Source organism: Cupressus sempervirens, chromosome 7 (assembly GCF_028749045.1).
Source record: "Cupressus sempervirens isolate cs-2001-9-10 chromosome 7, ASM2874904v1, whole genome shotgun sequence".
NCBI lineage: Eukaryota > Viridiplantae > Streptophyta > Pinopsida > Cupressales > Cupressaceae > Cupressus > Cupressus sempervirens.
The window spans coordinates 859,627,146-859,699,234 of record NC_143124.1 but is presented as its reverse complement, the minus strand read 5'-3'; the positions used below and the strand labels follow the sequence as shown (position 1 = coordinate 859,699,234).

Here is a 72,089-nt window from a genome sequence, read left to right as displayed (position 1 = left end):
TAGCAAAATTATTCATTCAGTGATAAAAATGGCATCCAACTTTAGTGCAAAGGTGAAGAATGGCTATAAGATGTTACTAAAGAATATGGTATGCAAAGCACCAAAATTCAAACTTATCCTACCATTGTTGAATAGAAAGACCCATTGGGAGCTACTCAGTTATTCCTCCAAAGGTAATGTTGATCAATAATAATAAGTCATTTTATCATTGCACAATTCAAGAATTAGGTTCTTTTGAGATAAATGAGGTATATAATGCATTATGTGAGAATGGAGTACTAAAACCTTAGTGCACACATTTGGAAGTCAAAAGTTTGACTCATGCCCTATACATGCCGAGGAATTTTTCAAGTGAAGTGAATTAGATATGTTTTAAGTATGGTTCATGATATGTCCTTCTAGCTTGAGCAACCAGTGAATATCATGATGAAGATGCTCCATTGATTCATGGGTTACCTAATGTTGGATAGACCTCAAACAACCAAAACCCTAGCTTGAGGCAAACTTGCAAAGAAAACCTGAGTAGAGTGGAATGGTAGAGGTAAGATGTTGAACAATGTCACTAATATTGAAAGAAAATTTGGAAATCAGGTAATCACTCACAAGATCTACAACTTGAGAAGACCTAATAGCATACCTTGTGAGGTAGTTGACCTAACTTACAAGGTTGTGAAGAGAAATCTATCTTTTGACGTTGTCGAGTTGCAGTTAAGCCAAGCAAGCAAGAACATGGAGAGCATTTGGGAATCAAAGAAGAATTTTTTTAAGTTTGACACTCTTCTAGTGTGTTTATTTTTCTATGTGCAAAATTTTTTCCCTTCTAAGGTCAATGTGATCTAGAATAAGGATAGACCAGTTATATACCAAATCAATGATTTCATCAATGACTTTATATACCAAATCAATGATTTCATCAATGACTTAGGAGAAAAATCTCATGGCATTATGGATGCATGCTTTGGGAATTTTAAGGAAAGATGCAGAATAGGTTTAGGATTCATCAATAGTTGGTTGAGCAATATGAACAAGACATTTTCTTCCTAGTTGATTGTGACAACATTCATATTCAAGAAGACATACCTAGGATACCATGAGTAAAACCATTGGGGTGTAAAGTAAACATTGATGATACTAAGGATATTGTTGAGGCTCTACTAAATGAGCCATTTGACCCTAAGGCTAGATATTTTGGCACCTATAAGGAGGCTAAAACTAGGATATATCTAGAAATAGAGATCCCTCAAATGTTGAAGAGAGGAAAGAAAAGAATGGAAAATATTCAAAATAAATTAGACAAGAAGGATGACCCTCTTATGCTCATTAAGGGAAAATGGAAAGATGAGGAAGAAGAGGAGGAAGAATAGGAAGAGGAAGAGGAAGAAGAACCTCAAAAGAAGAAGGGTAAGGTGATCAAGTACGTACCAAAGAAAGCTACACCTAAGAAGGTAGCTACCCTTGTGATCACCATTACAAGGAAGTTAAGAAGGAAATTGAAGCTTCAAGGTGATGATGAAGAGGAAGAAGAAAATACTCATATCATCCTCTCACTATCCTTTGAGTAGTAGTTAAAGAGGTTTAAGGAAGAAAGTGGCATGGATGGATTCAAATATATCAAATATAAATCCACAATCAAGGAGGAGGAGGAGCAGATAGAAGATGCTTTGGTTGAAAAGATGGAAATATGGAAATATGATCCTAATAAGATGAAAATCCAAGCTATAGAATTTTTTCTCAAGGCAATGACACAAAGATGGACAAATCTTGTGAAAATAGAGAGGGACATCAGAGAAAATGTTGAATAGTGTCATGCCACACTTCACTAAATAAGAATTCAAGGAGGCCATAACCAAGCATGAAAACAAGAAAGATCCTAGATTCAAATCTTATCAAATTTTGTCTAATAATATAAAAGAGGTTTTTCAATCCACAAAAAAGTTATGGAAAACCATTTTTAAGGAAGAAAATAAGGTAGATAAATATGAAATATTGGATATACAAACTATAGAAGAATCAAATTCAAAAATGATGGTAGTTATAATAATAGGCTCTCTACCCACTTCTCCAAGCCAAGTCATTGTTCCATCAAGTGTAGAGAAGACAGCGAGTAAAGAGAAGGAGAAAGAAAGCCCTCCATCCATCCAAGTAGCAACTGAGAAACAAGCTCTGACTACCTTTGGGCCTAGCATAGCCAAGAAAAAATCAAACAAGGATGAGGACACAATTAATAAAGGAAGCAAGGAAGAAACCAAGATTTAACCGAGTGAAGAAGAGAAGAAAGATGAAGACAAAGGCAAAGAAATTATGCTCTCTATGAGTGCCAAGGGAAAGGAAAAAAGAAAAGTTTTCAGAAGAGATTGACCTTGATACAGAGATTGTGATTCCAAATTGGGATCAATATAATCTCTCTGCTAAATAGATGCAGATCTTGAGCAAATAGTGGAGAAAAAGGGCTCAAGGAAACTCAAGGTAGAAAAGGATAGGAAAGGTTCTTGAAGACATCATGGACATATTTTTGGATGTGATGCAAGTTGAGGTAAATTATAAAGACCCTATCATTGAGAAATTAATTGATATTGTACATAAATTAAATAAAGATTCAAATGGTCAAGAAAATTTTCTACAAAGGGTAGAAAGAAAATTTGAGAATGAAGTTTTGAAGAATGTAGCCAAAAGGATTGTCGTTGGTCAAGTGAAATTGTCCACTTTCATTGCTACATTAGGAGTTGTAAATAATGTTGTCTCTTTATTTAAAAAACTATGTGATACTTCAAATTTCACCAAAGAAATAAAAGACAAACTAATTAAGAATGGTGAAGACTTGAAAAATAGTGTTAGTCAGTTAGAACTTGACCTGAGTTCTAGCTCTAATCATTTTGTGAAGGTCATATTTTTGATGGATTTATAGGTCGAACTAATAAGGGAGGAAGGAAAAATTAGGGAAACAATATCATATATTCAAAGTATGATACTTCCTCACATGGATGTGATACAAAACATCTTGCATATGCAAAGACACTAGTTCATAATACAAATTTCTCAGTTGTAGATCTCATGATGGAGTTATCAGCTAAACTTTAAATTTAACTACATATTTTGAAGGTATTAAAAGAAAATTGGGATAAAACTATATCTTTAATTTTGAAACTGCATCATGATTTCCTCAATCATTTTTGTATAACCTTATAAAGATATGTATGTATATATGTATATATATATATATATATATATATATATATATATATATATATATATATATATATGTATGTATGTATGTATGTATGTATGTATGTATGTATGTATGTATGTATGTATGTATGTATGTAAGACAGATATACATAAGAGGAAACATATATGTATATATGTATATAAGGGATATGTGAGGATGGACCAAATCAATTTTGAAAAAACAAAAATCATTCAGTTATGACTGAACCATAGTTTTTTAGTTCAAACTGAGTTGCAAATCCAAGCATATGGAAAGAGGGAGCTTCAAAGAAAAAATTTGTTTAAGATTTTTTGGATTGATGATAGATCTACTCATGATAAGTTTTTTTGTCACTAATACCAAAAGGGGGTATTGTTGACCCTATGGAAAGGCATTTTGTCAATTAGTGACAAAATACTTAAGTCATCCAAGAAGGTCAGTTAATACTACAACTAATATTTCATCCAATTAGCATGCTTTAGTGTAGCCCAAGCAAATTAAGAATACCTTGTGTTAACCAAGATCTACCATATGAAATAATTTCATAGTATAAACTGAGTTCTCATTGTGAACCAAGCTAGTAGTTTGAACTGACTTATTAGTATTCGTCAAGTCCTTAATATGAACTGAGCACCCAATTCAAGTTGGACATGATTCAGTGTCACCTAAGTGCATATTATTACCTGAGCATCCAATGTTACCAGAGTGCTAGAGTATCACCTGAGCTCACTATATTGTCTAAGCATCAGCATAACACGTAAGTACATAGTGTGATCCAAGCATGAGCATTCAACTAACCTAAAGGTATAATTTGATTATTATAAAGACATCTCATGTTTGAGATAACATAGAATGAAAATATTGTTTAATGGTTATATAAAGAAGGTAAATTATTTTGTCTAATGGTGATGTGATGGAATATGATTAAGAGAGATATAAGTAAGAGAAGTAAGTGAATATGGAATACAAGAAGGAGATAGAGCAGATTGAGGAAGCAGGCTACAAAGTAGTATAAAGGGTAGAGAAGATTCATATCTATCATAGTCAGGTGATTACAATATTCAAAGGATCTATATCAAAATATAGATTGAAAAAAAGGATCATCCTACTAATTACATCCTAATAGTTGCATCAAGTAAATCTTCTAAAAAGGTGGACCTAGCAGTCCTTTGTAAAAACTTTTAACAGGGTACATACTTTATTGTATTATAAAATCCTTTTACAAGGTGGATCTAATAGTCCTTCATACTCCTAACAAAGTAGATCACTAGAAGGGATCACTTGTAATCCCTAATAGGCAAAATTTATTACTACAGTATTGAAGCATTGTGGGTGTCATCCCGTCCCCAATTTTACATTTTCCTTGGAGGGTCACTTGCCAAATATTGTTTCAAAGTCTTATGGTATTGATTTATTTATTGATTAATGTTCATTCATGATAGTAGATTAGATAATCTAATGAAGTAAAGAAATAAAATTATAAGTGAAAAGTTTAAGTGATTCTTGATTCAACCCCCCCCCCCCCCCCCCCCACCACCTTTGAGTAACATGTTTGTCACTACATTTCCAACAACAATGGAATTATCATCGCTTAGTTGGGGCTTAGCATTCTACTCAAGTTGTTCTATGCATGGCACAAGTAATGCATATAATTGCTTGATTTCCTTTTTTAATCACTCAGTGTACCATTATAATGATTTAGTTGGTGCTCAGCTACAATGTTGGGTGTTTTATCTTGAACATAGACAAACATGTTGTAATTATCAGGTGTTTTATTTTTCTCTCCTTGTCATTCTTGTCTACAAACTCATCAATTCTAACATTTTCACTTTCAATCATTTCTTAGTCACCTTATTTAAATATTTTTTAGCCTTGATCCTAGTAGAGTAACCTAGGAATAAACTTCATCACCTTCTGAATCAAGCTTTCCATTTCTTACATCTTTATGAATATAACACCTACTTCTAAGTATTTTTAAATAAGTTACATTTGGTGTATGATTGTACCGATGTTCATATGGTGTCTTATTTTTTCATTTCTTCAAATAAAATTAGTTGAGAGTGTCAACAATAGTGCTTATAGCTAATAGATCTCCATAATATTTGTGCAACTCCTTTTTCAATTAGCAGTGTTCTAGCACAATCAACAATAGATCTATTCCTTCTCTCTGTAGTTCCTAGGGGTAGACAAATGTCTCCTAATTCCATGCTCAATATAATAGTTAGTAAATTCATTAGATGTGAACTCACCACCTATATTAGAAGTCAAACATTTCAACCATTTACCAGTTTCCTTTTTAGCTCTATCTTTGTACCACTTGAACATATCAAATGCATAAGATTTAGATTTCATAAAAATAACTTTCATCATTCTAGAATAATTATCAAAAAATAGTATGAAATATCTATCTCCATAGGAGCTCTCAACTTTCATAGGAGAACACAAATTAATATGAAGCAACTCCATAATGTCATTAGATGCATGTGACTTACTTGAGAAACTAGACATAGTCATCTTACCAAGTTGACATTGTTTGCAAATAGCATTATTAGATTTTATGCAAGTTTAGTAAGTCTCTCACTTTCTTCCTTCTACTCACTTAAGAAATATTACCAAAGTTCACATTAAAAAGTCTCTTATGCTACAACCATACATCTTCAACTTTAGCAAATAGGAATGCACTCATAGTAGGATCTAGGTAAAATAGACCACCTCTTGTTTTCTCTCTAGTTCCAATGAGATATCCATCACCATCATAGATCTTTACCTTTTATGTTCTACAACTCCAATCCGTTACATGTATTATTCAATTGTGCAACACTCAACAAGTTATACTTTAGACCTTGAACAAAATAAGCATCATCACATTTGATCTTGTCATTCAACATTAATAATCCTCTAGCTTTCACTTGAAATGGAACATCATTTCCAAGTTTAATAGTTTCACCATCATATTCTTCTAACTTATCAAACTTATATATATCACCAATCATGTGTGATGTGAACACCCACTATCAATAATCCATGTATCATTATTATTAACATGAGAAATAATGGATTTTTCATTCACATACATTTATTCATCTCAATCTTCTTTAACAATGACATATACTAATTCCTCACCTAAATTTTCATCATCATAATTTGACTCGGTGATCTCATAATTGACAATATAGCATGATTTCTTTCCTTTGTCTTTATAGTCTCTATAGTCCTTGTTTCTTCTATATTTGTTCTCCTTCTTTTCTTTCTTTTCACTTGTGTACTTGTTAGGGCATCTAGCAACAAAATGACTAACTTCATTACATTTAAATTATATCAAGGGGATTTTAGCTTTGTACCTTCCTTTAACTCTTAGTAGCCTTCTTGCAAGTAATGTTTCAAGCTCTTCATATTCTTTATCATTTGAACCAAAATCACTCACATCCTTGACATGCTTATCATTTTTTGAACTTCCAGTAGTCATTGATTCATTTAAAGCATTCTCAATTTTAGCTACACTATTGTTGTACTTAACTCATATATAATCTACCGACCAAACCATCAAGGGTAAGATCATTACTAGACATAACTCTAAATTCTTGAATAGAAGATACTCTAATAGCATAGATAGGCAACAAAGTTATGAGAACCTTACTTACAACTTCTTCATCATCATTGATGATTCTCCCAACAACTTTGATGTCAATTAAAAATTCTTTGATTAGGTTACTATATTGAGCAATATTTTCTCCTTATTTAATCTCCATCTCATCATACTTTCCTCTTAAACTTTCAGCTTTGGCTCTACATACATTCTAATCTCCACCATGCACAAGTGTCACTGTATTCCTCATCTCTTTAGTAGTAGCATAGTCTTTGACATCATCAAATTAGGCATCATTTAGGTAAGAAGTAATCTCAATCATTAGAATATTATGTTCTTTCTTTTGGTTCATCTCATCAATTTTCATGGGCTAAAAGCACAAACCTATGTCACCTTTTATAAAGAAAAATAATATCAAAATTGAAATCGTTCAACTTTAACAACATAAAAGTGACATTTGTGTTCAGAATTTGAAGATAATGTGAACTAATGAAATGTGTAAAACTGGATGAATTTTTTGTCTATAAAAAAAATTTAAAAATTAAGAATTTATCTTTGTATTTTTTAATTTATAAAGTCCATTTTTTAATATTTTTAAAATGCTAAAAATATAGAGTTTCATTCCCGCCAAACAAATATATGCAAATCATCATATTTTTCTCTAACTTTGTAATATGTTATAGTTGACATATATATCTAGTGAACAAAAATAAATTTTTATTTTCAATGTATTTTTTTAATTTATAAATGGTCAAAGTTGAACTTAATAGAAATTAGCAAAAAAAAATTCTTGCCAAAATTTTCCCATCAAATCTACATATTTTTTAAAACAAGTTACATATTCTTGAAGAGGACTCTCTCCTCTAGAGGTGCATATAAATTTTTAATTTTTGTAACATAATTTACTATTTTTTTCCTTTTTTGAAGTGACATCTTCTTGAATCTTAAAATACCTACTTGTAATATTTTAAAAGTAAAATATGTTTTAACTACTAACATATTTTAACTACTCAAAACACTATACAATTTATATGACCATAATCTTGACTCTAAGATCTACAAATGGCTATTTAAATTTTTTGAAGAAACTTCATTTTTTATAGAGAAATTAGCCTTAGAAGTGAGATTTTTTTAAAAACTCTATTTTTTGCTTGTGTGGCTGCCACGTAGGATGCCACATAGATAGTATCGACTTAAAGGGTTTTGGCTAAAACCCAAGGTAACTTTTTAGATGCAGTTATGTGACCTCATATAAAAGAAACACTTTTGTTCATTAATTTTCAAGCAACAATTTTTTTAACAGTTGAAATCATTATGGTCATAACCATTTTGCCACCTTCACACCATGTTGATGATACATGGAACCGAATGGGTTTGGCCCTAACATCAGTTGTAACCCTTTTGATCATAACCATTTTGGCTATAACCCTATTGGATATCCTCAAGGGTGGCACTATTTGGTGATTTTACCCCATGGGTTGATTTGGACATACATATTGGTTGTCTAGATAGTGCAATACATTGTCTCCAATACCAAATAAGTAAAATCTCATTATGCTCTATCATGATGAAAAGTTCTCCTTTTTAAGAATAGGTACCTCTCTCTTATACATCTTCAATCATTAGCTTAAGTCCCTTTAAACTTTCTCCTTCAAGCACTCAACTCTAATATCAATTATTAGATAACTTAGATTGGGGTGAATTAGTTATAACTAGTTATCCTATAGGCCTTAAAACCCTTTTCACAACCTTAAACTCCTTATACTTTTAGATCATTATATTGGGAATCATCTTAGGCATCATAATATAAACTTTATATCAAATTAGCAATTCCATATGCTTCATCTACTGAATCACAAAATAAACTTTATGTGTATATATCAAGTTGAAGTAATAAATTCTAAACATGAAATAACATGCAACAAAAGAAACATCCACACAATTTTGACACAAATGTTTAACATGGTGTTGATATCTAATTGAAAAGATCATTTGATTAGAATGTTTATTGAAGAAGACTGTGTGTTTCAATCATTATTTTGTCACTAATGTCAAACCTACTACATGTTGGTAAGACAATTTCTTATATGTTTCAAGTACTATCACTTAGTTGATTGAAGAGGAGGATTTGATCAACAAGATGTAACAAAAGTACGTAGAGGAAAGGTTGAGTTATGATTATGTATTGAAGTGCAAAGAATTAGTTAAGACAGTGATAATATAATGTATTGATGATCCACTTGAGGTTACAAAATGACTTGATACACTTAGAAAGTTGATAAGAATAAAGTTGAAAAAAGTTCATTTGCCAAGCTTGACCGAGTGAACAATAGGTGCCAAGCAAAGTTAGTGCAAGCCAAGTAAAAAGTCAGTTGGAGCCAAGTGAAAGAAAACTCTAGTGGATTTCAAGCAAGTTAGTAGATGCAGAGTAATTTTTAGTTGATGTCGAGTGATTTTACAATAGATGTTGAGTAATGCAATATGTGTCGAGCATCAAAAGATTGATAATGTCGAGTCACTACATTATAACAAAGATCAAAGATTCACCAAATAAAAGCCAACAAGTTTTTTTTCTTGGAACTTGCGAATCAGGAGGAAGATAAGATTGATGAGCTAGTGGCACAGAATCTTATGTAAACCATTTTGGAGGCAAATTCAAATGGATTCTAAGAGAAGTTTCTAGAAAAGACAAGATATGCGGTAGATACATTGTATCCTACCTAATCCATCAAAAACCCTAATTTTGATTATGGATAATGAGCAGGAAAATTTTCTCATTTCCTATATGTAGGAATATTTGGTCATGAAGCAAAGAGGTTAGAGATTTTTATGTCAAAACCTAATAAGGAGAAGAAAAGGGGTTTTTCTTCATCAAGTGAGCCAAGTGAAGAAGTCTGCAATGGTGTACTAAGCTAGAAGGATTAAATAGGATGAATGCTTGAAAGGTGAACAAGTTGTCAAAGCTACAAAGATTGGAAGCCAAGTAGAGTTGAGGACTTAACAAAGATCTGTAATCTGCAAGTAAGGTCGTAAGTTGTATCAAATCAAAGCTCTACTATTACTTTCTAATAATTGTATCAACCTATGGTAAATCTTTTTGAGTAAGGTTGAGTTAATAGTCATTGGAAAATCCTTTAATGGGGTGGCATTCCAAGTGAATGGCCTAAAGTCCTCTAATAAGGCTCACTTTTGACAAGGCAACTAAAATCCCTTAACCGGGTCACATTTAACTATGTGTATATTAACCTTTAACAGGGTTGGCCTTTAATAGGGCATCACTTTAGAAGAGTGAAAAAGGAGTAGTATGTTACTAGTGGTTTTTCCCAAAATGGGTTTCCACATTAAATCATTGTGTCAAATGTGTTGATGGATATGTTGTATTTCATGCTTTACATTTCTACAAGTTGATTTAATAGTAACATATTGATGCAGAGCCCTCTATATTTATCTTCAAGGAATCTTACTTCAACTCAAGGGATTCACAATAGGCTGGTACACCCTCAAGGAACCAAGAACATCTCAAAGATTACAACAAAGAACCTTGACATTATACATCAATAAAGACAACATCTTCACTCCCACAATCAGATTGCTATGTCTGATTGCATTGTTCATAACTCTAGTTCTAAATATCTTCTTGAAAAACCCTTTGGATTAATTGTTCTAAATTAGTAATTATAAAACATATCCAAAGTTGAGGCCAATCCAATAAGCATATTATAAATTATGTACTCTGAACCAAGACCCATATTTTCTGTCATAAACCAGAAACAAAACTGGTAACCCTACCTAGGGCATCAGATATCTTCCTCAAAATAAATCTAAATTAAACCAAACCAATTCCATATTATCCATTCTTGATTCTAGTTTCCAAATATGTAATCCATTCATTTTTTTCATTCATATATAAAGTTTTAAGAACAAATCACTGTCTATAACTCCAATGAAAATTGTTAAAAATCAGTTTTCACTCAAATGCCCATAACTTTCACAAATCTATATAAAAACAACCCAAAAAAAAAGGAAATGAAATTTAATTCATGTATCTTTCCAATGAATATTTTTAGAGGTCTTTATCTTCCAAAATATTCCTGTACCAAACGTTTCAATCTGACTATAGTTGGTCATTCTCAAATCTGCAATTTACAAGCTTTGCCAAAACCTGCATAACTTCTTCATTTCTAAATTAAACAAATCCAAACCAAATCCAAAAGAAATATTATTCACTTCTCTATCCAAATATACAAAATTTACATGGTTTCCATGCTGTACATGGTCATACAAGACCTGGAACCAACACTAAAACTGAAAACCAATCAAAATAACAACTCAGAATATTACCAAATTTGTTTCAAAATGTATCTATTCCTTCCATTCATGCTTTGGTTCGACCTTACATCCATTTTTATAAATTTTTTAGTTAGTTATAACTTCAAAACCACCCTTTAAACCAACCCATTACATTCCTTTAACCCCTTTTGCATTTTTGGCAACATTTTATGCACTTTATGCATTTTTACATTACAACTTTCATACAAACCCAACCTAGACCAACATTGTGACTCAAATGACTTTAGATGGATGTCAATAGATCCATTCACCAATTAAATAAACATTTTTACATTATTTATCATATTAATACCTCCTTTGACAACTTATTACAAATGGATTCTCTAGCTTTTATATCTTTGTCTTCTTGAAATTTAGGTGCCTCTGCACCATACTCCCAACCTTGAAAAGTTTCCAAGTCCCTTGGAAACATGGAATCAATAACCTGCAAGAAAAAATATTAGATCAAAATCCTCATCTTTTCCTTTGCCTCTTCATGCCTTTATCACCATCATCTTTTCCCTTAAGGACACAGGACTGTCCTCAAAATCATTTTCTCAAATACTCCTTTTAGTGGAGCATTAATGGCTGCAACTTCCATGGTGCTTTATCAGTAAGAAATCCATCATTACCATTGCTACTTCAAACTCACCACAAACAACTCTCCCCTATGCCTCACCTAGGAGTCCTCCTCTTTTCCTCTCTCCCTAGTCTCTTGGAAATCAACTAGTCCAATCCATGGCCCTTGACCATTCATCTTACCCAATAGTAGATCCTGGAAGATGCCTCACCTTCTTTGTGCCATGCACCTTCTACTCAGCTTTATCTCCATTGGAGAATGGTTATGATAGACCTTCTCTTGTCTACCCATACATCCCAACCTTCATGTGTAGCAAGATGGATAAGCACCTACAACCAAAACTCATCAACAAAAAAAATACAAATTCTTCAAGGTCCTAGTGTGGATTGCCTCCCTCGGTGCTCTACCCACACACTCAAGATCTTCAAGCTCTGATACCAATCTGATGCAAAGCCCTCTGTATTTATCTTCAAGGAATCTTAGTTCAACTCAAGGGATTCACAATAGGCTGGTACACCCTCAAGGAACCAAGAACATCTCAAAGATTACAACAAAGAACCCTGACATTATACATCGATAAAGACAACATCTTCACTCACACAAACAGATTGCTATGTCTGATTGCATTGTTCATAACTCCAGTTCTAAATATCTTCTTGAAAAAACCTTTGGATTAATTGTTATAAATTATTAATTATAAAACATATCCAAATCTGAGACCAATCCAATAATCATATTATAAATTATGTACTCTGAACCAAGACCCATATTTTCTGTCATAAACCAGAAACAAAACTGGTAACCCTGCCTAGGGCATCAAATATCTTCCTCAAAATAAATCTAAATTAAACCAAACCAATTCCATATTATCCATTCTTGAATCTAGTTTCCAAATATGTAAGCCATTCATTTTTCTCATTCATATATAAAGTTTCAAGAACAAATCACTGTCTGTAACTCCAATGAAAATTGTTAAAAACTAGTTTTCACTCAAATGCCCATAACTTTCACAAATCTATATAAAAACAACCAAAACCAAAAGAAAATAAAATTTAATTCATGTATCTTTCCAATGAATATTTTTATAGGTCTTTATTTTCCAAAATATTCCTGTACCAAACGTTTCAATCTGACTGTAGTTGGTCATTCTCAAATCTGCAATTTACAAGCTTTGCTAAAACCTGTATAACTTCTTCATTTATAAATGAAAAAAATCCAAACCAAATCCAAAAGAAATATTATTCACTTCTCTATCCAAATATACAAAATTTACATGGTTTCCAGGCTTTTCATGGTTATACAAGACCTGGAACCAACACTAAAACTGAAAACCAATCAAAATAACAACTCAGAATATTACCAAATTTGTTTCAAAATGTATCTATTCCTTTCATTCATGCTTTGGTTCGACCTTACATCCATTTTTATAGATTTTTTATTTGTTTATAACTTCCAAACCACCCTTTAAACCAACCCATTACATTCCTTTAACCCTTTTGCATTTTTGGCAACATTTTATGCACTTTATGCATTTTTACATTACAACTTTCATACAAACCCAACCTAGACCAACATTATGACTCAAATGACTTTAGATGGATGTCAATAGATCCATTCACCAATTAAATAAACATTTTTACATTATTTATCATATTAAGACCTCCTTTGACAACTTATTACAAATGGCTTCTCTAGCTTTTATATCTTTGTCTTCTTGAAATTTAGGTGCCTCTGCACCACATATAAGTTTTAATTAACATACAATGAATGCATGCATGGTTAAGAGTGTTTTATGGGCTCACTAAATTGTGAAAAGTTTTATTTGTGCATCTAGACCTTGAATAACTGATTCACCCCCCCTCTTAATTATTCTAAAAGAATTTCAATAATTGGTATTAGAGCCATCTCCTCAAGAGGATTAGTTTTAAGGTACTAGAAGCACAAAGATCAAGATGTCAAAAAGAGAGCTACCCAAGCTCAACAGAGATAAATTTCCTGCATGGCCAAGTTTGATGAAGCTACACCTTGGAGGACTTGGAGATTATGACAATCTTGCATTTTAGTAGAACATGTTGATCCAACAGGAGCCCTAACTATTGAAGATTTGAAGAAAGAGAAAGAACACAATCAGGCGATGTTCGAGATTGCCTCTACCCTAAGCTATGCCGAATTTGATGATATCAAAGGCCTTAATAGTGCAAAGAAGATGTGGCATGCTCGAGACACCATCTATGGAGGAGACAAAAATGTTTAAAGAGCCAAGTCAAAGAGCCTTAGAGGTAAGTTTGATGACATGAGAATGGAAGAAGGTGAGAATATTGCTCAATATGTTGCAAGAATAAAAGAACTTGTTAGTGCAATAAAAGATGCTACTAGTAAAATAGATGATGATACTATGCTAAGTAAAGTCTTGAGGGCATTTTTGCCTATGTATGCCATTAGAGTATCTACAATCCAAGAGTTAGGATGTATACCAAGAAATGATCTAACCCTTGAAGGTTTGGTAGGAAGACTTACTACTTTTGAGCTATCCAATTTTGACAACTACAGACTAGAGAGTATTGAATCAGCTTTCAAAGAAAAATTGTTATTGAAGGATTTTGAGGAGGTAAAGTAGAAGAAGAAGAAAAGAAAGATAAAGTATGCATCTAGTGACAATAACACAAATGAGGAAGACATTGAACAATTGTAAGCATTGTTGGCTAGAAGATTTCACATAGAAAAAGGAAAGTTTAAAGGTAAGTTACCTATCATTTGTTTCAATTGCAATGAAGTTGGTCATATTGTTACAAGATGTACACAGAAGAAGAACTACAGAGAAGGAAACAAGCACAAAAATAGAAAATAGGATGATGGAAGAGACTACGGAGACAAAGGCAAGAAGTCATGCTACATTGCTGATGAACATGACTTTGATGAAAATGATGATGAAGTGGTATATGTTGCAATGAAGGATGAAACTAATGAGGATGAGGCAATTGCACTTATGACTTGTGGGAACAAGAATGAAAAATGGATCATTGATAGTGGATGCTCACATCATATGACTAGAGACAAAAGTATATTCATTACCTTAACTTGTTATGATGGAAATAGTGTAAGATTTGGTAATGATGCACCATGTTTGATAAAAGGAAAAGGGCCTATCAAACTCATAGACAAGATTTCATTTGACAATGCTTAATATGTTGAAGGATTGAATTATAACTTTCTAAGTGTGTCACAATTGAATAATTTGAGATACAAAGTTGAGTTTGAAAATAAATTAGTCAAGATATATGACACAAATAGAAATTTGATTGGAAAAGGTGATCAAACTAGAAGAAATATGTTCTATCTTGTTGGTGTAAAAAGATATTTACTATTTACACTTTACTTAAGTTTACTTAGGTTAGTGCATTATTTTATTATTTCTCTTTATGAGACACTTAGGAGTTTGTGCATCTTCTAGAGTTTTCATATAGACAAAATAGAAGTACACAACTCTAATTATGCACATGGTGTCTACAACATAGGAGTTTGCATCATTCACTGAGTTGTCATGTAGACAACACAATTTTTCATACTCCTAATTTAGCACATGTTGTCAACAACACTAATGTGCGTGTTTCACCTTTGTAGGCTTATCCTCTCATCATCACACTTACTTTTGTGCATAATGGAGGATAACCCATATCTAGTGGACATGTGCCTGGTTGTTGGACTTATCATGATGCTAATTTTGAGGCATTATAGATGCATCTTAGAAGTCTTTATATTGAGGCACTCCTAGTGTACTTGTACATAGAATTGAATACTATACAGTTATTCTTATCATACTCTGGTCTAATTTGTACTTGTGTTTTGAGTTCCTTGGTCTTGGGTAAATTTTTCCCTAAGGAAGATTCTTACATGGGAGATACTTGTCACATAGCCATTGGAGACCTTGTTGCTTCATCTCTCTAAGGGACCCGATTTAGATCCAGAGCATTAGCTACAATTGGGAGCATCTAGAGCTGAAGCGGACCTCACCATTGCATCTGGAGCGATAATTCGATGAAGATTGACTATAAGTTTTCCTATTTTAGGCCACAGTCAACTAGAAGGCAAAAAAAAAATTGCAAATCAAAACCCGAAGGCCTGATTTGAAAAGCCAGGTATGATTTTTTTTTTATTCGATTAATTTATTTTTAGATCGATTTTTTTGCTATTTTATTCTCTATATTTTTTGAGAAAAAAAATTTGGATTACTCACCCAGTTGGGAATGCATGCAGAGAAAGGTAGAGAAAAAATTTTAGTGCACAGGCTAGTCCTGCGCACTGACAAGGAATATCGTACAATTGGAAAAATATTTTAGTTGAAAATTCAACTTTATAAAGCCCAAAACATATTCTATTGGTGGTAATCTTTATCTGACAAACCCTAAACTGACCACATAATCGACTGAAGCAACTTATTTTGGGTGCTTTGTTATCATATGCAATGTGTGGGCAGTGTTTTTAGAAAGATTTGAAAGCTCCCACATAGGTAATGTGGGACTAAACCCATGGGAATTTGGCATCTAAAGTTATATCCTCAGTCAAAAATTTGTGAATATACCATCCCTAGCTAAAATTCTTGATTTTTCTTTCCATTTCCACCAACGCTGCAAAATGCACATGTGAGAAGTCTGTGACACGTGTCACAAACAGATCATGCCATGCAAATAAATATCAATTTTCCACATAGCATTTCTCGACAGCCACAGGATTGACATGTCAGATTGAGTCAGCACTACCACCTGTGCCAATGTGTCTACGTCGTTAGACATAGTCAGTGTTGACATAAGCTTCCAACTATCAGCCACATCACCAACCGTATGCTACATAGTCAGTGCCAACCAAACATCCATGTCAGATTTTTTTGTACATTTTTTGTGCAAATTCATACATTGCCACGTTATTGTCCATACTGAGTGACGTCGTCACAAGCTTGATCAGACGTTGACATTAGCAAACCATGAGCCTAAAATTGATGACCATCTAACTGTCATTCCAAGACATTTTTGAACTACTGCAATGGTCGGTTGACTATCAAATTTAACACAATGTTTTCCTTTACAGATCCCTCTTCATATGTAATTTTTATTTGGCAACCTGACTTCAAACAGCCATAACTTGGTCATACAAACTCCAAATCAGGTGTGATTTATTTTTATTTTGGGTAAAATTTCTTGAATTTTTCAGTGGTGCAGCTAGTTTCTAGTTTTGGTGTATGGATTGGTCGGTATAAGCATTTTTTGGTGACTATACCTATCTAATCTTGCTTTTTTACAACTTCAAACACATCATATGAGCTCATCTGGACTACTTTTTAGGTTCTATTTTATTTTTAAGTGTATTTTTTTCATCTAGTTTTTAGATCTGTAGTCAAATTGTAGTCTTATTTGGACAAAAGTATCACTTTCAGAGATAGGTCTTGTTTTGCATTGTAATGCTTCACAATTGATGTAATTTTAATTTTAAGCTACATTGTAATGGTCTAATTTGTACTCTATACAGAGGTTGTAATCAGAAAAATTAGAAAGCCCACATTGTCCATTTTGGCAAGTGGCCCATTGTAAACGCACTATATATAAAGTGCCAAAATCATTTTTTGGGGGGGGATTTTTTGATTGAGTGAAAGGGGGGGGGTGTACTGTGACCTGTATCTCCTTTATCTTGTGTTCTTGCATTATGGGTTCTTTTTCAAAGTTAACTCCACATAACTATGCTACTTGGAAAGAAAACATTAAAGAGCCATTGGTAGAAAAAGGATTATGGTGTTATGTCACTAGTGCTGCAAAGGAACCTCTTGTCGATGTTGATGAAGCTCAAAAAGAAGATTGGGAATCCAAACAAGAGATGGCCTTAGGAACCTTATTGAAAAATATCTTTGATCCTATCAAATTTCACATTAGGAATCTTACAGATCCAATAGAGGTTTGGGCTAAACTAGAAGCTTTGTACGGGACAGTAGATGAAGAGATGGCTTACACCATAGAGGATAAACTTCTAAAGTTGGATCCTAGAAATTTTGACACAATTAAAGACTATCTTACCCAAGTAGAAATGTATAAGGTACAGCTAAAGGATTGTGATGAACCCATTAAAGATGGAAAGATGATCAAACACATTATGACTCATCTTCCACCTAAATATGCTCCTTTTGTTTCTAGCTTTAATACACACAAAGTGACAATGGGTAGTGCCTATGTTAAGCCTTCATTCGAGAAATTCTCAAAAATTTTAATTTTTGAACATGACAATCTAGTGGGAATGGGAATTCTCAAGTCTTCCAAAACTAAAGCCTTGGTAGAAAATGAAGGTAATTCAAGTGGTAAAAACTCAAACAAGAAGCAGAAGCAATGGAAGGCTAAGCTACAAGATGACACACAACAGTCCTCCTCAAAACAATAATCTTCCACAAGTCAATCTTCTTCTAATCAACATTCTTCTTCACAACAAGGAAAGTGTTCTTCCAAGAAAAATCAAAAGGGGAACAATTCCAACAAGAAGGAGAAGAAAACCTATTCCTATAGTAAGAGAAATGGACATGATGAACATGACTACAAAGATAAGTAGATTGATGAATTGGTAAACATTATGAGGAAACACAAAATTGATGTTCCAAATGCATACAAGGACAAGGGTTCTTCATCCACTTCAAAGGGAAAGGGTCAGGCTTTAGTTGCAAGTACAAATAATGTGGAGGAATGGGTTCTAGATTCAGGAGCAACTCATCATATGGGTGCTTCAAGGGAGCACTTTTCCTCTTTAAAACCTTCAAATGTACCATACATCTATGTGAGCAACGATACTCAAGTTGAAGTAGAAGGTGAAGGGAATGTTGAGTTAGAGAATGGCATCTTCAAAGATGTACTTCATGTTCCTAACCTTAGCACTAACCTTCTCTCCATCTATCAAATCACTCACTATGGATGTGGCAAAAAAGTAGAGTTCCTCCCTGACACAGTAGTGGTGAAAAATATAAAAGATGATTCAATGGTGGTGATTGGAAAGGCAAACCATGAGAGAAGACTTTATTCTTTCTCACATTTTGTGCCTAAGTTCATGTCTCTTGTCTTGTTGACTCATTCAAACACTCAAAGTAAACTATGGCATGAAAGATTTGGACACCTTAATTATCGCTACCTTCAGCAATTAAGCAGTAAGGAAATGGTCATTGGTCTACCTCAAGTCAAGTTTTTAGAGGGTGTATGTCTAGGTTGTGAAGTAGGTAAACATCTCGAAGAGAAATATGACAAAGGGAAGTCTTGGAAGGCAACTACTATTCTAGAATTGGTTCATAGTGATGTAGCTGGCCCTTTTCTAGTACCTTCTTTTGGTAAGGATCTCTATGTTCTCACATTTATTGATGACTTTTCAAGGTACACTTGGGTCTTTTTCCTTGGTCATAAGAGTGAAGTCTTTGACAACTTTATCACATTCAAAGCTCAAGTTGAGAAGAAATCTAGGAAAGCCATCAAGATCTTAAGGACATAAAATGGCAAAGAATATGTCAACTCTAGACTTATAGACTATGGCACACATGAGGGGATAGATCTTCAACATTCAGTTGCATACACACCATAGCAGAATGGTGTAGCTGAAAGAAAGAATAGAACCCTTAAGGAAATGACTACTTGCATTCTTCAACACAAGTCTCTCAATCAAGTATTTTGGGCTGAAGCCATGTGTTGTGCCAACTACATTCAAAATCAAAGTCTGCATAAGGCCTTAGATGGAATAACACCTTTTGAGGCATGGTGTGGTATGAAACCAAGTGTTAAGCACTTCAAAGTTTTTGGTTGTCCAGCATGGGCTAGGATACCTTCACAAAAGTGAAAGGCATTAGAACCACAAAGCAAACCATGTATATTTGTTGGATATCCTGATCATCTCAAGGCATATAAGTTAATGGATCGAGAGACTCACAAAATCTTCTATGGGAGGAGTGTTCATTTTGAAGAGACATGTCCAAGTTTGTATTTTCAACTCCTCCATCTTCCTCCTATGTGGATAGTGATCATAGTGATGAAAGTGACTCATAAGATGAAATTCCTCCAACCTTGACTCGCATGAAACCACCTTCACAGGGTCAACAAATAGTTGAGGACATTCCTTCATCTTCTTCCACTAAACCTCATTGGGCACAGAAAACTCTTGATGTAGCAGGTTCATTGGTGGGAAATATTTCAGATACTTAGAGGACTAGGTCATAGCATAAGTCATTTCCACATGCATACATAGCCAATGCTTCAGTTCCATAGTCCTTTAAGGAAGAATCAAGGATTCCAGAATGGGATAAAGCTATGGAGGAAGAATACAATTCATTGATGAAAAATAACACATGGGACTTAGTTCCCCTTCCTAAGGGAAGAAAAGTGGTTCGATGCAAGTGGATCTATCGAACCAAATTTTTTGTGGATGGAAATGTTGATAAACATAAGGCTCAACTAGTTGCCAAAGGTTTCTCATAGGTTCTAGGTATTGACTATACAGAGACTTTTGCACCAGTTGCCAAGATGAACTCCATTCACCTGACACTAGCAATTGTTGCAGCTCAAGGTTGGGTTGTACACCAGATGGATGTTAAGAGAACATTTTTGAATGGTGACCTTCATGAGGAAATTTATATGGAGCAGCCACAGGGGTTTGTACAGGATTCTACTATGGTTTTTAGATTAAAGAAGTCTATTTATGGTCTAAAGTAGGTTCCTCGAGCTTGGTATGCCAAAATGGATTCATTCCTCCTCTCAGTAGGTTTCACCAGATGTCATTTTGATTCAAATGTCTACATTCTTTAGAAGGATGATTCTCACTTGATATTAGTGCTTTATGTCGATGACTTGATCATTACATGGAGCACTGCATCCATCATTGCCACTATCAAGACCTCTCTACAGGATAGATTTGCCATGATAGACTTGGGATTGCTACATTATTTCCTTGGCATTGAGATTATATAGTCTTCAATAAGGATTTCACTTTCATAGCCCAAGTATGCTCTTGACTTGCTTTCTCGGTTTCACATGAGTGACTGTAAGCCTGCTCGTACTCCCTTCCTATCAAGTGTCAAACAAGAGGCTAAGTGCACAACTCCACTTGTTGATGCCACATTATATAGACAGTTAGTTGGGACCCTTATCTACTTGACACACACACACCCTAATATTGCCTTTGTAGTTGGTATGGTTTCACACTTTATGCAAGAACCTCATGAGCTTCATTGGAAGGCTACCAAGTGCATTTTGCACTATATCAAGAGAACACACACACATGGGATTCATTATGCAGTAGGTACAGGGCTTCAATTGATTGGGTACATAGACTCAGACTATGCATGAGAATTAGATTCTTAGAAGTTGACTTTAGGGTACATATTTCACCTTGGTTCTAGCCCTATTTGTTGGCAAAGTAAGAAGAAAAACAATGTTCCTCTTTCTTCCACAGAGGCTAAGTATCAAGGGGCTATGAATGTAGCTACAGAGGCTCTTTGGTTATTGCATATCTTGGAGGAGTTTTGATTTGATCTACCTAAGTCAAAAATTATTCATTGTGACAATCAGAGTGCCATTGAAATCTCTAAGCATCCAGTTCAGCATCAACAGACAAAACACATTGAGGTTCATATGCACTATATTAGAGAGCTTATACATGAGCAAATCATTGCACTACAGTATTGTCTTACAGTAGAGCAGGTAATTGATATCTTCACCAAACCCTTCGCCGAGGTCAAGTATACTCATTTGAAAGATTTCTTGGGGGTTCGGGATGTTGCAAATAGGGGAGTCCCTTGACTTCTCTCTTCTTCTTCTTCTGGGAGGGATTTTTTCCTCTTATGAGGTCTTCTTCTCTCTCTTTTTCTCTATTGTACTTATCTCTCTTTTTTTGAGGAGGGTTTTTCCCATGAGGTTTTCCCTCTTTCTCTGCTTTATGAGAGATTGCATTGCATCATTATTAGCATTGCTTTTTTACATGGGTACCTAAAATGGCCTAGTAGTTGGGACCCATTATGCATTAGTGAGCTTAAGTGCACTCCCCTAAGTTGCACTTAAGGGGGGGTGTTGGTGTAAATAGGTATTTACTATTTACACTTTACTTAATTTTACTTAGGTTAGTGCATTATTTTATTATTTCTCTTTATGAGACACTTAGGACTTTACACATCTTCTAGAGTTGTCATGTAGACAACATAGAAGTACACAACTCTAATTGTGCACATGGTATCTACAACATAGGAGTTTGTATCATTTACTGAGTTGTCATGTAGACAACATAGTTTTTTGCACTCCTAATTTAGCACATGTTGTCTACAACACTGATGTGCATGTTTCACCTTTGTAGGCTTATCCTCTCATCATCGCACTTACTTCCATGCATAATGGAGGATAACCCATATCTAGTGGACATGTGCCTAGTTGTTGGACTTATCATGATGCTAATTCTAAGGCATTCTAGATGCATCTGAAAGGCCTTTATATTGAAGCACTCCTAGTGTACTTGTACATAGAATTGAATACTATACAGTTATTCTGATCATACTTTAGTCTAATTTGTGCTTGTGTTTTGATTTCCTTGGTCTTGGGTAAATTCTACCCTAAGGCAGATTCTTACATATCTAGATATAAAATATGCTACTTATCTTATTGAAAAATTTGAAGATGTATGGCTTTGGCACAAGAGATTATGTCATGTTAATTTTGATAATCTAAGTAGTCTATGTAACATGAAAAGAGTTAGAGGTTTGCCTGAGTTGAAAAAATCATAAAATATAATGTGCAAACAATGTCAGCTAAGCAAGATGACAAAGTCAAGCTTTAAAAGTAAAGCTTATACCTCTAAGGAAATACTTGAAATTGCTCATACTAACTTGTGTGGATATATTGAAGTGCAAAGCTACAAAGGAGATAAGTACATACTATTGTTTGTTGATGATTACTCTAAGATGATGATAATCATGTTTCTAAAATAAAAATTAGATGCTTTTCAAATTTTTAAATGGTACTTGGCAAGAGTGGAAAAAGAAACAGGTAAGAGTCTAAAATGTTTGAGATCAGACAAAGGAGAAGAATTAACTTCAAATGAGTTTGAGATGTTCTACAATGATAGAGGAATCAAGAGATAGACACCTACACCTACGACCCCTCCATAAAATGGAATTGCTGAAAGAAGAAATAGGTCTATAATGGACTGTGCCAGAACACTCATGATGGAGAAGAATGTTGCTTTGAAATACTAGAGAGAAGCTATAAGTACTATTGTATACACCTTGAACCATGTGCAAGTCAAGAAAGGAACTCATTCAAAACCTTTTGAACTATGGTATGGATATCCAAACCTTTTGAACTATGGTATGGATATCCACCTAATGTGAAATACTTTAAGGTATTTGGAAGCAAATGCTATATTCTTAAAGATGTTAGGAGTGAAAATTTTGATGCAAAGAGCGAAGAAGGTATATTCCTTGGTTACTCTACAAGAAGTTAAGCTTATAAGTGTTTAAATACTACCATTAACAAAATTTTGGAAAGTGCAAATGTGAATTTTGATGAGTTTATAAAAGTACATGAGGCTAAATCTACAAAAGAACTACAAGAATACAAATCATTTGCATACTATTATGAAGGTATGCCTGCTAAAGAAGATGCTACAAGTCATGCTACAAACCAATAGCAAGTCTCTACAACTGCGAAGTCACAACCTATGAATGCCAAGTTACATTCAGATGTTGAGTTGCAGAATGAGGAAAATGCACAATCTGACTCTAAGATTAGCACACATGAAAGAGATGTTGAAACACTTGATAGAGATGTACACAGTGATACTGAAGCTGAGAGATAGAATGTAGTTATAAGAACTGAGCCTTGATCGTCCAAATATGTCAAAAGACATCACCCTACAGATCAAATCATTGGAGACAAAGATGTAAGGCCAATGAAAAGAAAAATATTGAGAAGTGAATCATGATTGTTAAGCATGAAGGAACCTAAGATAGTGAAAGATGCATTAGAAGATGATGATTGGTACAAAGCTATGGAAGAAGAAATTTAGTAGATAGAGAAGAACAAGACTTGGAGTCTACTTCCTAGACCAAAAGACAAAAATGTGATTGGCATAAAATGGGTATTCAGAAACAAGTTAGATGAGAATGGTGAAGTGACAAGAAACAAAGCAAGACTAGTTTGAAAAGGGTATGCACAAGAAGAAGGAATTGACTATGGTGAAACATTTTCCCCTATTCCAAGAATGGAAGGAGTGAGAATTCTGCTTGCTTATGCTGCATACAAAGGTTTCAAAGTTTATCAAATGGATGTCAAGTCTACATTTTTGAATGGAATATTAGGAGAAGAAGTCTATATAGAATAGCCAGAAGGTTTTGTTGATAAGAATAATAAGAACATGGTATGTGATTGTTGATGTCTGATTAAAAAGATCATTTGATTAGAAAGTTTTTTGAAGAAGATTGTGTGTTTCAATAATTATTTTGTCACTGATGTCAAACTTGCTACATGCCGGTAAGAAAATTACTTATATGTTTCAAGTACTATCACTTAGTTGATTGATGAGGAGGATTTGATCAACAAGATGTAACAAAAGTACCTAGAGGAAATATTGAGTTATGATTATGTTACAAAATGATTGGTTACCCTTAGAAAGTTTAGAAGAATAAAGCTAAACAAAGTTCATTTGTCAAGCTTGACCAAGTGGAAAGTAGGTGCTGAGCAAAGTTAGTGCAAGCTGAGTAATAATTTAGTTGGAATTGAGTGAAAGAAAACTCTATTAGATGTCGAGTAATTTTTAGTTGATGGTAAGCACTAGTAAAATCCAATTTTTGCCAAGTGATTTTACAGTAGATGTTGAGTAACATAGTATGTACCGAGCATCAGAAGATTGATAATGCCAAGCTGCTGCATTATGACAAAGATCAAAGATTTGCCAAATAAAAGCTAACAAGTTTGTTTTCTTGGAACTTGTGAATCAAGAGGAAGATAAGATTGATGACCTGGTGGCATAGAATCTTATGTAAAAAAATTTGGAGGTGAATTCAAATGGATTCTAAGAGAAGTTTCTAGAAAAGAAAAGATATGGGATAGATACATTGTATCCTACCTAATCCATTGAAAACCCTAATTTTGATGATGGATAATGAGTGGGAAAATGTTCTAATTTCCTATATGTAAGAATATATGAAGCAAAGAGGTTAGAGATTTTTATGTAAAAATCTGATAAGGAGAAGAAAAGGGGTTTTGCTTCATCAATTGACCCAAGTGAAGAAGTCTACAATGGCGTATTGAGCCAGAAGGCTTAAAGAGGATGAATGTTTGAAGGGTGAACAAGTTGTCAAAGCTACAAAGGTTAGAACCCAAGAAAATTTGAGGACTAAATAGAGATCTACAATCTACAGGTAAGATTGTAAGTTATTTTAGATCAAAGCTCTATTGTTACTTTCTAACAATTGTATCAGCCTAGGGTAAATCCTTTGGAGTAATTTTGACTTAACAGTCATTGGAAAATCTTTTAATAGGGTTGCATTCCAAGTGAATGGCCTAAAATCCTCTAACAAGGCTCACTTTTGAAAAGGTGACTGAAATCCCTTAACTAGGTGACATTTAATAGTGTGTATTGTAACCTTTAAAAGGGCATCACTTCAAAAGAGTGAAAAAGAAGTAGCATGTTACTAGTGGTTTTTTCCAAATTGGGTTTCCATGTTAAATCATTGTGTCAAATGTGTTGATGGATATGTTGTATTTCATGGTTTACATTTTTGCAAGTTGATTTAATAGTAACATATTAGTTTTAGTTAACATACAATGAATGCATGCATGGTTAAGAGTGTTTTATGGGTTCATTGAATTGTGAAAAGTTTTATTTGTACATTTGGACCTTGAATAACTGATTCACACCCCCCCCCCCCCCTCTCAGTTATTCTAAAAGAATTCCAACACATGGAAACCCTATTAAGGGAAAAATCACCTAGGAACCAAGAACCACAAACTTTCACTCTTCTAAAGTGATCTTTGTTAGGAGAATACCTTGTTAAAGGTTACATACACATCATTACATGTGTCCTTATTAGCGGATCTATAGAGTGTAATGGGGAGGATCCCTTATTAAAGGTCTTAATCTCCTCTAGCACTCTTATAGGATTCTTCTTAAGTCTATTAGGGATCTCTATATGACATTGACTCAAGAGGAACATCTCTTGAATTCCCCTCCATCATTGATCCTTGCCTATCAAGTGATCACTCTTCACAATGCAATATTTGGGGTCAAATTGCAATGAAAATTTGCAACAGATGTGTGATTTATTTGTGATTTTTATTTATTTTTGCAAGTGTGTTCAACGTCATTGTTATACTAATATTGGCATCATAAAATCGATGTCTGAGTGATTATAAACAAAAAAACATGACATTAAGCATTCCCCATTTTATTTGATCGATTGTGGAGAGTTGCGCACAAAAGAGTGTGGATAGATCCGAATGAGGGTGGAGAGCTCTAAATGTTGGTGTAGATTAGTGGAGATCTAGGATTTCATTGTGTGCCCTTGTCATCTCTTCATTTTATTTTCATGCCCTTGTGATCTTTGCATTTCGTAATTGTGCCCTTATGATCTTCATTCCCTTGTTCTATGATTTTTTGTCAATGCCATGCCCTTGCTTTGCTCTAAGATTTTTTTCAAAGGGATAAGAGGTACCTATGTAAATTTTCTTTTCTTTTCCTTCTAAACATGTATCTCTTTATATTTCCCCCAGCAAGTGATTAGAGAAGCTTTTATTTCACTTGGGGTCCTAAGAAAAAGATTTGTTTTCGACGGTGATTAAGCTAATGCATATCATTTCCTTTTGGGTAATCAAATTGACAACTTGCATAGTCATCAAAATGTTTGGCTTGGGCTTGTTCATCGTGCCAATTAGAAATCATGTTGGTAAATCATTTCTAGCTGCCAGGCTTTTTAATCACATAATGGAAGATTGTGATGTTTAATAGAATGCTATGAACATAAGTAACACTTCCTCCATTCCACCCCCCCCCCCCCCCCCCCCCAACCAATGCATAGTTCTAGAGTACTGGTGCTCTACCAAACTCATTTGGCATAAGATCCTTCTCTTTAACAAAGTTGCAATACATTGGTAGATAGCCTAAATTCATAAAGATATTGACATAACTAGAACAGTAACATTTTACCTTCCATATTTAAGATTCTAAATTGCTAAAATTTGTAAAAATAATCACCCAACTAACAATTTTGATCCAAAGAGAATACCCATTTTAATACCAAAAGATGGGGTCAAAATGTAGGTGGGTTGATCTTGCTACTAGAATCCAGTCATTTTCCCCAAATCTATACTTCATGTTAAATAATTTTAAATTTATTATAAATATAACCTCTAAAACATTTAGTCATTTGTTTAATTAGATCCAACCCTAGAAAACAAATATTTGTTACTTATAGAACACATCTTATGGTGGATTCTAAATCATTTTATGAATAAAACTAACTTCATTAATCCAAAACCAACAACATCTCAAAATCATCATAGTAAAGGTACAACCACATGATTCAAAAACTTGTAAATAAACCAATATACCTCATCTTCAATAGTTAGGGGATTTCAAAAATATGATTTAAAACTTAATTTACTTTAATTTAATATAAATGCATACATACATATGCATACACACATGTATGTATGTATGTATGTATGTATGTATGTATGTATGTAGAGAGATATATTTTAAGGTGCTTATTACATTTTATCACAACAACAAAATTGATCCAACTGCATACATATTCTAGAGTCCAAATAAAAAACAATAAAACTTACTCAACCTGTGCTAAGTGACTTACCTCAAGATCTTGCACAAAAATAATGCACACTAGGAAAAATGGACAGAGTTTGCAAAAGAAATTACAAGAACATATCATAGTAGATATTTTTAGAAAGAAACAATTCATAACCCAGTTAAATTGGTCTAGTTGTTGATTAGTTGGGTTGATTACAAATTCCTATAGAATTTTCATTAGATTAGGTACAATAAAATGAAAAATCAGTTATTCCTAGCTAGCAAGATCAAATACAATTTTCCAAAGTGATAAATTTGCATATGCAGATGCATCACTTGCATGCCAAGCATGAAGTGCATTCCACAATTTATAACAAATAGTTGCATACAAAGGCTCCACATGTTGGCCCAAAAATGGAAGCCAAGGATGTAACCATGCATGTATTGGCACAATCTCCCTACAAGGATCCCAAGTATCTAATGCAAAGGTTCAAGGTCCCTTGGCTCCAAGAAATTTGTAGCACTTACTCTCGTTGCTAGAAAAATAACTTTCAATGAAGAGTTGAGTGTAAGGAGTTGAAGAAACAAGTTTTTCTTCTTTGTAAATGCCATAATCATGAGGCTCATTCCCTTGTAGAAGCCTTTGCCACAATGACATTACCTCTAAACCATGCAAAGTATGTTAAAGTGGTTCCCAACCTTGAAACACTCTTATAAGCAATGGCAAAGAAAATGCACATGCAATTCATGACAAATTGCACAACTTGTAATCCATCCAATATTTGGATTATAAATTCTCAAAGACACTTGTAAGTGATTCCAATTTCATAGTACTTATCATAACACTTTCCTTGATTCTATCCAGTGCTCCCATAACATCCTCTACATTGTATAGTTTTTGTTTATGTCATGTAGTCTCTTTCTAAAGGTGCTCCTCCTTTTGGTATATTGCCATAGACTCTCTCTCGTGCCTTAAATTTTGATCAAACTTCTAAATATCTACCTCTACCATATCTAAAATAAACTTCACTTTGTGTTGTAACTTTAGCATAGGTGTTTGATCCTTGATAGCTTTCATTTCAACATTTCAGTATTCAATTTTTCAAGTTTCCTCTTCATTATATGTTTGGTTTATCAATAATTTCCTCTAGTTTGATTACAATGCATCTCAACTAGATGCTTCAATGATGCAATCACCCATTTATCTCTAGATTTTGCAAGAATTTTTTGTATTATAGAATCTAGATAGGTACTAATAGTTCCAAAGCCATAAACCTAAAGACCATCATGTGTGTGTCCCACTTTAGGGAAAAAATGGTTGTCATGTTCTTGTGCATATGTTTCAACCACTTCCTTCAAACTCAACTAAGGTGTACACATGGAATTATTCAAGTGAATCGCATAACCCATGGAAGCTAAGGCTTGCTTTTTTAGCATATATGGTTACTTCTTTTTGTTGTTGAAGCCTCAAATTGGCAATACTCTATCAACCTAAGATAGCTTACATTCTCTCTAGTCCCGAGTTGTTCCATAGTAATACCCTTTACAACTTGATTTATCATTTCAAGGGCTACATTTAGCTAACTTCTTATCCTCTCATTAGCAAGAAGCTTTAGGGAAAACAATCCTTTCCACTCTAAAAACCAATGTTCTGCTTCATTAAAATTAGGACTTGAACAAAGCCAATGATACAAATCCTGCTACTACTTTGGAAAAAAATGTTGCCTCCAACATTACAACCATATGATAAATGGGAATAGCACATGCCCAAGCCATAATCCACTTAAATTGGTCTAGATGTTGATTAGCTGGGTTGATTACAATTTTTTTAGAACTATCATCAGATTAGATACGATAAAAAAAACAATTAGTTGTTCCTAGCTAGCATGATCAAATATAGTTTTCCAAGTTGATAAAATTGCATATGCAGATGCATCACTTTCATGCTAGGCATGAAGTGCATTCCCCAACTTATAAAGAATGGTTGGATATAAAGGCTCCATATATTGGCCCAACAATAGAAGCAAAGGATGTAACCATGCATGTATTGGCATAGTCTCCCTACAAGGATCCCAAGTATCTATTGTTGTTGTTAATTTAGGCATCACTATATGATCTAGAATGTTATGAAGTACTAAATCTGGTAGTAACTTCTCCTGTGTCTCCAAAAAATATAGCATAGGTTCAATGTCCCTTGGCTCCCAGGAATTTGTAGCAGCTATTCTCATTGTTGGAAGAATAACTTCAGTGAAGAGTTGAGTGTCAGGAGTTAAAAAAGAAAGTTTTGCTTCTAGGTAAATGTCATAATCACTAGGCTCATTCCCTTGTAGAAGCCTCTACCAAAATGACATTACCTCTAAACCATGCAAAGGATTTTGAAATGGTTCCCAACCTTGAAACACTCTTATAGTATTGGCAAAGAAAATGCAAATGCAATACATGACAAATTGCACAACTTGTAGCCCTCTCAATATTCGGATTGTAAATTTGTAAAGACACTTGTAAGTGTTTCCAATTTCATAGTACCTACTGCAACACTTTCCTAGATTCTATCCAATGCTCCCATAATATCCTCTATGTTGTCTAGATGTTGTTTCTATCATGTAGTCTCTTTCTAAAGCTACTCCTTCTCCTTTTGGTATATTGCTACAGACTTTCTCTCGTGCCTTCAATTTTGATCAAACTTATGAATATCTACCTCTACCATACATAAAATCAACTTCACATTTTTTTGTAACTTTTCCATAGGTTTTTGGTCCTTGATATCTTTCATTTCAGCATTCAAGTTTTCAATATTGTTCAACACCCTCATTTGCAGACCTCTCATGTCAAGTACTTTATGTATTGTTTCAACACCATGTTTTTTCTTGTGAGCTAATAGTTCTTCAGGTGCATTATCTTGTAAAACATTAATTTTGTTGAGCAATTGTAAACTCTTAAAAAGTGCATTGTTGTTTTCTATTATTATTGACGAGCTTCTTTTGAACAAAATCAAAATGAAGAGACATAAATCATGACATTTCCTCCATTGCACCCATATCTTCTCTTTATGTCCCTAAGCTAAACAATAATGTATATTAGTTATCATCAACAACTAAGATAATTAGTTCTCTGCCACTATCAAAACTTATCAATGGGAGAAAGATAGTCCAAATAAGTAATCAATATGAAATGGGAGTTGTGTTGATGTAGTAGATGGAGATATAAATGGAGCATATTTATTGGGGTGAGATGGGTCAATCATTGGGTGAGAAATGTGATGAATAGGGATGAAATGCATAGGTGGGATGTTGAAAAGGAATAATCAAGAGTTTTAACTCAAGTGGCATCAATTCAACCTCAGATTCCTCAAATACAACAAAGAGAAGATGAGTTGATGCACCTAGTTGAGACTTATACAATAGGTATTAATGTAGTTTTTAATTATAAGAAAAGTTCAAGAAAGGTTTTTATAGTATACTCTTTTATTTATGTCATTAAATGAAATACATGCATTATTTTAATAAAGTATGTTGAATAGGCTAAAGGGCCTTGCCCCAAATGAGTATACTTTAAGTGGTCCAGTACATCACATGTTCTATCCTACACTTGTCTTTTGCTTGAAAAAAAATTTTTAAATAGCTCTAGAAAATCTTGTTTTTTTGGTGGTCTATCAATCTTATTATTGAGCTCCTCGCATTGATCATATGTTCATTGCACCACCTAATACAAGGAACATAACCGAAGAGGTAATGTTGACTACAATGTGGGCAATACATAGCATGGCCATAGATGTAATGGCATGAACACCTATAGGTAAGTAGATTCCTTTTTTTCTCTCTCATTTTTCATGTGTTTATTTCACTTGAACAATTATTTCCTAGGGGGTATTTTGTAATATTGGATTCATTTTATGTAGGAGGTGATGAGGACATTCTTGGATGCACCCGTGCTAGATGTATGGGAATACTTAATAATTGTGATCAATTGCTCATGAGCAATGAAGATGGACTTCCCCTAAGATTAGCCCAACTTCCCAGTACTTTAAAGATTGATCATTTTGTAAAGATTTTAGATGTTAACAAGGAATTTAGATGTCGGGGGGTTGGGGCCAAATGAGCTTCCACCTTCACATGGTTAGCCCTAATTAGTAAAGAATATTAAACTATTCTTGAAACTAAGTGAAGCTCAAAATTAACCTATAATTGCATGACAACTGACTGTGTGAATCTCTTGGTTTTAGGTAATGCAGAAGGAGGCCATAGTTCAATATGCAATCTCAATTTATATGCATACGACATTAGGTGGAGCTTAAAAAAGCAATAGGTTTGCATTTTTGTTAGAGGTCTTTAATTAGGTATTTTAAGTTATATACCATCATGAACATTGTAACTTTGACTCTGATAAGCAAGGGTAATATCCTTTGCATGCAAGAAAATCAAGACTTTCTATGTGTTGGTTTGCTGAGGACATTCTCTTGGCCATAGCAACTAGAGTTCTAACATTCATGACAGTCTATAATTTTAAAAAATTAATAGACCTATTAAATAAATGTAAACATGGTGGGTTTTTCAGCTCCACCTATTGTCCATGCATATAGAATGTAGTTGTACATGCATTCTCGATTCAGAGTGACAAAGTCTTATTTTGGATGCGATGGAAAAATGACATGCACTAGAAGATGGGAAAATGATGTCACTTTTACAGGTCTGGAACCTTTTTTGTTATATTTTTCACATGTATCCACAAGAATATGAAAATCTTGTCACACATATCATTTAAGAACATTGTTTTCTTCATATTTCAGGTTGAAATGGGTGTATTTTTTCCATTGATAATCTTGCAATCCCTAGATAGCTAAGATAGCCCACTTCACCAAAGGACATGTGCTACAAGGTACATGTTGTAGAGTATATATTTTTCATTGATGATGTAGGAATTCTTAGAGATGTATGCTCTATTAGAACCAACTTATCAATGTTGTATTATTTGGTTTCTATTTTTATGTATAATTTCATCATTTGATGTTTTATGGGAAAGACAAACAATCTCTAGATACACATCGTTTATTTTCATAATTTTAAAATGATTGTAGGTGTAAAAAAGTAAATGGGTTCTATTAGAGAGAATTTACCATTCAAATAGCCCTCGAATGAATATTTATATGTAAGAAAATGTGGGAGCACTGAGGTACATGTGTTGATTACCCAAATTTATATTTATATGAAATAGAACATGGGAGTTTTGAGGGACCATCCATGGACTATCCATGGAAGATCATGAATCTACTCCTTTTTATGTTTTCAGCCTCCTAATGAATTTACTATTTTTATCTTGGATTGTGTGATTTGTAGGAAGATGCAAAACTAATGAAGGGCATGGGCTTTGATGCATATAGGCTTTCCATATCTTGGTCATGGATATTACCATGTGAGTCAATTTTTTAACCCTTAAACAAAACTGACTAGCAATCGGCAGTGCCTTTCTTAAAAATGTTTCTTATTTTTGGTGAGAACAGATGGCACAATCAAAGGTGGAACTAACAAAGTTGGAGTGGCCTACTATAACAACATTATTAATGAACTCTTAAAACATAGTAAAAATTAATCCTATTTTCTATTACAGACATAGAAATATCTATAATTTTATGCAAGCCATAACCAAATCATGTTTGCAAATATAAAGCCTTTTGTGACTTTGTTTCATTGGGACCTTCCACAACCTTTGGAGGATAGCCATGGAGGCTTTCTTAGTGAAAAAAATTCTATAAAACCCTTCCAAATCATGATATCCTTTTTGCATCTATGCCCATATATTAGCAATGTTGATGTTATTATTTTTTAATTAAAACATTGATATGGTAGTGTGTTTTGCTATGTTTCTTTAATATTAGTTGGTGTTGTTTCAAACTTTTTGATTCAATCTGGCTATTCAGTCACTACAGTGCATAAAATCGCATAGATCAGTTAAAGATTATTCTAGTTATAGCTAAATTACTTATGTAGTCATGAGACTTTCAAGCAAAAACCTTGAATTGTGACAATTTTAAACAATACTTTTGTTGCCAAATTTTGTCTCAGCTCCCAATACCATGTTTATCATCAGCCTACCACTTTTGAAATGTGTTTGGTTGATTTACACTTTTTTAAAATTAGAATAGTTGATGTGTTGGATTTCATAAAAAACATCAGCGAACATTTTGTTGAGATAATGGGTCTTGCACACATTGCATAATATTGCTATATTGTGTTCTTTTATTTTATTATGTAATGTTATACCTAGATGGATGTTTAACATGTAAAAATTCCCATGGGATATACTTGATGAGTTGTATTGTAACATTGTGATAATACTTCATGTAATTATTTAATATTGGGGCAAATAATTAAATTTCCAATATTAAATGTGGGGTCAATGGGTTGGGTAGCACATGGTTTATGTAATACCACTTGGTGGTTTTGTGGGACTTGCTACTATATAAGTAGCCACAAGAGTAGTTGTTGGTGTGAGAGTGAGAAGAAGGAAAAAAGGGAAAGAGTCAAGTGAGACAAGGCTTGACAAGTAGCCAAGGGAGCATTTGTCAAGGTTGGAAGCATGGCATGGGATGTGTGGATTCATACTTGTTCACATAGATTGCTCAGTGGTGGCTATGGCTTTGAGGGCTTCCATGGTTGTATTGCAATGATGTTTTTTGTTGAATAATACATGGTGATGGATGCTTTTGGAGGCTAGATTTTTCCCTCAATGAGGGCTTCCTAGGGTATATCTTGTGTCACAATTTTGTGGGTATATCATCTATTCTCTTGCATGTGGATTCTAATGGCATATTTGTTTCATATCTATTATGGGTTATGTGGAAACAATTATATTCTTTGTTGCAAGTTTCTTTACAAGTGGCATCAGAGCTATGGTTTTATTATTGTAACCCTAGATTGAATCCATGAGAATGCATGAGAGGATAAAAGAAAAGGCAAGATATATGAGTTTTTTATTGTAGATCTGAAGGTTTTGGGTTTGCTATTATGATGGAACGCTAGTAGATTTTGCGCATGTGAAATTATTGGTCAAAATGATTTTTTGGATGTTTCATTTAAATGAGATTTTTCAGGGGTGGCTTGTGGTAACGACCTCCTAGATAAAAATAGACCTCACCATTGGATCCTGGTTAATGTTTCCATAAATTTTGATATATAATATGTCTAGTCTGGCCATGTTTAGAGGAAATGAAGGAGTTTTTTAGTTTCAGCCTGTGATGGCCGTCAAATTTAATCTTGTCAAAATTTTTGTCACAAAAAAAAATCATTGTGAAAATGGTAAAAATACTATCTTGGTAAAATGGCCATAACTTTCTCTCTATATATTGGATTTTAGACTTCTTATAGGCATTGGAAAGCTAATTCAGAGAACTACAACTTGGTGAAGGTTTGGTTTTGTGATTTTGACATTTTGTTAGGTTTTAAGAGCCTAAAATTTAGATGTTGTTTATTTTGAGCATAGATTAGGGCATAGCTTGGGCATACAAAGTTAGATTTTGGACTCCAAGTAGTCAATGGAAAGCTCTTGGAGAGTTCTACGCATTGGTTCAAATTTAGTGCAGGTGCGACATGGTTTATTTGATTATATATTAATTTGAACAGTTTATGGGATATATTGACTATGGTAGCATTGTGAGTTTATGGCATTGCATATTTTGAAAATTTGGATTTGATGTCATTGTATACTTAGTACATATTTCAGATTGGTCTCATGATTATATAGTTATTAGTATTTGGTTTTGATATGTATGATGACTTGTTGGGTCTACAAGTTGTGTAGTGTTGTAAGTGGTCTATACTTACAGGTTGCATTTATGGCTTGGATATGGGTTGTCTTTGCCCATTTATCTTTCATTATTGATGCAAATTCAGATTGGTGGCTTGGATTTGGGTTTTCTATGCCCTAAGTCACATGATTTTTTATTTTTTCTTCATGCAAAAGGGATGAGATGTTATCAGGTATAGTCATGGTGGAGGATTGTGGTTGACTATTTTATTCTGACAAGTTGGATACATTGAGAGTTAGATGCTTAGTTCATGGATGTGATCATGGTACCATAAATTTTAGCATGACATGATTGGATATATAGGTACATCCTTGATGTTCATTGGTTTGGATTCCTAATTTGGTTATGGTGGTATATATTCTTGGTTGAGCATCATGGTTATTTGGTTTCTTTTGAGGAGCTCATGATGTGCATTTTGAGTTCTTTGATGGTTTGATGCATTGGTTAATTCTCATGGTTAGAGGATGGTTTTTCATCATTTTGTCATGGATAGCTTGGATACATGGTTTAGTGGGAGCTTGTGATAGTGATGAGGTGATAGTATAGGATTAGTTCCTAGTTTAGTTTGTATCTTCTTGGTTTGGAGATCTTGGTTTCACTTGGTATTGACACTTTGGTTGTGTGTGTATAGATATAAGGGATCTTCATGTAGGAGATGGATTTTATGATGCCATAGGTGACTTGGTACCATAGTTGAGTGGTAGTTGTTGGCATTGATATATTTATTGAATGTTTATAGATGTTGGAGATTTTTCTTAGATCCTATTGCTATAGAAGCATCTTTGACATTTGCATTGTGCACTTGTTATCTTCATGGTGTGTGAAGATGTTTAGATCTTGAGGACTCATGGAGTTCTTGGCTATCTTTATGGTGTGTGGAGATGGTTCTTCATGGTATGTGGAGATGATTTTTTTCATGGTGTGTGGAGATGGTTACATCTTAAGGACTAATGGGGTTCTTGGTAAAGGTGTGGTTTATGCTTTCATTTGACATGTTATCCTTGGTGTAAGAATGTTTTCATTATTTTTTCATGATATACTCTTGATATACATTTAGAGTTTTGACACATTATAGTATCATCATATGGAGCATGATTTCTCTTTGGTTGAGATGGTTAGATCATGTTGTCATGTTTATGTTTCTAAGGCCATGATTGGAACTTTGAAAATGATCTTGGTTTAGTTTCTTGGTATTGATTACATTGTTCATAAGTTGGATACTTCATGATATTGCTATGTTGCATTTGGAGTTGGCATGGATTGATTGGTTGCAGGTGCTCATGGATACTTAGAGACAGTGGTGATGTTGATTTCTCTTAGATTAGAGAAGTATTTGTTGGGATAGTTGATGGCTTTAGCAGGAAGTCCAAGGGGCATTCACCTGATATGGGCTTGAGAGGAGATTTTTCTTAGATGAGTTTTGGTTGGAGACTTGGATATCTTGATGAGCATTCTCATTCCCCACTCTTGGTCTACTTGGCAATTTTCTACGTGAGAGGTATAGCCTATTTTTTCTCTACAATGCATTATGTTTATGCTTGTCTTTCATGGATATGGATTTAGAGCTACGATACATGAGTTAGTTCTAGAGGTTTCATTTAAGAGATGGTTTAGCATTGGTTATCTACATTTGCATATGTTGCTATGTTGGTTGAGTTTGGGAGATGGTTTTATATTGTGCATATTCCTTGGATTAGGAATGATTTATGACTTTGATCTTCTTGTGACAAACTTACATCCATGATTAGTTATATGGTATATTTTGGGTGTTGTTTTGACTTCTTTTTGGGGTTTTATAGAGGAGATCATACTTGCATAGTGTACATCTAGAGGTGTGTGTAGAAGGACATGATAGATGTTATGATTTGCATGGTTTCTCTCTGGTCTTGGTTATCTTCCAAGATGTTCAATTTTTCTTACATTGGATCTAAGATTGGTTAGATATTGTGATCATTGGTTTATGCTCATGTATGTCGTGTGAGAGATGACATGGTTATTTCTTTATCTCTTTCCTTTGTTGGTTGTGGAGAACTTGGAAGAGCATTGGAGACTTGTTATGAGATTTTTTCTTGTAGGTTATTGGTTTATGTGTTGTGGATTTCCTTGAGACCACATGGATTCACTTTTTTGAGATGTTGTAAGTGGATTGGTTATAGATTTGACATTATCTTTTTCAATGGAAGCTTCTTGGTATATATGCGGTAGGTATTACTCTTGAGACTTGTGATTACAGGTTACAAATTGGATATGTTGATGATGTGAGATTCACGTGGTATAAGTTTGGAAGTATGGATAGTTGGATGGGTTTGGAACTTGTTGTGGGTTTTATTGTAGCGATGGATATTTTGGCTGCTATGGATACATGTGATTACCTTTGGATCAATTTTTTGTGCTTGGCATTTTAGTTGGTACAGGATTTTATGATCTTCTAATGCAACAAGTTGGGTATCTTTCTCTTTGGATGGCTTTTGTGTATGTTTGATGGTAGTGACATAATAGGAGGTGAGATCATTCATGTTTGAGATGCTGAATACTTTTATTTTGTTGTGGGTACCAGAATGGAGTACACGGTATACTTTGATCCATGATGGTGAATGTGCTAGGAGGGATTATTCCCTTGTTCATTTATGTGGCTACAGATTGACCCTATGCAATGTATACAACAAGTAGAAATGGTTGAGATAATGGATGTTGCACACATTGCATAATATTTTTATATTGTATTATTTTATTTTATTATGTAATATTGTACCTAGATGGACGTGCAACATGTAAAGATTCCCATGGGATATACTTGATCAGTTATATTGTAACATTGTGATAATATTTTATGTAATTATTTAATATAAGGAAAAATAATTAAATTTCCAATATTAAATGTAGGGTCAATGGGTTAGGTATCACATGGTTTATGTAATACCACTTGGTGGTTTTGTGGGAGTTGCTACTATATAAGCAACCACAAGGGTAATTGTTGGTGTGAGAGTGAGAAGAAGGCAAAAAGGGAAAGAGTCAAGTGGGAAAAAGCTTGATAGGTTAGCCAAGGGAGCAATTTTCAAGGTTGGAAGCATGGCATGGGATGTGTGGATTCATGCTTGTTCACATAGATTACTCAATGGTGGCTATGGCTTTGAAGGCTTCCATGGTTTTATTGAAATGATGTTTTTTTTCTGAATAATACATGGTGATGGATGCTTTTGGAGGCTAGGTTTTTCCCTTAATGAGGGTTTCCCAAGGTATATCTTGTGTCACAATTTTGAGGGTATGTTGTCTACTCTCTTGCATGTGGATTCTAATTGCATATTTGCTTCAGATCTATTATGGGTTATGTGGAAATAGTTATATTCTTTGTTGCAAGTTTCCTTACACATTTTATCAATTAGGTTTTCACAAAATTTTGAGTATTCATGAACCTCCATGCCTTTAAATCTTATGATTATTTTTAGTTTTTTGAAATGGAGATCTCCACTAACTATTTTATATATTTAAAAGTACTCCACTAGGCCATACCACCATATGACAGGTTCTAACTTAAATTTAATCCTTGAGAATTTTTTCTCCTCAATTAGCTTATTTATTTTTAATTTTGAACTAATTAAATTTTATGATATTAAGCAAAAGGCACACTTACAAAATTTTGTTTCAACAAAAAATAATGTAACTTTCCATTTTTTTATAAACATCTATAGTCAATCGATTTTTTGGGTCCAGAAATAGCACTCATTGGTCCAAATGTTACTCAAAACCCAACTATTACAGTAGCATGCCTAACAACAGCACTTGGTTTGAGTTCATTCAACCAAGCTAGTTTTCTTTTAAATATGATTGTAAGTCTCTAATCTTGATTGAAATACTAGTGTCTTCATTTTCAAACATATTACAATTGGTCTTTGTAGCTTACTAAAGTATATCATTCTTCCATTGATCTAGATTTCCTTCATTTGAATTTAGTGTGTGGAAATAGCTTTAAGAAACTTGAACAATGATATCATAATTTTCTCTATTTAGAAAAATCACTTTTTGAATAGTTGCATTCTTCTTTTTTTGTTGTATAATTAGGATATAGCACCATTGTATGCAGGGATTCTTCATGATATGATGGTTGATCCCTTTGTTTCTCATCAAATTTCAAGGCAATGCATTGATTTCTTATTAATTGGACTCATTCATGACAAAAATCTTATTCTTCATATCTATACTAGGCAGGTATCATAAATTCAATTGGGACATTTGTAGCCATTGTAAGCACAATTGGAACAAGGTATTTTGTTCAGTGCTTGTATTCATTCCAGTGTTTCTTGATACTTACTATCATTCTATATTTTATTTCAACCATCCTCTGGAATATGTATGCCGTCGGCAAAAAGGTATTTGACTGATTTGAGAAAGATATAGATATTCATTGACAAATAGATTTCTTATTTTGCTTCCATCTACACTAAATACCAATATAGTAATATGGTAGCAAGAAGATAGGCCCACATCCATCCAAATGATCTTCTTTTTGGGTATCCTAAAATAATGGGTTGATATCAAAAGGCCTAAGCTTCATCATATGGTTTTACTCTAAAGCATTCTAATAAGTGTATATTCATGTTTTTGTAGGCCCTGAGAGTAGTTATATATTTGATCTTAGGAATCCAATAAAATATGGCTCATAATTTTTGTCCTAGGCCTTCTCATCATTAAATCAAGGTCATACTTTCCACAAAAGACATATTCTTGTTCAATCCATTTAACCTATTTTCTATCATTTGTAATAACCTGTTCATTAGATCATTGTGAATCTGAAAATTTGATCTTCTCTATAAGATGGTGTTTGCCTTTGAAGATTTGTAACAAGTGAGAAATCAATTTTGGCATATTTATTATATCTTTTCACTAATGGAAGATGATTAAACTTTGTTATTTCAAGCACACTTTGTGTCCAATAAAGAGACAAATATGAGAAACAATTTTTTAGTCCTCTAAATTGGTGCAAGAGCACACCTAGGCTACCTACATAGTTTGAAATATTTTTGGCTTGTACTTGACTCTAGCCAAGTCAAGAGCATAGATTAGTTTTTTTGTAGAACTTAGAAGTTCATTTTCATTTTTGGCTAGGTGAGTTAGTCATTAGGACTAAGGTCACACAAATAGCCATTGTTAGTTGCTATTTAATTTTTTTAGTGTTAGAAGCTTAAGGTAAGGTTAGAGTCTTAAAAATGTGTTCTAAACACGTTATGATGTTGCAAGGATGTGTAGTGGCCATAAATGATGTTGGTTCCTTAGAAAATAGAGGTTAGAGGTCCTAAAAAGTAGGATGGAGGCGTAATGGCAAAGATGCCAAATGTTGTCAAGAAGTTGTCATGACAACATTTGCAATTATTGCAAAATGTTGCATGCAACTTGGTTACTTTAGATTCCCTTAAGGATGGGGAGTGGGAAATCGGCCAATAGGCCTAGAATGGTGGAGATGGAATCCAAAAAGGAGGAGAGACTCGAATCTAAAGGAAGAGAATACATTGTAATATTGGTGTGTGTAAAATAATAGCTCTGCAATAGCACTTTCAGCAACTTTTCAAGTTTTTGTGATGACAGTACCTTGAAATGGATTGAAAGGCTCGACTTGGTGATTGAATTGAATTCTTGATTTAGTTTTGAGATTTTTTCATTTGATAGGCAAGTAGATTTGAATAGATATTAGAGGTTAAATAAATTTCTTAATTTCTAAATAGTTCATTGGGTCTACATTGACCAATTTGTAAAGAAATGGCTCCCCCCATGAAATCTAGCCATGGAAAACACCTAGAGATAGATGGAAATGCTAGAGGAGTCATTAGAGTACATATTTCTAGGATTAAGAGTTGTGGAATTTTGGGGAAATATTTTTAAAGCTAAGCCCTAGGCGAGCACATAGAGCCTGGTTAGAGGTTTTGGACAAGAGGAAAGAAGATTTCTTGCAGGACAGAGAGGTATAGTACAGAACAAGTACAATTCTAGGCATGAAATGAGTACATCTTGGTATGATGGGAGGTTTGAGAGGTTTACCAATCTATTTGAGTAGATTTTGAACAAGAAATCAGTGAATTCCTAAGAAATAAGCCTTCTAGCCCTATTAGACCTAGATAATAGGAAACACCTATATAGACAACTTTGGAATCTAGGACCTATTAAATCCTTTAGGAAATCCTAAAGGGTGTTCAAAAATAGAATTTATTTGCCAAGCTTTTTGGATATTTTTTGCAAGAAAGTGGATTTAGTCATTTTCAAGGGCTAATAGGTATTCGGCGTAATTAGGCTTCCTAGAGGTAAAATCTTGATATTGATAGGAAAGAAGCCTAAAGATCTTTCTAAATGGACTCAAAAGGAACCAAATGGAATGTTCACATGTTGATGAAGGAACCTACAATGAAGAATGAATTTTGTGAGCAAGTTGCACTTAGAGCTTTCTAAGTGAGTGTGGAGAAGAGTATAAAACCTAGAGTGTTAGTCTTCTAAGGGTAAGAACAAAGGATCAAACTCTTAGAGAGGATTTTGTATTAGTATTAGTTACTTATGTAAACCAATCAAGGACCTAGGAGAACTAGGTGCCTAGAAGAGACAAGTCGGGTCTCTTGAGAAGAAGTGCAAGCACCCCTTGGAACACATAGACCATATTGGTATCAAAGTTGAATTGATCAGGCTTGTGGTTGATGTTGCAGTCTACTAAATCAGTGGGAGAAAATAGACCAAGTGGAAAAGTAGAAGACACAACCATGCTAACTAACATTTAGTTAGCAAGAAGGTTGAAGAAAAAGAAGAAGACAACAGTCACTAAGAGAAAGACTAGCTCAAATGGAGGAACTCTTGGGTGAAATCCAAGACAAAACTAATAGGGTCAAAGAGAAAATTGGCCTAAAGGAAGAAAAAGAACCAACACCTGACCCTATTCTTCTTGGACAGCCATTCTTATAAGAATTAAAAGAATTGAGTGGAAAATCTTTAGGAGTACCACTATTTAGTAGACAAATGGATCCAAATTTAGTTGTGGATTGGATTAACAATATTGAGAACCATTTTGAATGTGATGGTATCTATGAAGCACAAAAATTTATGGTGGCCCAGTCTAGATTAAGAGGTTCAACTCTTACTAGGTGGAAGTTTGTGCAAACTGAGAGAGAAAAAGATGGAAAAGGTCCTATAGTTACATGGAAGGGTATGGTAAACAAAGTGAAGAAAACCTATCTTCCTGATGACTATGAAGTTTAGCTTTATAGAAAGAGACAAAATCTTATGCAAAAAAATTGGATGTCCAAGCATATACTGAGGAATTTCAAAATTTGTGTTTGGGGTCCAAGGTAGTCAAATATGAAAGCATCAAGCTAGCAAGATACTTGAATGGCCTCAAATGGTCTATTCAAGAAGAGATGAGCCTTTTAAATTTCAAAACCATTAGGCAATGTTACCAAATGGCCTTGAAGATAGAAGAGAAAAGCAAGAGGAAGCAAGAAACCTCTAAAAGTAAAGCTAAGAGAAAGGATGGCAGAGGTCAAGGAGGTGGCTATGGTGGGAAAATTTTAGATTCAAGGGCTCAAGGTGAGGTAAAATTCAATGAATAGTAGGAAGGAAGCTCAAGTAGAGGTGGTAGAGGAAGAGACTCTAATTCTAGAGGAAGGAGCAATGGACAAGGAGGAAGAGGCAATTGCTTTTCAAATATGAAGTGCTACCATTGCAATAAAATGGGTCACCCTACTTATAGATGTCTAGAGAAAGGTGGTTCATCACAAGGAGGTGAAAAGAGGACAAACTTAGTAGAAGATGAGCTCAATGCATCAAATAAGCATGTTGAAGTACCACTAAATTCAGAAGAAGGAGAGAACCTCATAATGATAACTTGATCAAAGAGCCAGTGAAGGAGGAACCAAGCCAAAGAAGATTCTTGTTTAGGATAAACTACAAATGATGGGTAAAATGTGTAGATTTATCCTTGACTACATTGTGTTAGAGGAGATAGTTAGCAAGCTGAAATTGACAAGAATACCCCACACCAATCCTTACAAGGTTACCTAGCTAAACAAAGGCCAACATTAGTAAATGAACAAGCTTGGGTGGAGTTCTCAATTGGAAGAGACAAGGATAAAGTTTTGTGTAATGTGTTGCCTATGGGTGCATGTCATTTTCTCCTAGATAGACCATGGCAATTTGATCACCAAGCTATCCATGATGGAGGAAAGAACTCCTATACTTTTAAGAAAGACAAGGTGACCCTCAAAATAAAATCATTGTTGAAAGATGTTGAAGTAAAGACAACTGGTCCAAATGTACTCATGCTAAGTGAAAAGGAGTTCCTAAAAACCATGGAAGAAAGTGAAGGTGTAGGCTTTGTATTGGTGTTGAGACCAAGGGAAGGAAATGAAGGACGGGTAACTAAGAGAGAAAAGTTACCTAAGGAGATTCAAGGTATGTTGCAAGCTTACCAAGGTATTGTAAGTGATGGACAACCATCAACCTTTCCCCCTAAAAGAGCCATAATCCATTAGATAGACCATATTCTAGGAGCTACCCTACCTAACAAAGTAGCCTACAAGATGAACCCTCAACAAAATGAGGAAATAGCAAGACAAATACAAGACTTTGGAGGCTTTGCACTAATTCATGAGCTATAAATAGGATAACCATAAGGTACAGGTTCCCTATTCCTAGGATTGAAGACCTAATGGATTTTCTAAGTGAAGCTAAATAATATAGCAAGATAGACTTGAAGAGTGGCTATCACCAAAAAAGGATACATGAAGGAGATGAGTGGAAAATAGCCTTCAAGACCAATGAAGGACTATATGAATGTCTTGTCTATGCCATTTGGATTGTCTAATTTCCCCTCCATATTCATGAGACTCATGAATGAAGTTCTCAAAGGCTACATAGGCAAGTTTGTAGTTGTGTATCTACATAGGCAAGTTCTTAAAGACTACATAGGCAAGTTTGTAGTTGTGTATCTAGATGATATACTAATCTATAGAAAGACAAGGAGTGAGCACCTAGAACAACTTGACATTTTTTTCAAGAAGCTACATGATGAGAAGTTGATAATCAACTTGGAGAAGTGTGAGTTCATCAAAATAGAGCTAGTATACATTGGGTTTGTTCTATCACTTGGTCAACTAAAAATGGACAAAAGAAAAGTAGAGGTCATCATGAATTGGCTTGCTCCAAGGTCAGCAACAAAGGTAAGAATTTTTCATGACCTTGCACAATACTATAGGAAATTCATAAGACAATTTAGTGCAATTTGTGCTCCTATGATAGATACTATCAATGGAGGAATGAAAACTAAGTTTCTATGGAATGAGCATGCTAACAAAAGATTTGAGTTACTAAAGGAGAAGATAGCTACTCAACTCTTTTTAGTGTTTCCAAGCTTTGAAAAGCTTTTCACTATGGAGTGTGATGCTAGCAATGTAGCAATTGGGTTTGTTCTAAGCCAAGAGGGAAAACCAATAGCTTTTCATTTTGAAAAGTTGAGTGAAGCTAAGAGGAAATACTCCTCCTATGATCTAGAAATGTATGATTCGGTCCAAGCTCTAAGAAAGTGGAGGCATTATTTGCTTCCCAAGGAATTCATTTTGTATTCAAACAACCAAGCACTTAGTTTCTTGAATTCACAAGAAAATTTAAGTCACAAGCACATGAAGTTGGTTGAGTACCTTCAATATCAAGCACAAGAAGGGTGTCCTCAACAACGTGACAGATGCATTGTCTAGGAGGGCACTCACACTCTAAGAAATCTAGATGAAAAGCATGTGGATAGATCATTGTAAGGATCTATATGCTGAAGATGAGGACTTTGTTGACATATATAACGTATGTGTTGAATATAAGAATAATTTTCATAGTAGTTATGTTGAATATACTTTGCAAAGTGATCTCTTATTCAAGAGGAATCAGTTGTGTGTCCCTAGAGGCTCTATTAGAGAGAATTTGATACAAGAAAAGCAAAATGGAGCTTTAAGTGGTCATTTTGGGATCACTGGGACTCAAGACCTTGTTTCAAGGTTTTACTATTGGACCTAGAATTAATCTTGATGTTAGGAGGTATGTGGAAAGTTGTGTTATATGTCAAAAAGCCAAGGGCACTTCTATAATTGCTGATCTTTACCAACCACTACCAATTCCTACTAGGCCATGATAATATTTAAGCATGGATTTTGTAGTTGGGTTAGCCAAAACAAGAGGAAGCATGGATAGTATGTACGTGGTTGTGGATAGGTTTAACAAAATGGCTCACTTTGTGCCAAGCAAGACCACTAATGATGCCACTCAAATAACCTCTCTATGCTTCAAGGAAATTGTGAGAATCCATGGTTTACCTATCAGCATTGTGTCAGATAGGGACACTAAGTTTATGAGTCATTTTTGGAAGACTCTTTGGCAAAGATTGGACACTAACTTGTCTTTTGGATCAGCATACCACCTCCAAACTGATGGTCAAACTAAGGTTTTAAATATGAGCCTTAGGAATCTTCTAAGATGTTTGACTAAGGAGTATGGACAGTAGTGGGATTAATTGATTGGATGAGTTGAATATGCCTACAATGATACGATAAATAGGTCCACAAGGAAGAGTCCATTTGAGATAGTTTATCGATCACATCCTAGGGTGTCTATGAGTTGAGATATTTGAAAGATGGAGTGCAAGTAAGTGGGTATGTTGATGAATTTTCATATGCCATGAAAGAGGTTCATAAAACAGTGAGGAAAACATTGGCAGAGAACACCATGAAACATAAAACAAAGGTGGATGAAAGTAGAAGTGTAGTTGAGTTCAATATTGGTGACTTAGTCATGGTGCATCTTAATAGCTCCATACTAAAGAAGGGAGTCCCTCACAAGCTAGAGATGAGGAGAATAGGATCCTATCCTATATTGGCTAGGTACGGTGACAATGTATTGATGGTTGAATTGCCAGAAGACAGTGGACTATCACCAATCTTTAACATTACGTACTTAGTCTATTATAGAGGACCACAGCAAGAAGTGGATCAAACTTTTCATGAAGTGGTTAGAGATGTAGAGGATCTCCAATTATCTATTGTTACAACTACAAGACCAGACAACATACTAGATACAAGAGTCTATAAATAGACTAGAAAAAAAGAGTACAAGGAACACTTGATAAAGAAGCATGGACAGATGGATGTTGATGCACTATGGATAAAGGAATCACAATTCAAGAAGTTGGGGATTGACCCAAATATCCTCAATCCAAGGGTGGATTGACCTTTTCATTTTGGGGAGGATGGTGCAGGAGCACACCTAAGCTACCTCCATTGTTCAAAAGATTTTTGGCTTGTACTTGACTCTAGCCAAGTCAAGAGCATAGATTAGTTTGTTTGTAGACTTTAGAAGGTCATTTGCATTGTTGGCTAGGTGAGTTAGTCATTAGGACTAATGTCACACAAATAGCCATTGTTAGTTGCTAATTAATTTTATTAGTGTTAGAAGCTTAAGGTAAGGTTAGAGTCTTAAATGTGTTCTAAACATATTATGATGTTGCAAAGATTCTTAGTGTCCATAAATGATATTAGTTCCTTAGAATATAAAGGTTAGAGGTCCTAAAAAGTATGATGAGGCATAATGGAAAAGATGCCAAATGTTATCAAGAAGTTGTCATGACAACATTTGCAATTATTGTAAAATGTTGCATGCAACCTGGTTGCTTTGGATTCCCTTAAGGATAGGGAGTGGTAAATTGACCAACAGGCATAGAATGGTGGAGATGGAATCTAAAAAGGAGGGGAGACTCCAATTTAAAGGAAGAGAATACACTGAAATGTTGGTGTGTGTAAAAATATAGCTCTGCATTAGCATTTTCAACAACTTTTCAAGTTTTTGTGATGATGGTACCTTGAAATGGATTGACAGGCTCAACTTGGTGATCGAATAGTATTCTTGGTTTAGTTTTAATAGTTTTTCATTTGATATGCAAGTATATTTGATTAGGTATTAGAGGTTAAATAAATTGCTTAAGTTCTGAATAATTCATTGGGTCTATGTTACCCAGTTTGTAAAGAAATGGCTCCCCCATGAAATCTAGCCATGGAAAACACCTAGGGATAGATGGAAATGTTAGGAGAGTAATTAGTATAATATTTCTAGGATTAGGAGTAGTAGAAGTTTTGGGAACTATTTTCAAAGCTAAGCCCTAAGTGAGCAGATAGAGCCCAGTCAGAGGTTTAGGACAAGAGGAAAGAAGATTTCTTATAGGATAGAGAGGTACAATATAGAACAAGTATAGTTCCATGAATGGCATGAGTAAATCTAGGTATGGTAGGAGGTTTGAGAGGTTTACCAATCCATTTGAGTGGATTTTGAACAAGAAACTAGTGAATCCCTAGGAAATAGGCCTTCTAGCCCTATTAGACCTAGATAATAGGAAACACCTGTAGAGACAACTTACGAGTCTAAGACCTATAGAATCATTTAGGAAATCCAAAAGGGTGCTAAAAAATGGAATTTATTTTCTAGGTTGTTTGGAGAGTTTTTGTAAGAAAGTGGATTTAGTCATTTTCAAGGGCTAATTGGTATTAGACCCAATTAGGCTTCCTAGAGGTAAAATTTTGATATTGATAGGAAAGAAGCCTAACGATCTTTCTAAATGGACTCAAAAGGAACCAAATGGAATGTTCACATGTTCATGTATAAACCTGCAATGAAGAATAAAGTTTGTGAGCAAGTTGCACATAGAGCTCTCTAAGTGAGTGTGGAGAAGAGTACAAAAACTAGAGTGTTTATCTTCTAAGTGTAAGCATAAAGGATCAAGCTCTTGGAGAGGAGTTTGTATTGGTATTAGTTAATTATCTAAACCAATCAAGGACCTAGGAGGACTAGGTGTTTAGAAGAGACAAGCTAGGTCTCTTGAGAAGAAGTGCAAGAAGCCCATGGAACACATACACCATAGACGTAGATGCAATACATGAAAAATTGCACAACTTGTAGTCCTCCCGATATTTGGATTGTAAATTCTCAAAGACACTTGCAAGTGATTCCAGTGTCATAGTACCTACGCCAACACTTTCCTGGATTATATCCAATGCTCCCAAAATATTCTCTATGTTGTCTAGTTGTTGTTTCTAGCATGCACTCTCTTTCTAAAGTTGCTCCTTCTCCTTCTAGTATACTGCCATAGACTCTCTCTCATGCCTTAAATTTTGATCATAATTCTAAATATCTCTACCATATCTAAAATAAATTTCACATTGTATTGTAACTATAGCATAGATGTTTTATCCTCAATAGCTTTCATTTTTGCATTTCAACATTCACGTTTTCAAGTTTTCTCTTCATTATATGTTTGGTTTATCAATGATTTCCTCTAGTTTGATTATAGTACATCTCAACCAGCTGCTCCAATTATGCAATTTCCCATCTATCTCCAGGTTGTGAAAGCACTTATTATTTTATAGAATCTAGATAGATACTAACAATTCCAAAACCATAATTATGAAGACCATCATGTGTGCGTTACACTTTGGGGAAAAATTGGATGTCATGTTCTTGTGCATATCTTTCAATCACTTCCTTCAAACTCAACTAAGGTGCACACATAGAATTATTTAGGTGAATCCAACTACCCATGGAAGCTGAGGCTTATTGTTGAGCATATGTTGTTGCTTCTTGTTGCTACTAAAATGCCTCAAATTGGTGTTGCTCCATCACCCTAAGATAGCTTACATTCTCTCTAGCCCCAAGTTGTTCTATAGTCATACCCTCAATAATTTGATTCATCATTTCAAGGACTACATTTAGCTCAGTTATTATCCTCTCATTAGCAAGAATCTCAAGGCGGAATAGTCCTTTCCACCCTAAAATCCATTGTGCTACTTGATTAAAAATAGGACTTGAACAAATCCAATGATACAAAACCTAGTACCACTTTAGAAAAATTGTTGCCTCAACATTGCAACCATGTGATAAATGGGAATAGCACATGCCCAAGCCATAACCTAGTTAAATTGGTCTAGTTGCTGATTAGTTGGGTTGATTAAAAATTCTTGTAGAACTGTCATCAAATTAGGTATGATAAAATGAACAATTAGTTGTTCCCAGCTAGCAGGATCAAATATAGTTTTCCAAGGTGATAAAATTGCATTTGCAGATGCAGCACTTACATGTCAAACATGAAACGCATTCCCAAACTTATAATGAATGGTTGGATATAAAGGATCCATATGTTGGCACAACAATAGAAAAAAATCATAAATAGCATTAAAGTAAACACAAGCTTTCCCATGCAGTAACTATGATCTAAAAGTAATTTTTTTAAAAATAATTTACCTATCCATCGCAATTGAGATGGTTCATTCTAACAACTATTTGATCCTTGCATAGCATAGTTGTCGCAACAGTATTATAACTATGATGGAAAGATTCGACAGATAGCCATCACTTATACAACACCACTATTGCATACACATTGCAATAGTGATAGCTGATTAGAAGTTGAAATCATCATAATTATGACAGCATATTGTCATAAGTGTGACATCATGAACATGAACTCGTCTCCCTCCTTTCTTCCAAGTTACGACAATGTCAATCATTTCCATTATGATGGTTGCCCTCGCCATCATAATTTGCGATAGCAAAATTTCAACAGCCATCCGACAAGAGCCAATTCTTGGTTTTGTCACGAGGGCGACAGGTAGATGTTGCAAAATAGGTCCAAATGTAGTAGTTCCAAACTCCTCCTTACTTCTTTGAAATTCTTAGTCTCAATCTTCCAACTAACAACCTAGGTCTAACCTCAATGTTATATGGTGTGGTAGGGCTTCTTCATGTGTTAATTTGATAGTTTCTATGGTCATCATGATTTCAAGATCCATAGGTTTCTTAAAGATCTCTTCAATCCTCTTGTAGTAGGATAGTAGCCTTTTGGCACCAATTAGCCCTCCTTAAGTTTATAGGGAATAACTCTAAAATATCCTAAACAAGGTACCAAACTAATCTTGGATCCAAATACCCTTTTGGACAAGCTTAAAGACTTTCTTAATCTCAAACTCCCAACTCATTTGTATAGTAGTTTCCAAAATAAGCCTATTTTCAAGGGTTTTAAGGGTTTGTAGACATTGAGTCTTTGTAAGTGATCAAAGAGAACACTAGTTAACTCAACTTCTCACCAAATCTTGTTCTAGGGATCTTCACTCAATGCACTACACTTCCATCCTCCTAATTTTCACAAACCAATACATCCATCATTAGTTTCAAGCTCTACAACACCTTCAAACACCTAGTCAGGTACAAGAGTCTTGCCTAGGGATTGATTGAAAAAATAGAAAACCACCTCAAAATGGTCCCAAAAGACATATTTACAAAGTATCTATAATGCTCTTCTTGATTACAAAAGGCCATAGAAGTTCAATAGTTGGAATTCAAGAGAGCCATTTCCTGGCAACCAACTATGTATAGGGCAGTATACAAGCCACTGTAAAGAAATCTTTCAAACACCTATCAAAAGAATCAACATAAAAATCAAATGATACTCCAAGAAACTAGAAAGGAAATTATAAGTAAACATTCAATAAATTTTATCAACTCAATCTATTATGGTGGTGGAGTAGCTTGCAAATGGACTGAGAGCAAATTTTTCGGTATTGTTGATTGCTTCAAACTAGAACTCTATACAATACTAACTCCAACACTTGTTTTAGATTTTTCCTAAGCTTATATAGTTCCTTGGTATGTGTGGAAACTACTAGTCCAATCCTCCAACTATTTTTGGGTAAGTTACACATGTTTGGGCAAATGTTTCCAATGTTGTCATGACAACTTTGCAAACTTCCAAAGTTGTCATGAGCAACTTTACATCTCTTTTCATTCTAAGATATTCTAATCTCAAACTCACTCCAAATGAGCCAAGTTTGGTTCAAATCAATTATTAAACACATTTCTACACCTTTCCACTCACTTTGAGGTCAAAATCAATATTAAACCACCTTGGACCTACCTAAGTAGCTTGTGCAACTACAAGCTTATATTGACAACTCATTAAGTAACCATGTGCCCATGACCTATTGGACTACTAAACCACTCAAAAACACACACTTGGGATTAAAAACCATCTCTTATTCACCTATGGTCTGGCTAGGACCACTACAAGCCAAATTATCTCTAGAGTTTGACCAATCCTTTAGGTGCTCCTGCACTAGAGTGGCTTTCTCTAAAGGACTTATAAAACACTCAACTAAATGTTACCATATAGGATTTCAATAAGACTATTAGGTCCACTTGGTTAATAGTTTTTCTACTAAAATGGTTAGAATGCAGCAGTGAAATGATCTATTAGGTTTAGCACTATCTTTCTTGTTTAGATCTCTATTTTTCTCTATCCTTTCATCTTTGCTTCCTTTTGATCCCTTTTGGCTGATCCACTCAATAACTCATCCACTTAGAAATTCTCTTGTTTGATCTTCATAATGCAATCCATCTCAGTTATCCTTTGGCTATCAACTTCTTCAACTTGATTAACAACAATGAACATTGCACCTTGACTAGAAAATATTTTTTCTTTTTTGTTCCATCATATCCATTTGTTTTTTCACTTAATCACAATCATTACATCTTCAACCAGCTCAAGTTGATTAAACCTAGACACTCAATTAATATGCCTTCACCTTGAAATTTGTGCTTCAACTCAATTTGTTAAATCTCCTTCATTAGATCTCCTTAGAATTTCTCTAGTTGTCAATCTCATAACTAATGGTTCTTATCCTTGAAGCTTCTTGAACAATATTTATTTTTGTTAGATGTCATCTTAAATTACTTCTTTTCCATACTAATCTTTATTTCCATGCTTGGCTAACACTATGTCTTGCTCAATCAATACTAGGCTTAGTTAACACTAACTTTTCTTGGTTAACGCTACACTTCATCAAGTGATTGGTGACAACTGTAATAGCTCATTTAATACAAAAAGTATTTATTCACTGACCAAACTAGCTTGCTTATAAATGATCTTAACACTTAATCAAATTGTGTAAAATAGACAAACCAACAGTATATTGTTTAGTCCAACTCATTCTACTTCCCATTGAATATCGTACTCTTATCATCACTTGCATAATTATTTCTTCAAATCCTGTTCATCAACAAATGATATGGCATTCTATTGAATTAGCATAATGTCTCACCAATTAAGGCTTGATGTCAATGAAAACATAAAAATTGATATGACTTTTTCACATACATTAACAACATTATCATTTGGGGCTAACAACCAAGGTTACAAGTTTGTATCCAAACACCCACAACATGAACACGGTCATAGACCTAAGATAGACCTAGTAGAATTAGGCCTCTAATCTCAATTTTTGGCAAATAAACATGATTCCCTTCAAAACACCATGAAAAATAATTTTTTATTTGAATATCATTTGGAAGTTCTATAAGATTCCAAGGTTTCAAGTTCTAAACTAGAGTCTAAGGAACAAAGCCCCAAATTATCCAAATAGTGAAGGTTTTAAGCCAAGTCAACTAGGGCTTCCCCAAATTAAAGGTTCTACTAAAAAAATAGCTAAATTAATTACTCACACACTTATAAGACACTTCAATCAACCCTCTCAACATCAACCATGTCATTCTACACTCTATTATACCACTATTGGTATGTGTTGTTGCGTTCACCTGGCTAGTCGCATACTTATGCCTAGCCTCAAAATGACTACATTTTGATAAGATTAGTGATCGAGAAGAAATTTGGTAATAGAATCCTTTAATATAAATTATTAATCCTCTTTTTGCAAAGTTTTGAGAATTTACAATGATGGGAACTAAAGGAATAGGCCATTCTTTATCAAACCCTAGGTTCAGGCCAAAACAGGGCCATTTAACATAAACAAATTGAAAAAACCTTGAATTTAAAATACCAATACCTATCAATGTAAGAAAAATGAATCAAATTTCACATTTCTCCTTTTCAATAGATTTTCAGAAATGAATATTCAAAGGAAACTGAAATTAAAAAATGAGTTAACACTTACTGGTTACCACAGTCATCAAATTTCACACCAAAATCTTTGTCAATCTTCATTAACCTTGCAAAATATCTTACATATTCCTTAAATAATTATGGGAGATGAATTTCCAACTTCCCACGTACATCTAGAAAATAGAAATCCACTATGACTTCATCTTCTACAAAAATGTAATAGTTGCAAAAGTTGCATTTTGTAACTTTGCAACAGTTTTTGCAATTTTGCAACTTTATTGAGAACTTACATCCAAATTTACATATGACCTCTACTAACATATCCAATTGGCCCCAAAACATGCCAATATAAACTTTATTATCTCACAAGCCCAAAATTCAACTTTGACTATCTATTGACCAACATTGGCTCCAGTTGACTAAGGAGCAAACAAAGCACAAATGATGCAAAAACATACCAAATGATTACAACTTATCATGAAATGTCCCTTGATGCATAAAATGCCTAAATGCATCGTAATAATGACCAAGCACCAAAATTTTGGGGGAGAAATGGTAGGATCATGCGTGACACACCTACATCATCACTTCTTGAAGGAAAATGTGTTAGACAATGAGGGTAAAAGTTGTGTATGCACCAATGAGGAAACATTTAGTAGATATGTTGAAAAAAGATTTTTCCAAAGACTTTTGAGTATCTTTATTTGAGGATAGAGGTATTACCTTCTCCTAGTTCGAAAAAAGTTCATTAGGGCACTTTCTTAGCTCAGGAAACTCATTGCATGTTCTTGGTCTAGACTAATGTATAGGGATTCCTCTTAAAGGTAGAAAAGTATGGTGTTTCCCATCTTTTTCCTTGATAGCAAAGGGTGAGAGAGAATATATGTACTAGGATTATGAAATAAGATTATGTTTATTATTGATAGATGTTTTCATCAATAACAAAGGGGGAGATGTTGATCAGGTCTCTGTCATAGCAATGGCTAAGGGTTTTCTTTCTTTTGAGTTCACCTGTCAAGAGGACATGGCTAACATTCTGTGTGAAAGTCCCTAGAGCTTTGGAAGGGCCACCCTCATGCTTCAGAGATGGTTGTCCCAATTGGACTTAAATGAAGCTTTCCTCCAGCAAGCTCCGGTATGGGTCAGACTCCCAAAGCTACCATTGGAGTTCTGGAATGAGGATGTCTTCAAGGGAGTGGCCAGCTCTTTTGGAGAGCTTCTCTCCATCGACCCAATCACTGCTTCGAAGAGTAGTGTGACTTATGCGAGGATCTACGTTGGAGTAAGGGAAGGGGAGGATATGCCTAAAGTGGTTTGTTTTCAGTCCAAACTTGGTGCCCATATCCAGCAGCTGGACTTTGAAAGTGTTCCTTTTGGGTGTTTTCACTATCCAAAAATCGGTCATAAGGCATTTCAGTGCCTAAAATCTATGATGACTAGAAAGCAAAATCCCCCTTCTTCTTCTCAATAGAGGATGAAGAAAGTTTGGAAAAAAAAGACCACTGCACAAGGCTAGAAGGACCTATCTACGGAGACCCAGGATGTAGCAGAAGCCCCAAAGAGGACAGACCAAGAACCTTAGGGAAAGACAAGTAAAGAAGGAGAGTTACTCAAACCCAGTTCCTCTCTACCTTTAACCAAACCCCAGCCGTTAGGGGATGATCAAGTCAAGGAAAGGACCCTCAAGCCTGGAGAAGAGGAAGTTAAGGGTGTCTCACAGAAAGGTCTTCAAAAGGCTGGTTTGGACCTTCCCCCTAAAGAGGAGCAGCCGGTTATGGGCTCCATGGAAGAGATCAAGGAAAAAGATAATAAGGAAATTATAGTCTTCTAGGACCCAGAGGAAAAATTGGTCTCCACCAAAGATGCACCGACCAGAATAGGAAATAAGGAGGATTTGGTGAAAGATTAGGACCAAAGGGTTGATCTTCATAGCACCCCAAGGAATGCTAATAAGGCTTCTAGATCCTTGAAGTTCGAAAAGAAGGAAGAAATACTTAGGAAGAATCAAATTAGAGATCCGTCCAAGGCTTCTCCGGTGACGACCCGGAGCAGTTGCAAACTAGATGTGGGCTCTACAACCAAAGCAGGTAGGAAATCAAAAAGGGAGTCCAGAGAAGAGGAGACTAGAAGGTGTTTGGCGAATGGGTACCAAAGCACCCTGAAGGACTTTTCCAAGAGTAAAAAATGAAGATCATCTCATGGAATATTAGGGTCCTAAATGGCGCCCATAAATAGGAAATCATTAAGAATTTTATTAGAGACCAGAGACCAGATATTTTGATGATCCAAGAAACAAAAATGAAAAAGGATTCTTTGAGAAACATAGAGTTCAGTAACATGATGAGCGGAGAGGTTGCGGACTCTGATGGAGCCTCTGGGGGCTGCTAACTTTATACAAGTCAAAACTTTTCAGGGTGGAATCGGTTTCCAATCTTGGTAACATTATATTTTGTTAAGTGTACAATATTCATTCCAATGAATTTTGGTTCTTGCTCAACATTTATGCCCCCAACAACAAGAGAGAAAGAAAATCCTACTGGTCCAGAGCAGAAGAGCTGGTTCAGAATAGCAACTTGAAAAAAGGCATCATTATGGGAGATTTCAATGCCCCTCTTCTGGATAAGGAGAAGAAGGGTGGTCTGCCTCAGGACTGGTATAGCAAGCATGATCTTTCAAACTTTATCAATGATTTGGCCTTTCTGGATATGGACCTTATGGGTTGTGACTTTACTTGGTCCAATAAATGCTTAGGTAAGGAGTGTATTCAGGTTAGACTGGATAGAGCCCTCATTTCTCCTGATTGGTTGCAGTCCTCTTCCTGCAAATTAGCTCTTTTGCTTAGAATTGGGTTCGACCATTCCCCCATCTCCCTCTGGATTTTCCCTTTTGACCCTTGTAGACCTCCTCCCTTCCATTTTGAGAAAATGTGGACCTCCCACCCTAACCTTCTAGAGAGAATTAAGGGCTAGTGGAGCATAGATTTGGAAGGCACTGCTATGTTCAGGGTAGCCAAAAAACTCAATAATGTTAAAAGGATGTTAAAAGCTTGGAATAAGTCAAATTTTGGTCATTTATTCTCTATGAAAGAGGATCTTTCTTCTAATCTCTCTTCCATCCAAGCCTCCATTCAGGAAAATGGGTATGATGCCTTGAGTAGAGAAGTAGACTTGTCCATCCTGTCTGATTTACATGACATCATTAGTAAAGAGGAAAAGTTCTGGAGGCAAAGATCTAGAATCAACTGGCTCAAGGAAGGAGACCAAAACACAAAGTTCTTCCATTTATCCACACTTAAACATAGAGCTAACAACAGGATTTTTGGCCTGAAGAAAGACCAGGGTGTGCTGACTAAGGAAGATGATATTTCACTCGAAGCTGTCTCTTTCTTCTCCTCCCTTCTTTCTTGGGATCCTTTTCTCTCTAAGGTGGACTAGGATGACATTGTCTCTTGTATCCCTCAGATCCTCCAACTACACCATAATAATCTGATATGGGCCATTCCTTTTGATTCTGAAGTGAGAGAAGCTCTTTTTTCTCTTCTAGCGGATAAGTCACCTGGACCTGATGGTTTTCCTACCTTCTTTTTCCAAATGTATTGGCCTGTCATTATGAAGGATGTTGTTAAGGCGGTTCAGGAGTTCTTTGGAGCCAGAAGCATTCTGAAGGAAATCAACTCCACTTTCTTAGTTCTTATTCCCAAAGTTCCAGGGGCTGACACTCTAGTGGATAAGTTCAGACCCATCAGCTTATGCAACTCATTTTATAAGATCATCTCGGAGGTGCTCACTTTGAGGCTACTTAAGCTCCTCCCCCTGATTATCTCTCAACAACAATCTAGTTTTGTCCCGGGCAGACAGATTTTAGATTTGATTATCATGGTGCATGAAGTGATTCACTCTATGGAAGCTGGTAAGAGAGAAGGGATGTTACTCAAACTTGACATGTCTAAAGCTTACGACCGGGTGGATTGGTCCTTTTTGGAGTTGGTGTTGAAGGCTTTTGGATTTGATGTCAAATCTTGCAAGCTAATTTCCCAGCTGGTCACCACCCCCTCGCTAGCTGTTTTAGTGAATGGATCCCCCTCTGATTTCTTCAAACCTACTAGAGGCCTTCGTTAGGGGGATCCTCTATCACCGATTCTCTTCATCATCCTAGCGGAATGTATTGGTAGACTCATGGAGAAGAAAAAGAAAGATGGGAGGATCAAAGGCTTTAAACCTTCTTCCAAATGCACCCCCTTCACACATCAGCAATTTGTTGATGATACCATTATGGGAGGAGAGGCTTCGGTCAGGGAGGCCAAGGCTTTGAAAGACTCTTTGGACACTTATTCCAGAGGGTCGGGGCAACTCATCAATTGGGACAAAAGCTCTATTTTCTTTATCAACACTCCGGAGGGAAGACAGTAGAGAATCTCCAGAATCTTGGGTTGTCAGGTGGGGAAGCTTCCTTCTACCTACCTTGGTCTCCCCTTGGGCACGGCCCCCTCTGATTCCTTCTGGAACGACATCTTGGATAGGTTCAATAAGAAGCTGGCTGGCTGGAAAGGAGCCTCTCTCAGCCAAGCTAGAAAATGTCAACTGGTTAAATCCATCCTTCAAAACCTGCCAATATATGCCCTGAGCCTTTTCGCCATACCTGGAAAATACGCCGAGAGAATGGAGAAAATCCAAAGGGATTTTTTATGGACGAGAACTGATAGGAATAAAAGGTACCCCCTTGTTGCTTGGGACAAAGTTTGTCTCCCTAAAAAGAATGGGGGTTTGGGGATCAGGAAGCTCACTCATATCAACAAGGCCCTCCTGGCAAAGAAAATCTGGTGCATCTTTAGTAACATGGGGGAATGGAGAGACACTATGGTGAACAAGTATATAAAAAGGCCCTCTTTTTAGTTCACTCTTTTCAGTGAGGATTTACCCAGAGGCTCAGTTGTTTGGAATGGCTTCTTAAAAGCCAGGGATTTGGCTAACTCTAAGGTCTCCTGGAAGCTGGGAAATGGGGAGAACATTCTATTCTGGTCAGACAGCTGGCTTTCTCAGGGCCTACTCATTAATAACCCTACCTATGGTGTTTGGGCTAATGATTGCATCAACCTTTTTGGGCACAAAGTCAGTAACTACAGAACTGAACAGGGATGGAAGGACCTTTCTATTATCTCAGAGGAACTCAAACCAATTATGATCATGCTTAATTCCTTATCCCTCAGCACCAACAAGGATGAACTAGTTTGGAGGGATAATGCCAATGGGCTCTATTTGGTTTCCTCTGGGTACTCTGCTTTATGGAGTACAAATGTGTCCCCCCTTGGTCGAGGGCCTGGCTCCCGGGCCTAATGCCAAAAGTCAACATGTTTTTTTGGTTGGCACTTCAGGACAAAAATCTCACCTAGGAAAATCTCATTAAAAGAGGTCATATCATGCCCAGCAGATATGTTTTATGCAAAGACGAGTCAGAGATAGGCAATCATTTGTTTGTTCTTTGCTCTTAATCCAGAACAGTCTGGGACTTCCTCACCCAAGACCTTGACCATAGCTGGGGCATTCCTTCCAACCTCCTGGACTTTTTCTACCAATGGCAAGGTATGTTCAATGGATCTGCCTTGAAGGAAATCAATTCTTGGCTCCTGCCCCATTTTTGTTGGAGCATATCGAAGGATAGAAACAATCAGATTTGCAGAGACAGGGAGGAGCTGGCTTTGGTTGTTGGAAGGAAGATCTTCAGTAACATAAAGGAAAATTTTTCCATGAGGAAGGGGGGAGCTTTTGAGACAGGAGGCAGGAAAAAGGAGAAGGTAAAAGACAAAATGAGAAAAAGACAGGAAGCCAAGTGGCACCTCCCCCCTGAAGGCTGGCACAAAGCCAACTTCGATGGAGCCTCCAAGGGCAACCTTGGATCCTCGGGTAGTGGAGGTGTGGTTAGAAATGAAAATGGAGACAGTATTGCGGCTTTCACTCTCCTGTTGGATTTCCAAACAAATCATTTTGTGGAAGCCAACGTTGCGTGCAATGCAGTTAAATTGGCTTTTGAAATTGGGGTCACCAATTTATGGCTGGAAGGGGACTCGAATAACATTATTAAGTGCATTAATGGCAATTCGTATCCATCTTGGACGATTGCAAATCTTATCAATGAGATGAGAGAGACCCTTGCCAAATTCAAAAAATTCCATGTCACCCATACTTTTCGAGAAGCAAACCTGGTTGCTGATAGGTTGGCAAATATAGGGGTCAGCACAGACCAAAAAATGACTTGGCTTCCTGGAACTTCTTTGCCAATGGACATCAAGTGTCTGATCGACTTGGAGAAAATCCAAGGAAGTACGGAGGATATCAAGTTGTAATTATGATTATGAAAGGGTTAAGATATATGGGTACTTTTCATTATAGAAAATTGGGAATTCGTAAATGCAGACATCCTTCATTGATTAATTGCCACGCTTTGTGGGTTGTTTATTGCAATTGTTTCAGGGGCAACAATAGAGTTATTTTTCTCTGCTCCTTGCTTAATCTCGGCGGTCCTTTCTAGTCTCAGTGAAGAGCTTATGAGTAAAGCGGGTGTGCAAAGTGAGGAGATGGTGGGTGAGAGATGCAGAAAGGAGCCGGTGGGGGACTTTGAGAAATGGAGAAGTAGGCCGAAAGTTTGGGAAAAGCTAGATGAGGGTGGGGTAACCAAGTACTCATGAAGCTACACGGTTTTGATCAGGAGGTGACTAACAGTATGGTGGGGTCCTGGAAAGATGGCAGGGTTAAGGTGAATGGCATCAACTTTCGAATAACGAAGGAGGTGATCGCGGCTATCACCAAGATCCCTATCAAGGGTTTCAAATTCTTTAGGGATAAGAAGCTCTCAGCCAGTGCGGTTAGGGATTTTGTGGAGAGTGAGAAGGAATTGAAGGTGATAAAAAAAATTGACACCTACTATGTCCCCGACTCCATGAAGAAGCGGTGGAGGTATATGTTGAAAGCTGTTATTGAGTATATCACTTTGGACCCAAGGTTTGATAGAGCCCGTACCCACCACTTTGTTATTTTAAATCATTTTCGGAAGAAAGCCAGAATTTCTTTTCCTTTTTATCTGTTAACCTCTATGAGTAAGGCGATGGACAACTTCAAAAAGAATCCCATTGCAAACCTGGCTCTGCATGAGGGGCTACTGCTACTTATCCATGAGCACTTCAAAGCTCAGACTATTAGCAATGCCCCCCCTCAAACAGAGACTATGGAGTCTAGAAGTTCCAATGACTCCTCTGACTCGGATGACATTCAGAGCCTCAGTTCTGAGAAAGGCAAGATCTCCTCCTCAGGGAAAGTTGCAACTTACCATGTTAAAAAATCCTCCTCCCCCATAACCCCAAGCAGAAAAGGCCCTAGGGATCTCGGGCAGAAGCAGGCTGAGGAGGGAAGCAGCGACGATGAGGAGGATCTGGAGTTTGAGGAGGTGGTGAAGGAGATGCAGGAGGAAACAAAGGTGGAAGTGGAAGGAAGAAGCGCAAGAGGGAGAGTCTGGAGGATGTGCGCTCTCAATATGAGGAGACGTCTGTGCTGCCCCTTTCTCCTGTCCATCTCCACCCTGAGGAGCAGAAAGAGGAGAAAGCTAGGTATGCAGAAGGGGAAGTGCAGACCAATGATAGGAGGAAAGCGTGGATTAATTTCAATGTCAAGACCGCCAAAATGGGAATCTTTAGGGAGGCCATGAATCCCCAAATCCTAGTGGATAATCAAGAAGAGCAGTGGGTGGAAGAATTAATTGATTTGGCGATTGTGGCTATTTCGAACAGAGCCAAGGAGATAGGGATGAATCTTTTAAATAATGCTCGCAATAGCATGATTGATAATTTCATATCAATCAAATGGCTTTTCCACAAGCTTGAGGAGGTTAAAGACCAGGTGAAACACATTGAGGCAACAAGGAAAGGAATGGATGCCAACAGGAGGACAAATTTGGCTGATAGGCTCACTCTGGCGAAACAGAGGATACACAATCTGAAAAACTACAATCACAACCTTGCGAATCAGATGTTTTCCTTGTTAAGCTCCATCAACAACAACATCATCTCTCTCATAGGCTGGATCAAAGACAGAGAAATGCACGATGATGAGGATGGATATTACAGGGACGAGGCCAGAATGGAGGACAACCCTGCAAAGGACAACTCCACTCCTGCTCAGGACCAGGGGAATCAAAGGGTGCAACAGATGGAAATGGAGGAGAATCAACAGGCCTTTGAGGCTGCTCAGGTGATGCATGATCTGGAGCAAAAGAACGAGGAATAACTCTTGCCTATTCTTTTGTTTTTTGCTATCTTTTGGATTTTTGTTCTGGCTTTTGGCCATGGCTTTGATAGTTTCCTTTTCTTGGTCTTTTCTCAGTACTCTTTCCTTTGGTTGGGCTTAATGCTTATTATCAGCCTTTGAACTTATACTTTTTTGGCTGGGTTGTCACGCTTATTATCAACCTTCTTATGTACTAACTGTCGAGTTTCAAGTTCCCTATAAAACCTGTTTATCTAATCAAAAACAAAGGGGGAGATTGATGATAGGGGAGGTTTTTTTTGTTGTAGAGTTATTGATGTGTTGCTTATTGTTGTTGTAGAATGTCTCGTGTGTCAAGATAATTGGAATTGATGGAAATGTACTTCTTTAAAGTAGTTAGTTTGTGATCACTATATATGATATGTTACTTGAATTTTTTCTGAGGAATAATAAGTCCAAAGCCTAGTGTTATGAAAGTTGGTGCTCTAAAAAATTGTGTTTAGATGATGTATTCAGTAATGTTTTTGTTCAATAATGTTTAGGGGTAAAATGGAAGTACTTTAATGGGATGTAGGCCTCCTCTTTACTCACTAACGCGTTCAAATTATATGTGGAGGAAAGAGATAATTCCCAAATATAATTCATTTTTAGAGCCCAAATTAGATTAGCAAGACCCAAAAGAGAAAGGGAGCCAATTCTAAATTTGAATTATAAAGGAGAATGCAATATAAGGAAATACACTCTATGGCCTAGGTGTGATAATGTGTATATAGAACTAAACTAATTGATTGAATATGTAGATCTAGGCACTAAGTATATATTATCATCCCAATTAAGATATAGATCTAAGATAAAGATATGAAAGGAAATAAAGTATGAAAGACTCACCATGAAATATTTAGTAGAAGATGTATTTTAGCTCCAAAAAATGTATATCCAGGCCTATTTCTGAATATCCAACTATGGATTTCCAAATAAAATGACGAGGTAGACAAAACCTAGAAATAGTTTTTCCAAAAAAGCAGTAGGGTCCAAGTCGACTTGGCTAGTCATATTCTTGCAAGGTCACCATGTACCAATGCCATTGTAACAAAGTTGAACAAAATTCTCCAGAAAGATCTTAGGGAGTTATTTCCAAATTCGCATTAGCAATTCCATTATCCTGCTCCTACACACAAAAAGTGAAGGGTTTGTGTTGTTTGGCCAATGAGAGCTTGCCTCGGTCAAGCCCTAGATTGAGGAATCAACCTTGAATTGAAATATAATTGGTAAAGGAAATGGTTGCATATAGTAATACTTAATAATATCCAATGAAAGACGCAATTACTTCTAGGGGTGTAATTGCATTTGATGTGTGATCAAGTATGTAACTGTAATAGCCTTAACTCAAAGAAACCATAAAGAAATCAAAGAAGCCAAAACCACATGTATGGAAATGTACGTAAGATACCATGATAAATAGTAGAAGAGCTTGAAAGATAAATCTTCTCCTTAAGAGGAAAACTCCACTACCACCTTGAAGGAAGAAGCTTGATGCAAAAAGGAGGTTCTTAGACTTGAATGTTTGAAGATGCAATAAAGAAGAAGAATGCCTTGATCACTTGCTTACTTGTGGATGTCTTGTAAAGATGTGATAACTTGTGAAGATGAGAGCTTAAAATGAAGCCCCCAAACCTCCTTTTATACTAGTTTTTGGGTGGGAACACAATACTGGTCGACTAGGAAGTGGAGAGTTAATTAATTAAACCCCCAAGGCTTTTTGAGATCTAGGCCCCACAATCCTTGGGGTCAATGTTGATCTGGTCAACCTTGATGTGCTCAAGGTCAACTTGGGTTGACCCTGACCAATCTAGGTTGACCTAGTCCCAGAGGAGAGGACAAGGGAGCCTCAAAAAGCTCAGGTGGAGGATGCAGATGGAACATAAGGTGGCAAAGTAACACCTAGAAGACTATATCAGAAGGTCGGGGATGGAAAAGGAGCATGAGATGGAAGGAAGAATGAGAAAAGAGACTAAAGCCACATAAAGGAGAGCTAAAAGGTCTCAAAATGAATTGTGTCCATTTTAAGACAATATATGTATTTCAATGGTTTCATATCACTCAATACTTTACTTTTCATATTCATTTTTTAGGTCAATTAGTTGTGGTATAGAGGTGTGATTTCTAATTGTGTTATTTCCTAGTGGGCTTTGGTTATTGCAGCATTTGGTTAATGTATGTTTTGTCCAAGCAATGTGTGGTGTGGTCCACTATTCATTCCTCCCTACTATGGGAATATTTAGTTTGGACCTATTTCAAATTATAGTTGGACCATGTTTTAAAGATCAATATAAATAACAGAATGATTGCAATGGAAAGATATGTAAGTTATTAAAAAATAAGGTTTATTAGATATTGCATGATGTTATGTGAAAGTGTGAAATTGGGTTGTGAGAAGAGCGTTTGTGTTGTTGCTAGTAGACATCAGAGGCAATGAGCCAAGGGTTACTTCTGATAGTTCTACTTCAGTGGTGGATTTTCCTTTTCATTCTTCTTTCTTAGGGCAACGAGCCCACTTTCAATGAGTATTCTGGTAGTGAGTCACCTTTTGTAAAATAACCATAACCGATGTGTTCATTCATTAGAATCAATTTCTCTGTGATTTTCCCATCTTAATCTTTCCAGGTAAAAATTTGGTGCTCATTATGTATGATTCATGTGTGTGCTTCTTCATGTTTACATGTAATTTGGTTAAGTGTATAAAGAATTGATTTGTTGGATTTAGATTTGTGAACTCGATAAAAAGTTTAATCTACAACTGATTCACCATCTCCTCCCTTCCTCCCTCCCTCCTCAATTATCTAAGGCATTCAACATTATGTACCTTGACTTGGACACTTTATTCATCAACTTCTCAAGTACCCATAGTCCCCCAAACCAACTTAATTTTCCTTGAATGATTTTCATACTTTTTTTCATGTCTTATATTGCTATTTTATTTTGATCTTAAGAGATGGTTTTTAAACATCTCACCTTCTCATTAAACTTTTCTTTTTTAATTATTTACAAACTATATTCATTCATTCTATTTTTTTCAATGATTTTATTAAAAAAAATACTAATTTCTATTTTAATCAAAGGATCTTAAGATCTTTTTATTTTCTATCTTCTTTTAGGTTATTTCTGAATCTTTTCTCTCTTCAAAATAAAGTCAGATAACAATGTTATTTCTTTTCTTTTTTTAATTAATTCTTTTTTACAAAGATCTTCTAAAACATATAGTTTATTCTTTACATAAATTGGTTGAAGATAACATTAATCTATTTTCTATTCAACAAATAATCTTATATTAATAATGAAACATTGATATAAAATAACCAAAGTTAATAATGAAAATCTGATATAAAATAAATTATACTATACAGTAACTTTAATATAGTCTGATCAACCATTTATAAAGTAATTAAAAGACAAAGCAAAGTGTGTCATAGCTTCTTCTCCTCAACTTGAATTTTTATTTTTCACACCATGTTGGGAATGCACCTCTGAGATGAGAGGCCAACTAATAGAAAGCAAATGTAGGGAATAAAGTTGTTTGGGATAATTGGGAATTGCCAAATTGGATTGACAGTGTTTTATGTACAATCTACTTGGAGACATGTAAACTGCTATACATTCCATAGGTTATTATTATTAGACATGTCATATGGGACTAATCTGCAGACAAAATGCACTAAAGACAAAACAAAATCAAACTCTTTTTTTTTCAGATTCATGAAAACGTAGTGTGATTATTTCCCAAATTTTTTGTTGTTTTCGACTACAAACTATGCAGATCATAAAGATCAAATGCTGAAATTTTCGAAAAAATCCATGATGTTTTCAATTTTTTGAAAATTGGTCAATTGTACAGTTTGTAGGGAGGATAGATGTGTCCATGCCATATTGCCTACTAAATTATACGTGTTGGAAACAACCTTGGATTCTTCACTTTGAAATGATTCCCTTGTTGTTTTTCATGGGTATTGAATGTTATCCTTAATAAATGAACAGTATAGGGTACAAATACTTGAAAATTATGATATAAATAAGGAAAACCTATCCGCCCTGACGATAAGATTCATTCTTCAAAATGAGAATGCTCTGTTCACCCTGAAGATAAGTTTCACATTTCAGAAGAAAATGTTCTGGGAAAATTTGATTTTTTCATTTATTTGACTTTGAGTTTCTCTACTCTATTTTGCACAAGGTTTATATTCTTGCCCTCTTGTGGACAAAAGAGAAAAACCAAAAAACATAAATCTTGTTTGCTGTATTCTAAATCTTCCAATTCCCATTGTTCATCGAGGGATTGATATGGAGGAATAGTCAAAAGCAGCATCAGACAGCACCCTTTTAGAGCTATGCAAACTAATGCCATTTGTGGTGGTGGAGCTATAACTGAAGTTAAGGTCTCTTTTCATATTGTTATAGATATTTGGCAGGCCTTCCTCCATCATATCAAGCACTGATTGAGGCATTGGTGGAATACTCACTTCAATTGTACCCTCTAGCATTTTGATCACTGACCCCATGTAAGGTCTCATAGCCACATCATCTTGGATGCACCAGAACGCCACTCGAAGAGCCCTTATCAATTGGCTCTCATTGAACTCTCCACAGAGCCTCTTGTCTGCTACTTTTGCTATATTTCCCTTCATCATCTCCTACAAGCAAATAATAAATTAGAGTTTCTAGAAAAAAGAAAAGCTTCTTCAATTGACTAAATGTTCTTGAGAAATGATATTTCTAAGGGTGCAATAGCATGCATAGCAGAGTTAAGTATACCTGAAATGCCCAGCCTGGAAAGAAGAAATTTTCAGCTTCAAGTGACATGTCGAGATTTCTTCTTCCTCCTATGATTTCTAGGATGACCATACCAAAGCTGTACACATCAGCCTTCACAGTGATAGGGCGATTAGTAACCCATTCTGGAGCTAGGTAGCCTCTTGTGCCCCTCACCATGGTAATGACTTGAGAATGCTCCCTTCCCATCATCTTTGCCAGCCCAAAATCAGACACTTTGGAGCAGAAATCCTCACCCAAGAGAATGTTCTCAGGTTTTATGTCACAATGTATAATTGTATTTCGACATTGCTCATGGAAATATGCAATTGCCTGAGCTGTACCCAACGCAATGTTGTAGCGAGTTTCCCAGTCCAGCAGCCTTGGTTCATGATTGGAATTCGAATGAAAGAGCCATCTATCCAGAGATCCATTGGGCAAAAACTCATAGACAAGAAGCCTGAGATAATAAATTAACATTCAAAATTAAGTAGTAGTTGTAATCCACTATTTTAGTATTACTTGGCATGGTATATAATAGGAATATGTTAAACTGTTGTTAGGAATAGTTATCGATGTATAAGTTTGCTGAAGCGACTCCTACAAATTTGAGAAACAAATGCTAGGACACACCTATGTAATCCCTCCGAGCAAAAGCCAAGGAGGTGGACTAGATTCATATGATGAATAGCACCAATTGTTGACACTTCTGCCATGAATTCCCTCTCTCCATGTGGTAGCACTCTCTCTAATTGCTTGACAGCAATCAAGGTTCCATCTGAGAGTGAGCCCTTGTAGACAGTCCCAAACCCACCTGTTGTAAAAATGTCATCAGTGTAAAAGTTTCAAGATAAAAATCCTAATGTTGTGAAGTTAAATTGTTAGATTTTCATACTTATGCAAAGAAACACTTCTGGTTTTTTTTATTATGTTAAGTTTTTAACATCGACGTTTCGGATCACACTCCATCAGCCATCATCAGGGTGAAAGAGCATGATGCAATCATCAGGATGAAAGAGCATGCAAGAGATATCTCTTGCATGCTCTTTCATCCTGATGATGGATCATGGAGTCTGATCTGAAACGTCAATGTTAAAAACTCACACGCAATCAACAAACCAGAAGCATTTCTTTGCATAGATCAAATGGATTGTGGAAATCTTATTAATTTAATTTCCATACCTGTTCCAAGCCTCTGTCTGAAATTATTGGTTGCCATCTGCAGATCTATAAAGGAGAATTTCACAGGATTACCAGGAACAAAAATTGTAGAATCCAATCTTCCACTTTTCTTCTTCATAAATATTGTTTGAGAGAAAAAAATACAAAATAAACAAATGACAAATGTAGTCCCAAGGACAGTCCCTAAAACAGTCATCTTCAGATGTGATTGATCCTTTTCACTATTTGATCTATGTGCAGAAGACCCATGTGATCCAAGGGTGTTATTCTCAAGGCTGACTTTCACAAAGAATGTGTAACCAGATTCTTGCAACCCTCCAAAGAGAAGGTTTCTTAATGTCCAACAGAACGGTTTTAGATTAGAAATCCAGTAAACAGATGCTACACAAGAGCAATCAGATAAGCATAGATCACCACAGGAAGACACTGATGAAATATTGCTGTAATTGGCTATTATTGAACTTCCACCATAGTAATTTGTCTCTGAAACAGTCACCATCTTAAATGCCATAGATACATTATCATTTCTGCAATTTGCTATGGTTCCTGAAGGCAAGCATCCTAAAGATGGTCTATTGGAATCAATTTGATATGATCCGGTTGGACAGTGGCATTGTGGCCTAGACTTATTACCATCAAGGTTACAGATACCATTTCCACATATACCAGCAGTAGTACAGGGACTCAAAACTGCAGACCAATCTACAATCCATCTAGGACCATTGTTGGCATCCCATCTATACAATCTCAAATTGCCGTCATGCTCAATGGTAATCCGCCTCAAAACTTGATCATTATCACCAAATCTGTTGCCATTCTGATAAATATATACTAGGGTATTTGAGGAATTGCCGTAACCCATGCTAAAGCTACCTGAATGGTCTAAAGAAATAACCACAGTACCCAGCCCATCAGATATCTTGGGCCCATACCAGTATGAATAGTTGAAGGAGTCATAAGGGGTATTGTAATTGAGAGCTAGCTGCAGAGAGTATGTTTTATGCACCATCTGAAGCGAATAATGACCTGTGGATACATCTGTAGAAGAATTCCAGCTTGTAAGGTTTAGAGTTTCTGTCAACTGCTGTCCTGGTAACAATGTGTCTACTGGAGATGCAAAACTTTGCCAAACAATATTCCCATTTGTGTTGTAAAGAACAAAATTGCCTGAATCTTGCATCTCCCCTGACTGAACATTGAGTCCAGTGGTTTCAGCCATCCAGATTGTTGATCCTTCATCTACCAGCTGAAGATTTCCATCTTGACTAAGAGTAAGAAGTCCACCTTCACCGACAGGTTGGTCTCTGACAAACGCAAAATCTCAAAGTCTTAAAAACACCACAGAAACAAGAACAGTACAATACTCCAACTGGAAATAAGCTCACTGCAATTGAAAAACCATGCATACATACTACGATCTATGTAGAGATAACACAATACAGTAAATAAATCCTGCTCTGTAATGAATTAACTAGGGAAATTTTGAGTGATACACAGGGACTCGCACCACCCTCCCAAACCTTGAAGTACCTGTACCTGAGACGTCTCCGCATCAAGTACTTGAGTACCCAAGTGCCCCACCTCCGCCATCTGCCACTGTTGGGATGGGTACTTGAATTTATATTTGAATTTTGATTTTTGAATGTTACTATTGGGTATGTAATAGGTTACTATGTTGAATATTCAATGATTATAGTTTGTATTGCAATTTTTTCAAGTATTTTAATTTCGTGTGTTATACTGAAACAATATTTCATAACTAGCATTTCATGTTCTTTATGTATACTATACACCACCATAGAAACAAGAGCAGTACAATACTCCAACTGGAAATAAGCTCAATGCAATTGAGAAACCATGGATACATAATATGATCTATGTAGAGATAAACACAATACAGTAAATAAATCCTGCTCTGTAATGAATTAAGTTGGGAAATTCTTCATATAATTTTATATGGACTGTTTCAATGAAATAGGCAATACATCTATTGTTGAAGTCGGATTTCGAAGTCTGAAAACAAGACAATGACAATCACAAAAGCTAAAAAGACTTTAATTTACTCAAACTGGAAATGATGATGTCGGGTTATTCTTCATATAATTTTATAAGCACAGTTCAATAAAAAAAGGTAATACATTTAGTGTTAAATGAAATGTGAAAACAAGACAGTGACAGTCACAAAAGCTCAAAATCCTATAATGTACTAAAAAATGGAAAAGGATTGACTTAATTCTCCCTTTTCCCCTTACATACACTCAATTCTTTCTGATATTTTTAATATGGCTGAAGCATAATAGTTTATTACAACACATATGTTCGGAAGGAAGAAAGGCAGGAACAAGTTTGAATATGAACATACCTGTTAGCCATCCAAACTAGAGTCCTATTGCCCGGAATGCTTGCATACCAGATGCCAAGCACATACTCATCAGGAAACACCGGGGAAAAACCAAATGCAAAGGTCCCATTTCCGGACTTCCAGACCTCCTTTCCTTTCACTGATATTTTGGAATTGAGACGAATGCTTCCCGTTGACAACCGATGAGTAGTTTGAGCAGATGATTGTATGCATTGACTAAAAATTAGCAAAACCCAAGCTATGCATATCATTGCCATTAAAATCAGTGTGATACATGAAATGAAATCAACTACTGAAAGCCTTCACCCCAATACACTATCACATTATCTCTAGTAATTTAGATTTTGCTCCTCTCCTCGTCTACTTTTAAAACACCACCAATGAACTTTCACATAAGTCCTATCAGAAATCCCTATAAATATATGCAATCCCTACCACTTTTTAAATATACATGTTAAAAGTCCTCTACAATGCAATCACCTCTTCGAGCCTTCCATAACTACCAAATCTAACATTTTTTTTATTACCCATTAATACCAAATATCTAGCTGTCAGCACTGATAAACTCCAAGCAACAAACTGACATGAATGGAATGCGACAGGATTCAGCAATGAATATATAAAGGTGAGTTTTGGAACTGCATTAGGTCGGATATGATTGCAGGAAGAATGCAAGTGTACTACCATTTGGGGCAACTGCTCAATGACCTTATGATTAAAAACCTTAGGTGGGGTCTGAGAGAGAAACCGACCCATGTGGGGAAGGCTTGAACGGTGCGTAGTCATCAATGATTTTAAGCAAACCCTGAAATAATAAAGATCGAGATGTGACTAATTGAATCAATGGGCTTGCGCCATGCAATGCTGATCCAGAATGCATTAAAATTCCCCAAAAAAAAGAGAAAAGCCCACATTTAAGGGGAAAGAGGGTTACCCATTCGGCTTTCTGGTTGGGTGTTGTTGACAACAGACTGCAAAGTCTTGATTAGGTAGGATGGTCGGCTCCATTATATCAATGTGGAGACGCCTAAAAAGTGGATCTGAGAAAAAATTTCGCCAAGTGTAGCGTCGGTATTGGGTAGCTGGTGTTTTCTCCATTAGTGATGTCAGGACACATCATACGCCTGCTTGTGGTAGAGGTGGACTCAAAGAGGACCATCCATTGTAGCCTTCAGGGGCCACGGAAAACTAAACCAAAACCTCATTTAATTCATGGGTTTGGCAGATGTTTCTGAAAATTACTGAAAATATCCTGGAGAACGAAGTTGTTTTCTATTAAGTCTTCATCTCGTATATGCATTTTCTCCATTTCACTCTCCTTTCGCCAGGTGTAAATGCACGTAACCAGAATTGCTTCTGCTCAATGTAAACATGTCTTCAGCACAATGGCCAGTAGAAAATTTGGTAGGAGCTTCGTACTAAAAGAGCGGCGACGTGTCGTAATGTTTTGTTAAATACCGCTTGAAGGAGAGTGCAATAATGTAGCTGCTTTAAGTTAAAATCTACTAAAAAGTATTGACAATATCGTATTGATACAATATATTAAATTAATATTGAAAATCTTTTTAATTGATAACGATATATTAAAGTTGACAAAAAGGGAATGGAGATCTCTATGAACATTGTGTAAGATTAATCTTTAATCTTTATGATTGTCGTATTGTTTGTGTTTTCTAGAAACTTCATACTCCATTTATGGTGGGAATTATAGAGCTCTTTTAATGACTATGGCCAACTTTAGTTCAACAATGTTGTTGGCTTTTGAGATTTTGGCTTTGGGAGGTCATGGCTCCATCGAGTAAACATTCTCATAAATTTGTACTAAAAGTTTTCTACAAGGTAAAAAATAATTTTATCATGATGCAGTTCTCCAATACAATATTTTCAGAATACTAATGAATGGTTAGAAAAGTACACCTTAATAGTTTCTTTGTGAGTTGTGATCCTTCTGAAAGGATGTTGTAGGATGGGTTTACTTAGGCTTTGACCCCTCATGGGATCTGCCTAGATGGCATCCAAAATTTGACCAAGGATTTATTTTTGTTTTATTTAGAAACTCAACGCATGTGGAGTGTGTTTTCAAGAATGGTATATGGTTTGTTTGTTCATCTTTGTTGGTTTTCCAGTCTTGGTCCTGAGTTTTCACTATCTCTAATGAAAAGAAAAAGATTAAAATTCCAGTTTGGGTTGAATCTCCCTTTGTCTTATTGGTCCTTCCTGCAAAGCATAGCTGGAATGCTCAAGGAAGGGTTG

At 35.4% G+C, this 72,089-nt stretch overlaps 1 protein-coding gene and 1 pseudogene across 3 annotated transcripts; both read right to left on the bottom strand.

Moving 5' to 3' along the window:
• Positions 1-28,626: 28,626 nt before the first annotated feature.
• Positions 28,627-58,869, bottom strand: LOC149550168 (septin and tuftelin-interacting protein 1 homolog 1 pseudogene; annotated as a pseudogene).
• A 6,784-nt stretch (positions 58,870-65,653) lies between these two features.
• LOC149550167 (Protein kinase superfamily protein) lies at positions 65,654-71,204 on the bottom strand. Of its 3 annotated transcripts, none has more exons than XM_089793284.1 (6): positions 70,771-71,204; positions 69,837-70,641; positions 67,475-68,778; positions 66,926-67,106; positions 66,296-66,752; positions 65,654-66,174 (listed from the first exon to the last, which is right to left on the bottom strand). In XM_089793284.1, the coding sequence occupies exons 2-6, from the start codon at positions 70,091-70,093 to the stop codon at positions 65,809-65,811; spliced, it is 2,565 nt and encodes an 854-aa protein (XP_089649410.1). In that variant the 5' UTR covers positions 70,094-70,641; positions 70,771-71,204; the 3' UTR covers positions 65,654-65,808. The 3 variants fall into 3 exon arrangements, with proteins under 3 accessions (XP_089649410.1, XP_089649408.1, XP_089649409.1); XM_089793282.1 differs by having other exon boundaries at positions 69,837-70,052; positions 70,771-71,102; XM_089793283.1 differs by having other exon boundaries at positions 69,837-70,001; positions 70,771-71,083.
• Between the last annotated feature and the right edge of the window lie 885 nt (positions 71,205-72,089).

Excerpts from the sequence above, each read along its gene's own strand:
- LOC149550167 (XM_089793282.1), bottom strand. The coding sequence starts at position 70,934 with ATGGAGAAAACACCAGCTACCCAATACCGACGCTACACTTGGCGAAAT. Across the intron at positions 68,779-69,836 it reads CTAGTTTGGATGGCTAACAG|AGACCAACCTGTCGGTGAAG; the intron begins GTATGTTCATAT and ends TGCGTTTGTCAG. Across the intron at positions 66,175-66,295 it reads TTCCAGGCTGGGCATTTCAG|GAGATGATGAAGGGAAATAT; the intron begins GTATACTTAACT and ends ATTTGCTTGTAG.